This window comes from Sphaerodactylus townsendi, linkage group LG15, assembly GCF_021028975.2.
Source record: "Sphaerodactylus townsendi isolate TG3544 linkage group LG15, MPM_Stown_v2.3, whole genome shotgun sequence".
NCBI lineage: Eukaryota > Metazoa > Chordata > Lepidosauria > Squamata > Sphaerodactylidae > Sphaerodactylus > Sphaerodactylus townsendi.
Window position 1 is genome coordinate 32419271 of NC_059439.1, and position 67959 is coordinate 32487229.

The 67959-nt window shown below is 52.0% G+C and overlaps 1 protein-coding gene across 1 annotated transcript; it reads right to left on the bottom strand.

Annotated features, from left to right (window-relative positions):
- Positions 1-10994: 10994 nt before the first annotated feature.
- On the bottom strand, positions 10995-54732 carry HSD3B7 (hydroxy-delta-5-steroid dehydrogenase, 3 beta- and steroid delta-isomerase 7). Its single transcript, XM_048517043.1, has 9 exons — positions 54595-54732; positions 40256-40420; positions 28108-28257; positions 26995-27010; positions 20713-20727; positions 19915-19992; positions 16565-16664; positions 14761-14923; positions 10995-12916 (listed from the first exon to the last, which is right to left on the bottom strand). Exons 2-9 carry the CDS (start codon positions 40410-40412, stop codon positions 12492-12494), a joined length of 1104 nt encoding a protein of 367 aa, XP_048373000.1. The 5' UTR covers positions 40413-40420; positions 54595-54732; the 3' UTR covers positions 10995-12491.
- Positions 54733-67959: the final 13227 nt, after the last annotated feature.

The window sequence follows — 67959 nt, forward strand, 5'->3', positions numbered from 1 at the left end:
ATTCACTGCCCCGGAGAGTTGTGGAATCTCCTTTGTGAAGATATTACAGGGACCACCCTGGGCTTCCTGACTCTTCTTTCCCTAGACATCAAACTCTTGAAAACCCTTCCAAATAGCTCCTCTCACTCCCAGTGGGATGGGAGGAAACTCTGACTGTCTGTCATCCCTTTGGTGCATTGGGAGGATAATATTCAGCACTCGGTGATGGGTGTTACCCCCCCTGGCCAAAACTGAATCCCAAACCAGGCTGAGGCTGCCAAGGAAAGGAATACCAACCCTGTCCTGTCAGCGACGAGGCGCACAAAATGATCCCATCACTCCATGAGGCAGACACTCTGGCGTTTCTCACTAGCAGTGACTGCCTCTTTCCACCCGTGAAATGAAGCCAAATTAAGATGGATGCAATCCATCCCAAATTTCTCTCATTGCTTTCCGCTGCTCCACCCTGCAAAATATTTACAACTTAAATGCTCGGATTTGTATCCCCACCCTTCCTCCAAGGGACTCCAGATGCCCACCCCTACCCCCTTCTTTTAGCTTCGCAACCGTTTTTTGATACAGCTAGATCTGAGTCCAGTAGCACCTTAAAGGCCATCAACATTTGGGGGAGGGGGAGCTTTCGAGAGTCAAGGTACCTTTGAACTCAGAAACTCATACTCAGGGCTGTAAACTCAAGGCCACGTGAGAGAAACAGGTAGGCACAAAAGTACGAACCCCCCAAATGCTACATCTTTCTGTAGAGACGTCCTCAATCTTGCCAAATGTGCTCCTGCCTCACGAGGGCTAGAAACACAAGTTAAAAAGTCAGAAAGGCAAGAGGTTCGGGAATCCACGTTTTTCCACATCAGACCCAGACATTCCCGACTGCTCTTCGGGATAAAAACATTCCAGAAAAATGCCACGGCTCCGTCAGCTTCCTCTACATGCAGTGAGGGAAAGATGCCAAAAGACAGATGGGTCCTCCACCCATAACATTTGGCTATTTACATATTACTTGATGTCCAGCCAGAGCGCTTCGTCTCCAGCGATGCCTTCTTAACAGCTCGGGGCGGCAGCTTGCAACCTCCTCCCATCCTGGGAGGCAACAGGCAGCACTCCCTAATCCCGCAGTGCCTCTTCGCCTCTGGCGGCCCTCCGATTTCTGACTCAAGGAAAAAGAGATGTAGTCACCTTTCCCAATGTCCCAGGTGTGGCTGACAAACGCAGTGGAGATAGAGGGCCACTAGAGGGCAGCATTCTCTCAGATCATCACAAGACTGGGATTTTTTTTTGCTGGTTTCCACTCTGGGATCCACAATTCGGTTCCAGAGCCAAATGTGGTTCAGTGCAGAATCAAAGAGAGGCAGCGCGGTGTAGCGGTTGGGAACAGCAGACTCGAACCTGGAGAACCGGGTTCGATTCCCCACTCCTCCACATGAGCAGCGGACTCTTATCTTCTGAACTAGATTTGTTTCCCCACTCCTACACATTCAGCCATTTGGGTGACTTTTAGCCAGCTCTCTCAGAACTCTCTCAGCCCCATCTACCCCACAAGGTGTCTGTTGTGGGGAGAGGAAGGGAAATGAGCTTGTAAGCCACCATGAGACTCCTTTCAGGAGGGAAAGGGGGAGTATAAATTCCAATGGAATTCACTGCCTCGGAGAGTGGTGGAGTCTCCTTCTTTGGAGGTTTTTAAACAGAGGCTGAATGAACATATGTCAGGAGTGCTTTGATTGTGTGTTCCTGCATGGGAGGGGGTTGGACTGGATGGCCTTTATGGTCTCTTCCAGCAATATGATTCCATGAAATTCAAACTCTTCTTCTTCTTCACTTAAAAAGAAAAGAAGGAAGCCCTTATGGTGAAGTTTACCGAAGGATCCAGTATCCTTTGGAGGATGCCATGAGCATTAAGTGGTGTGGAATTGACATAACCTGTTTACCTGAAAGGAAGATTCATCCCCATCGGCGCTGCATATGCCATCAAGAAAAAGGGGGGGGGGTGACTTTAAACTCTGCTACAAGTTACAGTTATGTACAGTTAGTTAGTTCCTCCCTTACTAAGCAGCACATCGGGTAATAAAATATTTTGTATAGCCTTTTTCGAGGAGGGGGATCCTTTTATATTTAAGGGTTGTCTTCCATTTGGGTAAATACAGTGTGGCCCAGCCATACTCTTTAGTTTGAAGAGGAGACGTCTGGGACTCTTTAGTTTGGAGAGGAGACGTCTGAGGCAGGATATGATTGAAGTCTATAAAATTATGCATGGGGTAGAAAATGTTGACAGAGAGACATTTTTCTCTCTTTCTCACAATACTAGAACCAGGGGGCATTCATTGAAAATGCTGGGGGGAAGAGTTAGGACTAATAAAAGGAAACACTTCTTCACCCAACGGGTGATTGGTGTTTGGAATATGCTGCCACAGGAGGTGGTGATGGCCACTAACCTGGATAGCTTTAAAAGGGGCTTGGACAGATTTATGGAGGAGAAGTCGATTTATGGCTACCAATCTTGATCCTCCTTGATCTCAGATTGCAAATGCCTTAACAGTCCAGGTGCTCGGGAGCAACAGCCGCAGAAGGCCATTGCTTTTACATCCTGCAGGTGAGCTCCCAAAGGCACCTGGTGGGCCACTGCGAGTAGCAGAGTGCTGGACTAGATGGACTCTGGTCTGATCCAGCAGGCTAGTTCTTATGTTCTTCTTATGTTCTTATGTTCATACCATTGGTGGCTGCTGCAGAATTAGACAACGGGGTTCTACCACGGTGATTTTCAACCTTTCCTGACACGCCAAGCTGCAAGCATGTTAAATCTCCTGCCGAGAGGAGGCGGAGCCAGACTGTGGTCTCACCACTGTCAAAGCCGGGGCGGTGGGCAGCGGTTCAAAAGATCCGGGGTCAGGGAACACAAGCCAGATATCGAGGGGTACCACCATGGAGCACAGAGTCAGAGGCACGGGGGAACCCTCTCGGATCACCAAGTAGTCTCATCTTGTGACTCTGCTTTTGACACGCCTGCGAATAAAGAGGTGGGGGGCGAGGCCCGTCCTGCCCTCTGTGGCAATACAGTGGAGACTTCAAAAAGGTAGCCAAAAATGGTGGCTCGTGACCAGAGGTGGGATCCAGCAGGTTCTCACAGGTTCCCGAGAGTAGGTTACTAATTATTTGTGTGTGCCGAGAGGCGGTTACTCATTGGTGATTTTGCCACGTGATTTTTGCCTTAGTTACGCCCCTCCTGCGCCTGCGTGCATTCGTTTCCCGCCCAAGGACCGGCGCAGCGGCTGCGTCCTTGCCACAGCCCCGCCCAGGAATGCCCCGCCCACGGAATGCCCAGCCACACCTCCGTTGTGCCCCGCCCAGTCTCATTGGCGCTACGCCACAGTTTGAATCCCACCACCATGGGAACCTGTGACTAAAATGTTTGGATCCCACCACTGCTCGTGACCCATCCAAAGGTCCTACTAACCCATGAGTTGAAGAACACGGCCTCAGCTAGCCTGACACGAGGATATGTTTGGGTTTTACCAATCGAGGCAGGAATGAAAATCTCCCCCTGACCTTTGCTGCCTCCCGAGGCTCAAGGCAACCTTATCCCAGTGTCCTTGGCACCGTACAGTGGGTGGAGTGGTAAAGCACACAGCCCCAACGCCCGTGTGCAGCTGGGAATAACAAACTATGCATTGTGTTAGTCATAATCTGGGGTTTGAAATACTTGGAATTAAACTTTGCCCCTGGGACAGGGTCACATATGGTCACTGGGATAAAACCTCGGTCCGATGTCAGAGGGCTTCTCTCTGTCTCTTTGGAGTTAGCAACTGGAGTTAAAATTGGAGAGAGAAGGGCTGGCCTGTAGAGAAGAGTTGGATTTATATCCCCCCTTTCTCTCCTGTAGGAGACTCAAAGGGGCTGACAATCTCCTTGCCCTTCCCCCCTCACAACAAACACCCTGTGAGGTAGGTGGGGCTGAGAGAGCTCCGAGAAGCTGTGACTAGCCCAAGGTCACCCAGCTGGTGTGTGAGGGAGTGCACAGGCTAATCTGAATTCCCCAGATAAGCCTCCACAGCTCAGGCGGCAGAGCTGGGAATCAAACCCGGTTCCTCCAGATTAGAGTACACCTGCTCTTAACCACTACGCCACTGCTGCCTTCCGAGCCCACCGGACTAGGCCTGGTGCCTACTGTTCTCACAACACCACTGTGAGAAGCTTCTGGAATGAGATATTGACGGAAACACCGCAGAAGGTTCAAGGCAAAGATTGGGGTGATGAGAGAACCAACGGTGCCAGCCAACCTAGCTCCCCGTTAAGTCCAAGAACGCTCTGCATCTCGGTGTTTAAATCATCAAAGAGGTTTTCATTTTCCCAGGTTTAATCGATAATTTGCCAGACAACCCTTTCAACATTTTATTATGCCTGCTGAGATATTTTCCCCCTCATTCTCATGCTGTCTTTCGGAAACCTTCGTTTTAATATTTCGCTGGGAACCACCACCGGTTTTAGCCGCTCTCGGAAAAATCTGACCATTTTTATCCCCGGCTGCATTTTAAGGCAATCTCCTTTTTTTTTTATTTGCTCAGGCTTAATTAGTTTGCCTCTGTGGTTTTTATCCTGGTTTTGCTGCTTTTTATGTGTGTGTTTTTTAAAAGTCGTTTTCCAGAGGGCCCCTTCCACACACGCACAATAATGCGTTTTCAAACCACTTTCACAACTGTTTGCAAGTGGGTTTTGCCATTCCGCACAGCTTCAAAGAGCACTGAAAGCAGTTTGAGAGTGCATTATTCTGCATGTGCGGAAGGAGCCCTGGTTTTGCATCTCAGAAGCCACGTAGAAGATTTATGGCTGGAGAGGTGGTACAGAACACCTGAAACTGCCTTATACTGAATGAGACCATTGGCCCATCAAGACTGGCAGCCCCCCCCCCCCCAACCCGGGTATCAGCCTTTCAGATTACATACTACCTGGTCCTTTAATTGGAAAGGCCAGGAATTGAACCTGTAGCCTTCTGCATGCAAAGCAGATGCTGCCACAGAGCTGCAGCCCCTCCTCTCAATGGTTCACAGCAATACAATGAAGCTACCATTAACCAAATTGCTGTAGAAGAAGAAGAAGAAGAAGAAGAAGAAGAAGAAGAAGAAGAAGAAGAAGAAGAAGAAGAAGAAGAAGAAGAAGAAGAAGAAGAAGAAGAAGAAGAAGAAGAAGAAGAGGAGGAGGAGGAGGAGTAGGAGGAGGAGTTTGGATTTATATCCCCCCTTTCTCTCCTGTAGGAGACTCAAAGGGGCTTACAAACTCCTTGCCCTTCCCCCCTCACAACAAACACCCTGTGAGGTAGGTGGGGCTGAGAGAGCTCCGAGAAGCTGTGACTAGCCCAAGGTCACCCAGCTGGCGCGTGTGGGAGATTATTTCATTATCTCACTGTTGTTGTTTTATGCTAATAAAAGGCACTGACTGACTGACTGACTGAAGAAGAAGAAGAGGAAGAAGAGTTTGGATTTATATCCCCCCTTTCTCTCCTGCAGGAGACTCGAAGGGGCTGACAATCTCCTTGCCCTTCCCCCCTCACAACAAACACCCTGCGAGGTGGGTGGGGCTGAGAGAGCTCTGAGAAGCTGTGACTAGCCCAAGGTCACCCAGCTGGCGTGTGTGGGAGTGTACAGGCTAATCTGAATTCCCCAGATAAGCCTCCACAGCTCAGGCGGCAGAGCGGGGAATCAAACCCGGTTCGCAAGCTCTTAACCTCCTACGCCACTGCTGCTTACTGAAAAAGACATTTAAGAGCATCCTCAAAGGAAAAAGGAGAAGAGTTTGGATTTATACCCCACCTTCCTCTCCTGTAAGGAGACTCAAGGTGGCTGACAAGTTCCTTTCCCTTCCTCTCCCCACAACAGACACCTGGTGAGGTAGGTGGGGCTGAGAGAGTTCCGAGAGAACTGTGACTAGCCCAAGGTCACCCAGCAGGAATGTAGGATTGTGATTCGCCAAGTAAGCCTCAGCCACTCAGATGGAGGAGCGGAGAATCAAACTCGGTTCTCCAGATTAGAAGCCAGAGGGAATGAAGGCATAGGGCAGTGGTGGCGAACCTATGGCATGGGTGCCAGAGGTGGCACTCAGAGCCCTCTCTGTGGGCACGGGCAATCAGAGTGCCCCCCCCCACACACATCTAGTCTGGCCTGGGCTGCTGGGCTCGATTATTAGCATTAAACCTAAGACCTAGATTTGGGGAAGCGGTGTAGGTAACCCTGTTAAGCGCTGTTAAACCCCACTGATTTTCATGCCAAGAACTAAAGTGTGATCCTTTACCTGGGAGTAAGCTCGGTTGCTGGCAAGTAGGGGGCTTTGCTTCTGAGTAAAAACTCCTAGGGTTGTGATTCACCCGTTGGCTTGCTTCAAAGCAAAGCCACTGACTACCACCAAGCTTACTCCCCATGCTAACGCATCACCGCCAGAGCTAAATCCGTTTTTCTAAACTAAAACCTCAGTAAGTCAAGGTTAAACGGTGCCACTTTGGTACGCTTAACGATGAATAAGTGGGTTTTGGCTTTTACCAGATTTGGGCACTTTCGGTCTCAACCGAAGGTTCGCCATCACTGCCATAGGGAATGTGAAAAGCATATTCTCTCTTCCCCGCTCATTTGCACCACGAATTCCCAAACACCAGCATCCGACCACGCGTGGCACCAACGTAGCTGCAATCCTGTGCGTTCTTACTCGGGCCCAAGTCTGACTGTGTTCCAGGCACCTTCCTTTAAGATAGATCAATATGCCTCGAAGCAGGCTGCCTGCCACATTTTGTAAGCTCAGCGCCAGCGCTGCAGTTTCCTAACGAGCCCATCTGGCACATCATTCGAACTCGCGTGCGACGCCTCGGAACAGAGCTTGAATTTCAGTAAGCTGTTCCGGCTTCATGTTCGCTTTTTGAACCACGCTTCACGGCTATTCACGGGAACACTGCAGCGAAGAACTTGCCGTTTAAGAGGAAGGTGATTTTTTGTACAGTTCCAGATTTCACTCGAGCTAACCAATTTGGTGGAATATACCCGGCTCTGCGCATCTGGGGGGCACGCAATCTGATGACTTCATTTTGGACTCCCCCCGGGAGGCTAGTTTCGAGGCAATCTGGAATTCCAGCTCGTGGGCTCGCAGCCCAGAGGAGGGCTGTTTCGTGAATTAATCGGGCACGTCCACGCCCCGCTTTCTCGCGAAGCGGCAAGAACATTGCGGCATATTAAGATTGCATATTAAGATTACGAGATCAGCTCCCTGAACACACCGTCTCTCTGACCCTATTCATTTCAGAATTCGGAAGCAGCCTCAAAACATTTAGCCATCCTGTAATATAAGAAAAAAACAGTTTTAACAGGAATGTAAAAAATAAAATACTTTGGATCCTGTTAGGTTTGGGGTTTTTTTTTTTACTCAGGCTCATTCTGCACATGCAGAATAATGCTCTTTCAAACTGCTTTCAGTGCTCTTTGAAGCTGTGCGGAATGGCAAAATCCACTTGCAAACAGTTGTGAAAGTGGTTTGAAAACGCATTATTTTGCGTGTGCAGAAGGGGTCTCAGTTTTTAGGCTGTTTTTTCCTCTTCGTAGCAACTCCTATCTTGTATGGCTTTTGTCCATAGGCTTTTGGGGGGGGGGGTAGTCAAAAATGGAAAAAAATGGTAGGCTGCCAGTCAACTAGCTGTTTAATGATTGGCTGAAATGGAAACATGGGGCATTTTAGAATGTCATATGACTGTGCAAGGTAGAGAATGTTCCCGCCCCCCCCCCCCTGAAACCCTGCAGACTTCCGGACACACCTGATGTCTCTGCCATGAGAACCCTCACTTGCCTCTTAGGCTACTAACTTCCACAAGAAGGTAAACACTTTCCTTCACTCTCCAACAACTCACCTTCTGAGAGCCAGCATGGTGTAGTAGTTAAGAACAGGTGCACTCTAATCTGGAGAACTGGGTTTGATTCCCGGCTCTGCCACTTGAGCTGTGGAGGCTTATCTGGGGAACCAGATGAGCTTGTGCACTCTTAACAGGTGCCAGCTGGGTGACTTTGGGCTAGTCACAGCTCTTTGGAGCTCTCTCAGGCCCACCCACCTCACAGGGCGTTTGTTCTGGGGAGAGGAAGGGAAAGGAACTTGTAAGCCCCTTTGGGCTTCCTTACAGAAAAAAAGGGAATAGAATAGAATAGAATAGAATAGAATAGAATAGAATCTTTATTGGCCAAGTGTGATTGGACACACAAGGAATTTGTCTCCGGTGCATATGCTCTCAGTGTACATCAAAGAAAAATACATTTGTCAAGAATCATAAGGTACAGCACTTAATGATTGTCATATAGGTCTAGTAAGCAATCAGGAAACAATCAGTAGTAATGAAAACATAAAATGTAAAATCATAAAATAAAATAAAATAAAATGTAAAATAAAATGCCAGCACAGGCTATAGTCATACAGGGGGGATATAAATCCACTCTTCCTCTTCTTCTTCTGTCGTCTGGAGAGCAGTTGTAATTCCTGCAGATCTCCAGGCCCCACCTGGAGGTTGGCAAGTCGAGCTATCAGCAAATCATAACTATTTTCACTCGCCCATCGGGCCCCTGCTTTCTTACCTCAGAGGACTGCATTTCAAATCAAAGCAAGCATACCATCGAAACCCCACATTAATCGGCAGAAAGAAAGCACACACAATATTTACTTTGCAAAACACACCGCCAGCGTCCAGCGTTGGCTGCAGTCCTGCCCCTGGACAGCCCAAGGCGGCTTCGTAATGGACTCCTAATTTCCCCCAAACCTCCTCTGTAATCCGCGCCAAGGCGCCAGCATTTAAAAAGCCGCAGCGGGACGGCCCAGAAAGTGTGGTTTGAAGGGAGCTCTGTGTTCTCTGCCCCTCCCAAAAGCACAGTGGACTCGGTCGTAGCAAAGCTCAGCATTTATCACGGCACATTCCATGCGCAAAACACTTGGCGGACTTTATACATCTATCGTTTGTCCAGTCCAGTTTCTTGTCTCATATGGTGGCTGACCAGCCCCTCAGTAGAGCCCACAAGAAGGTCACGGAGGACTGGGTCTCACTCCTAATGTTGCCTCCAAAGAATGTTATTCAGAGACTTACTGCCTCTGGGAATGTTCCCTTTAGCTGGCATTCATATCTTGTGTATAATCCTTGCGCTAGCCCTTTAAGGTAGGCCATTATTATTGCAGAGGGTGAGCTGAGGATGGAAAATATAATCTTGCCTGAAGAAGAGTTTGGATTCATACCCCACTTTTCTGTCCTGTAAGGAGACTCAAGGTGGCTTGCAAGTTCCTTTCCCTTCCTCTCCCCATAAGAAGAAGAAGAGTTTGGATTTATATCCCCCCTTTCTCTCCTGTAGAGACTCAAAGGGGCTTACAATCTCCTTGCCCTTCCCACCTCACAACAAACACCCTGTGGGTGGGGCTGAGAGAGCTCCGAGAAGCTGTGACTAGCCCAAGGTCACCCAGCTGGCATTTGTGGGAGTGTACAGGCTAATCTGAATTCCTCAGATAAAGCCCACCTCACAACTCAAGCTGACAAGAGCAGAGATCAAACCAGTTCCTCAGATCAAGGTGCACCTGCTCTTAGCCACTGCTCTTAGCCACTACACCACTGCTGCTCCAATAACAGACACCTTGTGAGGTAGGTGGGGCTGATAGAGTTCCCAAGAACTGTGGCTAGCCCAAGGTCACCCAGCAGGAATGTAGGAGTGCGGAAACACATCTGGTTCACCAAATAAGCCTCTGCCACTCAGGTGGAGGAGTGGGGAATCAAGCCCGGTTCTCCAGATTAGAATCCACCTGCTCTTAACCACTACACCACGCTGGCTCTGCCTCTGTATAGCGATCGTGGGCTCCCTTGGTTGTCTCCCACCCCAGTAGTAACCTTGGCCAACTTCTTCTCAGCTTCCAAAGTCTGGCAAGATCAGTCTTATCTTGTGCCACCCAGGTTAGGGTAAAGATAACTCAAATTCTGTCCCAAAAAAGTCTTTTCTGTAACCAGCGTACATCCAGACTATTGGAATGCTTCCATATTTCACACGATTAATTCTATACCCTTTGTCCCAATAAAAATGATCGTTCAGTCATTAGAGGTGCGCCAATTGAGAAAACTGCATGTTTCTGCATTAGAATATAGTCCTGAACGAATATGGGAATTATCATTCATTTTTACACGCCGCCTTTGTCAAAATGGGGTACCTTGATACAAGAGCATTTTCGCCAAAATATATTTTTTAGTTTCAAACGGATGGGGGTGGGGAGCAGGGCTAGGGAGGCCTTAGGACCCAGGTGGGGCATTCTCCAACAAAGAAGGTCCGGCATGTTTTGTTGTGTGGCGGAGGAATACGCAACCCTGCTATCATCTTTTTGCGGAACGTAGTAATGTTGGTCAAAGGGAGGAGCAAGCAACAGTGGAGAATCTAGGACAGCTAACTATTCTTCAACGTCAGCAGGTACTGTACGTACCGTTCCTCTTTCAAACATCTCTTTTGCAACAATAAAGACTAGATATGTGCTCCATTTTTAATTGGAATGGTTGGGAAGCCGGTTCTACACTGTACACCACAGAGCAGGGCATGACGAAAGAGGAGATTTGGGATCGGTTTAGAAAGAGCAGCTTACCTCTCCCACAAGTGGAGCATTCTTGTAACGTACTGTCGAAGGCATTCACAGCCGGATTCAACTGGTTCTGGTGGGTTTTCCGGGCTGCGTGGCCGTGGTCTGGTAGATCTTGCTCCTAACGTTTCGCCTGCATCTGTGGCTGGCATCTTCAGAGGTGTATCACAGAGGGAAGTCTGTTACACCCTGTGTCCAGATACACCTCTGAAGATGCCAGCCACAGATGCAGGCGAAACGTTAGGAACAAGATCTACCAGACCACGGCCACACAGCCCGGAAAACCCACCACAACCATTCTTGTAATCTTCGGATTCTGGCCCATCCCTGCTGGGGACCAGTTGCCCCCCCCCCCCCCGCCCCCCAATCCCATTTCAGAAGACAAGAGCCGACTCTGATTTGCAGAGGTAAGATATTCTTTAATCACTTATTGCTTAAATTAATAAAACTCTATACGGCCAATAACTGCTTTCCGGAGGAATGTGTCTTTGCATTTCATACAGGTCGAGGACAGAACCTCTAATATGTACTAGTGAATGATACAATTGATCTGTTTAGGGCTGGTAGCTCAAAGGAAAGGCCCTGGTGTCTCAGCGTTCTTCCTGGTCCCCAGGGGGGAAGGAGTTAAAACTTGTGGGTGAAGAATTACCAGGCTGTGTCTCAAGAGTTTGCCCACTCGATTCCCTTCCTCTGCATAGTCAACTGACTTTGATCCATGGGGATACCACAATGCCCAACATAACCTTTTCAGTGATCAGAAAGAACCCTCTCTTCCACCTTTCACCCACGGAAAGTGGTCAGATGCAACCAATTAGCTCCACCCTGATGTTGAAAAGTTCCATTTTCCCCTCTCAGTCCCACCCCTAAGAAGCCAAACTCCACACCCCGTGTCTCGGGATTTCTTTACAGGAGAGAAAGGGGGCAGTATAAATCTAAACTCTTCTTGTTCTGTTAGGGTAAATCAAATCCTGGACCCTGGTCCCAGACTTGCCTGCACTCATTTCCCTCTGCAGGCCGCATCGCTTCAGCTACATCCTCACATCACTGGATATCAGGCTGTCGCTGTGTCAGGTGCACACACCAGCTATAAATCCCAACAATACTTCAAGATCCAGTGATACGTGAACATCAGCTCGGCCTATTGGAGGACCAGATGCTTCATATCACGGGCCTAAAGAAAACCCCCGAATTATATGATCCAGTGATACATGAACCTCAGCTCGGCCTATTGGAGGACCAGATGCTTCATATCACGGGCCTAAAGAAAACCCCCGAATTATATGATCCAGTGATACGTGAACATCAGCTCGGCCTATTGGAGGACCAGATGCTTCATATCACGGGCCTAAAGAAAACCCCCGAATTATATGATCCAGTGATACGTGAACATCAGCTCGGCCTATTGGAGGACCAGATGCTCCACATCAAGGGCCTAAAGAAAACCCCCAACTTATATGATAATTCGAGAGGCGAGTGTTGCGCATTTCACCCAGACCCCAAACAGATTCACAAGCGACGGAGGCAAAATCCCGGGAGCTGGCTGAGATTGTCGGCTGTGCCCCATAACAACAGCAACGTGTAGCGCCTTCTGTTTTGCCATCGCAGGGTGCCGGCGTTCTCAGACGGGGGGGAAAAGCACCATTGGGTTTATTGATCAGAAAGGAGATGTGCGCAGGCCCCGTGTTTTTCAAAATTAATGCTGATAAGTGCATGGCCCAGTTCACAGCTGGATACAACCGCATCCTCCAGATATTAGGAAGTTTCCGATTTGACGGAGTGAGAGCGGGGGAGGTCTTTTCACTGAGCAAGTCAGGAGGTCGTAGCAGCAGCAGCGGCTTCTGCATTTCCTTAAAACTCTGGTCAGAATCCCCCTTTCCTCCCTCTTTGTCGGCTGGCTACTTCCCAGCCTGCTTTTGGCTGTCCAGCTCCTTCAACCACTTGACGGTGTGGTCCCGACTGTCTTCCCAGCTGTAGAGCGGCCGATAGCCGAACTGCCGCTGGGCCTTGTCGGTCTGGACCGTGAAGGTGGTGCTGACCACTCTCAGGGTGTAGGGGTTGAGGAGCGGTGTGTAGGTGTGGATCGGCTTCAGCAGCCATTGCAAGAGGCTGTTGACCCACGCCAGGCAGTACAGGAGCCAGAAGGGTATGAGGGGCCGGGAGCCCAGGAGGCGGAAGTTGCAGGGCCCCAGCAATTCCATGTTGAAGTCCTCATAGCTTTTGTAAGGGGAGTCGTCGTAGCAAAAATAGATCTGGCCCCCGACGGCCAAGGGGTTCTCCTGCATCTTTTGGGCGGCCAGCAAATGCATCCAAGCCACGTTGCCTGAATGAGGGGCGGAGAGAATACGGAAGGATGAGAACATAAGAACATAAGAACAAGCCAGCTGGATCAGACCAGAGTCCATCTAGTCCAATTGGCCATGCTGACAGAGGCTGATGGGAATTGTAGTTCCTGAACATCTGGAGAGCTGCAGGTTCCCTACCCCTGATCTAGTCCAGCTCTCTGCTACTCTCAGTGGCCCACCAGGTGCCTTTGGGAGCTCACGTGCAGGATGTGAAAGCAATGGCCTTCTGCGGCTGTTGCTCCCGAGCACCTGGTCTGTTAAGGCATTTGCAATCTCAGATCAAAGAGGATCAAGATTGGTAGCCATAAATCGACTTCTCCTCCATAAATCTGTCCAAGCCCCTTTTTTAAAGAGCTATCAGGTTGAAAGTGGCCATCACCACCTCCTGTGGCAGCATATTCCAAACACCAATCACACGTTGTGTGAAGAAGTGTTTCCTTTTATTAGTCCTAATTCTTCCCCCCAGCATTTTCAATGAATGCCCCCTGGTTTTAGTATTGTGAAAAAGAGAGAAAAATTTTCTATCCCATGTACAATTTTATAGACTTCAATCATATCCCCCCTCAGCCGTCTCCTCTCCAAACTAAAGAGTCCCAAACGCTGCAGCCTCTCCTCATAAGGAAGGTTCTCCAGTCCCTCAATCATCCTCGTTGCCCTTCTCTGCACTTTTTCAATCTCTTCAATATCCTTTTTGAGATGTGGCGACCAGAATTTGAGATGTGGCGACCAGAATGAGGAACAAGGTTAAGCTACAGAATGAGATCGGAGGAATCCTCCTTGTTTTTCTGTATTGGAGGGACGCATCCGCCCCATACTTGGACCCGGTTTCACCCCAGAATGTAGGGCAGAAGCAAAATACGCTTATCTCCTCCCTGCCTCTTGGTGGTTTTCTGGTTAGGGTAGTTTGCCATCGTCTGCCTCTACGAAGCCACCCTGGACTTCTTTGGAGGTCTTACACCAAAATACTGACCAGGGTCAACCCTACGTAGCTTAGCAAACTGCGGTTCATCTTCTCCAATCCAGATGTGATCATTCCAGACCAGGAAAGCTTCAGTTTCCAGTCTTCACATGAAAAGGAGGGGACTCTTCAAGGTCTTCCTTGCTACAAACTGTGATTCATTCTTACCCGATGCTTCCAAGAACATCTGAACTCCCCAGCTGTGTGCCTGAAAGTATGCATAAGTATGCATAAATCCAAGCATGCAACCAGGAGGTTAAGAGCTCGTGTATCTAATCTGGAGGAACCGGGTTTGATTCCCCGCTCTGCCGCTTGAGCTGTGGAGGCTTATCTGGGGAATTGAGATTAGCCTGTGCAGTCACACACACGCCAGCTGGGTGACCTTGGGCTAGTCACAGCTTCTCGGAGCTCTCTCAGCCCCACCTACCTCACAGGGTGTTTGTTGTGAGGGGGGAAGGGCAAGGAGATTGTCAGCCCCTTTGAGTCTCCTTCAGGAGAGAAAGGGGGGATATAAATTCTTCTTCCTCTTCTTCCTCTTCTTCCTCCTCCTCCCCCCCCCCTCCTCCTCCTGGGTCTCCTAAGGCCCTTTCCGCACATGCGGAATAATTCACTTTCAATCCACTTTCAGTGCACTTTGCAGCTGGACTTTACTGTGCGGAAGAGCAAAATCCCCTTGCAAACAATTGTGGAAATTGACTGAAATTGCATTATTCTGCATGTGCGGAAGGGGCCTAAGGGAACCAAAATCTCCCTCCTCTTGCCTTTCCAGAACCTTCTGCATGAGTTTCCACTGAATGCTGAGGGTCAGGAATGAGTCAAAAGAAGTCTGTCAGTGCGTGCGTACAGAGGTCCACATGAACTCACCCACGTAGACTCTGCCGTGCTCGATAGAGGCCGGGATGGTGCGGATCATGCAACGTTTCGTGGCCAGCCCTTTCTCGAAGAACTGCTTCATCAGAGGATGTTCCTCCCCGTAGATGCCTGTCGGCCGAAGGGCACACGTGGCCAGTTTCCTCCCACCCTGGATCTGGCACAGGAAGAAGAAGAAGAAGAAGAGAAGAGTTTGGATTTATATCCCCCCCTTTTTTTCCTGTAAGGAGACTCAAGGTGGCTTAAAAGCTCCTTCCTCTCCCCACAACAGACACCTGGTGAGGCAGGTGGGGCTGAGAGAGTTCTGAGAGAACTGTGACTGGCCCAAAGTCACCCAGCAGGAAGGTAGGAGTGCGGAAACACATCTGGTTCCCCAGGTAAGCCTCCACAGCTCAAGTGGCAGAGTGGGGAATCAAACCCAGTTCTCCGGATTAGAGCGCACCTAAACTCCTCTTCTTCTTCTACTATCAGGTCCTTTTAGCCGTAGATGTGGGGGAGTAGATGCGCCAAGCAGATGCTCAACCCCTGAGCCATCGCCCCATGCTCGAGCTGGCAGATCTCCCTCTCTCACCCACATGTACGGAGAACAAGAGCTGTCAATAACAGGTGTTCTGACCTCCAACCACCTGGCCTGGCTATGCAAAGAGAGAGGGTTAAACCCTGCTCTGTGGTATGCAGTTGCATCAGCCGTCTTTGGCAATATCAGAATATGCATCGCTGTGTTTACCCTGTTTGTTTAGAGAGGCCACTGGTTTCCATGAAACCTCCTTGTGTTTTTCATGGCCTGACGGTCCGAATGCATGCCGGTCCCACACACACCCCATACCCCAACAAGGATCTACAATCTGAAAAGGCACTGCACACATTCCAAGAAGAAGAAGAAGAAGAAGAAGAAGAAGAAGAAGAAGAAGAAGAAGAAGAAGAAGAAGAAGAAGAAGAAGAAGAAGAAGAAGAAGAGGAGGAGGAGGAGGAGGAGGAGGAGGAGGAGGAAGAAGAGTTTGGATTTATATCCCCCCTTTCTCTCCTGTAGGAGACTCAAAGGGGCTGACAATCCTTGCCACCGCAGCCTGCTCACAAGCAAACACCCTGTGAGGTGGGGCCAGAGAGGAGCTCCGAGAAGCTGTGACTAGCCCAAGGTCACCCAGCTGACGTGTGTGGGAGTTCACAGGCTAATCTGAATTCCCCAGATAAGCCTTCACAGCTCGAAGCTGACAGGCTGGGGAATCAAACCCAGTTTCCTCAAGATTAGATGCTACTTGAGGCTCTTAACCTCCTACAGCCACTGCTGCTCCTAGAAGAAGAAGATGAAGAAGAAGAGAAAAAGAAAGAAGAGAAAGAAGAAAGAAAGAAGAGAGAAGAAAGAAGAAAGAAGAAGAAGAAGAAGAAGAAGAAGAAGAAGAATTTGTATTTATATCCCACCTTTCTCTCAAAGGGGCTTGCAATCTCCTCGCCCTTCCCCCCCTCACAACAAACACCCTGTGAGGTGGGTGAGACTAGAGAGGCTTTGAAAGAACTATGGCTGACACAGAGATGCCTGCTGGCAGGCGTCTGAGTGTACTGGCTAATCACCGGTCACCAGATAATGCTGCTGCCACTCTCCCGAATGGTGGAGAGTGAGGAATCAGGCTTGGTTCTCAGATTGGAATCCAGATGGCTCCTAGAAGCCACTGTACTTACACCTGCACTGGCGAGACTCTAGGCCATAGTGGGGCTGTTCAATACCACCAGGGGGGGCACTTATAAGGTGCCCCGAACCTTGCCCCAATTTAACCCTCCATCAGAGGAGTGTCCGGCTTACCGGCCGCCCGTTGGCTTCAATGATGAGCTTCTCAGCCATGGCCTTGCTAGCGGGGTAGGGCTCCTTGTTAATGACATCATAGTTGGTGTCTTCGTTTTTCCTGCAACAAAGTGTAAAACACACACACACGCGCGCACTAGGATCAGAACCCGCTTTCTCAAAGGTGCAAGTAAAACCCCCAAATCCTCCTTGTAAGATGGTTTATTTTCCTCAGTTTCAAGAAAGAAAATAAGACAAAACGAGCAGAAAAATAGATCTTATCTTGATAGCAATTGTGGGCAGGGAGAGAACCAGCTAAGTTCTCCAAATAACGTTCTACAAAACGTTCAACAGATTGTACAGCTTTTTAATATACGTCAATTCTAACAAAGAGCTAATGTGATATCGGAGACAACAATAGTACGTGTTTGCTGATAACAATTTGTAAAATTATAGCTTGCAACACAATAATTCCCCTTTAGGGGATTTTTAAGTTACGGGACGCCATCTGTATTTTTATCTGTATTTTATTGTATTTATTATAATGGAAAGGTTATAATTTGAGCGCTGCTATTAAATTTAAGGACAAGTACTGTTGGTACGGAATTATTATGGTTTACTGTTTATATTTCTGTTGTGAACCGCCCTGAGCCCTCCAGGGGAGGGCAGTATATAAGCCTAATAAATGAATGAATGAATGAATGAATAAATGAATGAATAAATGAATGGATGAATTTTAATAATAGCCAGGGTTTCATTCAACTCCAGTGTAGTGCCTGGGTAGGAAAATGCAGAAGAGACTAATGGAGCCTGAGGCAGTACCCGATGTGGGACTGACAGAACCCAGGAGACATAAAGGAGAGCCTGCTGGGATCAGACCCCAGAGTCCCATCCCCTGGTCCAGCCACTCTGCTACTCACAGTGGCCCACCAGGTGCCTTTGGGAGCTCACATGCAGGATGTGAAAGCAATGGCCTTCTGCTGCTGCTGCTCCTGCCATACAGGCACTTCAGTGCCACTTCAAAACATACGTGCAATCCTCCGAATCAAAGGAGGGATCCAGGTTGGTAGCCAAAGATCGACTTCTCCTCCATAAAGCTATCCAAAGCTAAATTCTGCCCAGGGCCCCACATCTAGAGGCCCAAATCTGCCTATCACCCCATCCCTATGGAGAAGTAGTAGTAGTAGAACAACAGCTTCACCTGCCCTGCTTGGGGCTCCCATGTACCTTGCGTGAGATCTTGGCCACTCTTTGGTCAGGCCCCACGGGGTGACGGTGGGTGAGACTCTGAGTCCCCATCCTGGACTTTTGGCTTGGGTCCCAGGATCAATATGGCTGCCCCCGACTAACGTGCTTTTTAATTCTAAGCAGAGCTAAGACTAAGCATGGAAGTTTTTAGCCACACTTTGACCTGATTTAGCAGATGCAAATGAGTGACAGCCAGAGGTCCCCTCCCGGCCCTTACCAAATTTTGCTGCAAGCTTAAATGCTTGGCAACTTCAGCATTTAAAAGAAAGAGAAGGGACATAAATGCAGGTGCTGTGGTTTTCCCGGACAGGCTGTGGCCGTTCCAGCGACATTCTCCTCCTGAAGCGTTTTCGCCTGCATCTGTGGCTGGCATCTTCAGAGGATCTGATAGTAGATGCCAGCCACAGATGCCAAACTCAGAAGAATCACAATGCTAGAACCTAACCTACCGACGCCAATGAAGCTTCCACAACACTATCGGTCGACGTGAAAGCCAGAACAATACAGGGACATACATGTTTTAAATCAATACAGCACTGCCCCATAGGTTTACAGTTGCCCACGAGTGCCCCCTGTAGCCTTTAAAGAATCCTACCTGCCGCAAAAGGTCAGCCATGGGAGTTTACCCGCTTTACTATATTACTGCTGTTTGTCATGGCATTTGTTAGAGGCCCGGGGAGCAGGTGACTTCCACCTTGAGCGAGCTTACCACCACTTGAGAATAGGGAAGGGGTGAGGCCGGGGAAACAATGGCATTACCTGCACTTCTCATTCTTTGCACTAGGTTTTTTTTTCCCCTCCTTGGCAGAAGCGAGAAAACGTCACTGTCGTGGCCAGACCAGATGATTTCCTTTTTGATTCTCGGGCTCTTAGGCCACCCTTATCAAGTGCCAACTATAGGGGATGAGGTAGGGGCAGACTTAAGGAACCCTAGCCCGGCACTCTAGCCCCTATGCCAGCGTGGGCGTGAAGTGGATTTAGAAACAGAGTGGATTCTGTCTGGAGGAGCGGGTTTTGATTCCCCACTCCTCCCACCTGAGTAGCAGAGGCTTGGCACTTGTTGGAGGCCAGGTGGTTTTCAACACTCCTACATTTCTGTTGGGTGTGACCCCAGCAGGCAAGTCACAGATACTCTCTGAACTCTCTCAGTCCACCTCACCTCCACATGAGGTGTCTGTTATTTATGTATGGACTACTGGGGTGTTGCATGGACTACAGATGTTATGGACTACAGGAGCAGCAGTGGCGAAGGAGGGATTAAGAACCGCTCGTATCGAAATCCTGGAGGAACCAGGTTTGGGATTCCAAAAGCTCTGCTGCGCTGAGCTGTGGGAGCTTATCCTGGGGGAATTCAAGATTGGCCTGTGTAGACTCCCACACGCCAGCTGGGTGACCTTGGGGCTGATCACGAAGCCTTGAGGCCTCTCAGCCCCACCTACACCTCACCAGGGTGTTTGTTGTAGAAGGGGGAAGAGGCAGGGGTGTAAGCCCCTTTGAGTCTCACTACAAAGGAGAGAAGAGTCTCAAATCAAACTCTTCTTCTTCTTCTTCTTGTGGGGAGGAGGAAGGAGACTTATGGAGGCCACCTTGAGTCTCCTTTCAGGAGAGAAAGGTGGGGTATAAATCCAAACTCTTCTATGCCATGCCAGGTTGGGATAACATCCCATGTTAGACTTGCCCTGACATCCAACAGAGAAACTTATGGGCTACTTGTGTGCTTCTCAAAACAAAGTTTGGAAGTCACTGCGCTGTCCTCCCAAGCTGATAAGATTTACTCATGTCCAGGAAAGGCAGGCTGCTAAGCAGGTGGGCACAGGTGGGCACAGGTGGGCACAGGTGGGCACAGGTGGGCACAGGTGGGCCAGGTGCATAGCTGGGTTGGGGGGCAGTGAGAAGGGAGCTTGCCTCAAGTTCCTTGGTGGATGGATAAAAATGCAAGAGTCTGGATAGTCACACACAGGTGTCAAACTCGCAGCCCTCCAGATGTTATGGACTACACTTCCCATCATCCCCTGCCAGCACCGTGCTGGCAGTGGATGACTAAGGGAACTATGATCCATGGCATCTGGAGAGGAACTGCTGTAGACAACATTACTAAATGTCAGCGAGGATTGGGCCAATGCCTGTAGAAGGGTCTCCCCTTAACATTTGGGCCCCGAGCTTCCATGGTGCTGTTGTAAACCCAGGTGCACTGGAGTTCCCTTGCGTCCATGCCGCGCTTCAGCGAAATCACGTTCATGGGTTCCTGCACCAATGTGGAAACTCTTGCAGGGATGATGGAGAAATGTAAAAGACACACAAATCACACACCTACAGGCTTTTCTTTACACAATCAGAGGTGGGATCCAGCAGGTTCTCACCAGTTCCCGAGAGTGGGTTACTAATTTATTTGTATTATTGCCCGAGAGGAGTTACTAATTTAAGGTCCAGCTTTTTTCATCTCCGCCCTACGCCTCCCCGAGGGAGGTGTACTGCAACACTTTGAGCGATGAAGGTTCCATATGCAATGGCGACTAATAATGTCACTCCTTGAACTGGGTTAATCCCCTTTCCCAGGTCCTGCAATTCCATGGATTCCTCAGCCTTCATTACCTTCTATCTCACCAGTCTGCAATATCAAAGAACCTGTAAGGTTTCACCATTGCTGTGTTCAGATTTGTGCCAGGTTGGGGCATTTTTTCTATGAAATGTGATGATGATTTAGAAATGACCTGGTGCAAAAAAAAAAAAAATTGAGGGTTGTGGTGGGAGTGAAACACTTGTGGGGGGGCATCCAACTCAGGAGTTTTTGCCAGGGCTCAAAAGGTTGCCCTAGGATGCGCCTCTGCCCCACTTAGCTGAGGGAGGGGCTGAGGAACCTGTTGCCTAAAAATTTTTGGATGCCGCTGCACAATCCCGTGCTGGAAGCAAAACCAAGGCACGAGTAGCAGCTGTCCCTGCAGAACGCTCTCCAATTGTTACAGAGAAACTCCCACCATGGCTTGTTATTAGGCCGAGAATTGATCTCAGCCAGCTTGAGACATTCTTGGCAAATGGAGCAATTCTTGGGTCTGTTTCAGCATAGCTAAGTATTCTGATTTGACTAGCCACAGAGCGGGCAGAGAAGCTGCTAAGCGACGCACACAACTAATATCTTCGTGTCCTGTTCTGTCTTGCCCGGGCTTACTGCAAGAAGCAAATACTCAGAATTTCACTAGAGACAACTTTTAACTTTCCAGGACCAGGCTTTTCAAAGAGAACAAGGCTGAGAGTTTCAACACATGCACGCTCGTACGCTGTGGCAGCAGACACAAGGGAATGCACATTTCTCCGTATGGCAGCTTGCAGGTGGGAGGAGTGGGAGTGGGGAGGAATCCACTGAGTTTCAGTTTCCAGAGGTGCTTAGGGGAGGTCTGAGATTTCCTACAAGGCGAAGAAGAAGAAAGAAGAAAGAAAGAAAGAAGAAGAAGAAAGAAAGAAGAAGAAGAAGAAGAAGAAGAGAAGAAGAAGAAGAAGAAGAAGAAGAAGAAGAAGAGAAGAAGAGAAGAGAAGAAGAAGAAGAGAAGAAGAAGAAAGAAGAAGAGAAGAAGAAGAAGAAGAAGAAAGAAGAAGAAGAAGAAGAGAAGAAGAAGAAGAAGAGAAGGAAGAGAAGGAAGAAGAGAAGAGAAGAGAAGAGAAGAAGGAGTTAGTTTATATTCCCCTCTCTCCTGTAGGGAGACTCAAAGGGAGCTTACAAGTTCCTTTCCCTTCCCGGCTCTGCACAGCAAACACCCTGTGAAGTGGGTGGGGCTAGAGAGGAGGCTCAGGAGCCTTGACTGGCCCAAGGTCACTTGGCTGGCGTGTGTGTTGGAGTGTACAGGAGTGGCAAATCTAGAGAGAAGGGGAAGGGCCGAGGGAGGGCCCGAGGAGGATGACGACAACAACAAGAACAAGTGTTTGGGTTTTATACTTACCTTTCCTCTCTTGTAAGGGAGACTCAAGGTGGCCTACCAAGCTCCTTTCCCTTCCCCTCTCCCCACAACAGACACCTTGTGAGGTGCGTTGGAGGCTGAGAAGTTCGAGAAGAACCGTGATTATTCTTAAGGTCACCTAGCATGTGAGAATGCAAAGAAACACACCTGGTTCACCAGATAAGCCTCCGCCACTCAGGTGGAGGAGTGGGGAAGCGATTTACCCACATGGATGCCAAGATGCTGCACCTTTTGCAGGCTACTCCTCTTTCAGAGAAATCAGGACTTGTATCATTGGGCCTCCACTTCATAATAAGCATCAACAGAAACCGGCTATATCTCGGAGGAGAATCCAAACGAATTAAGGGCTGGCTGGCTCTTTTAAGACGTGTTCTCGCAGATGTTTTCGGCACATTAAACCACCTGACAAATGCTTTTGCTCCTCCCAGGACACATCTGGCATTGGTAAACAAAAGCAATAGCCTCAGCGTGGAAAGTATTCCAGTAACGCTTGGCTTTCTTTCGCCTGGATCCCCTTCATTAAACTCAAGAGGGGTTTTCCAAAGCCATAGGGGGACCGTGTTCCTACTTAACTTAACTGTAGAAAGGCTGCTAAGTTTTATAGCTGGGAGGAGGCCTTCAGCTGAGAAACGATGAAACAGGAAAAAGAAAGCCTAAATAATAGACAGCAAGAAGTCTTGAAAGGTTGTTGATTTCTAAGCACAGCCAGTTTTAGGAACACTGCAGGAGAGCTGCCTTTTGTGGGTTTTCGAGGCTGTCTGGCCGTGGTCTGGTAGTTTTTGCTCCTCACATGTTGCCCCGCATCTACGGCTGGCATCTTCAGAGGCAAGGCCACGTGGCAGTAAGGGTGGATTCTCTCCTGTGGCAGCACCATACACCCAGTCCCTATGGCTGCACAACCCAAGAAAGCCACCTAACTGTCAGTTGATTTTTTGGCCATGAAAGCCACTTCCTGCAGCTGGGAAGAAGAAGTTTGGATTTATACCCCACCTTTCTCCCCACCAAGGAGACTCAAGGTGGCTGACAACCTCCTTTCCCTTCCTCTCCCCACAACAGACACCTTGTGAGGTGGGTGGGGCTGAGAGAACCAGAGGGAGAAGGAGCTGTGAGGCTAGCTCAAGGTCACCCCTTGTAGGAATGTAGGAGTCTTGAAACACATCTAATGGTTCACTGCAGATGGCCTCCGCCACTCATTGGAGAGTGGAGTGGGGAATCAGAACCCGGTTCTCCCAGTTGGTAGAATCCACCTGCTGTTAAGCACTCTGCCCATGCTGGGAGAGGAGGGGAACTTAGAGGTGCCACCACTAGATGTTCCTTGTGCTCTTAATCTTAAGTTAGGACTCCAGTGAAAAAAAAGATGGACCTCGGCGAATAAGGTCTAATAAATAAACAGGAAAGGAGCATATTATATTCATATGTGGATAGAATGCAAAGTGGTGAAAAAAAGTTTTGGGAGAATATTTTGGAAATATGTAAGAACAGTTAGTAGAAGTAAAACTGATGTAAATAATGTGAGTTTACTAATTGTTGGGATATTAGATGATATAAAGAGTAGACAGAAGTCCTGGAATTTAATGTATGGGAAAATAATGATCAGAGCAGCACCGCGAATGTTGAGAGATTAGGCTGGAAAGATAACAAAAAAATGGACAGTTTCAAAGATAGATTTGGAATATATTTGGGAACAAGAGCACGAATTTAGAAATTTTGAGAGGACTGACAAAAAACACATTCACGGCAGAAAAAAATAGAAGATATTGCATGAAGCTATGGACATTATATAGAAAATGGTTTGGGAAGAAGCGGATTTACTTGAAGGAACAATGGAGATAGAATAGAATAGATAAAGTAAGAATGGGGTAAGAATGAATGGAATGAGAATAGAATAGAATAGAATAGAATAGAATCTTTATTGGCCAAGTGTGATTGGACACACAAGGAATTGTCTCGGTGCATATGTACTCTCAGTGTACATAAAAAGAAAAAATACATTTGTCCAAGAATCATAAGGTACAGCACTTAATGATTGTCATACACCTTATAGGTCCTGAAAGTAAGCAATCAGGGAAACAATCAGTAGTAATGAAAACATAAAATGTAAAATCATAGAAACTAAAATAAAAATAAAATGTAAAAATAAAAATGAAATGCCAACTACAGGCTATAATAGTCATACAGTCATAAATTAGGTACAGGAGGAAGTGCAGGTAATAAGGGATGATGATAGAAAAGTAGGTGCAGTAATTATATATAATAAAGTATATAATAAATGGTTTAACATTATCGAGGGAATTATTTGTTTAATAGGTGATGGCATTACAGGGAGAAAAAAGAAACTGTTTCTTATGTCTAGTTGTCTTGGTGTGCAGTGCTCTGGCGGCGTTTAGAGGGTAAGAGTTGAAACAGTTTATGTCCAGGATGCGAGGGGTCAGTAAATATTTTCACAATGGAAAACAATGGAATAAGAGAATAAGAAGAATGAACCTCCTACTGCTTGCATGGAATAACTAATAGAAAGGGGGGGAGAAAAGGGAAAAATGTATAGATGAAATAAAGATACTGAATGTAACAAATGTACAAATATTCTATACAATAAAAAAAATAAATAAATAAACAGGTAACACCAATAAGTTTCCTCCAACTTGCTTTTTCCGCTAGAGGAAAAGGAGAGTCCCGAGAATCTATGGACCACCCAAAAAAGGATTATTCACCAGGAATTATGGGGACAAGCAACTATGTGGGACAGCGACTGTAGCAAGATGAACTGGGCGAGACCTCATGAAAAAGCAGGCTGGATCCAACCCCAGAAGCTTAACAGGAAAATTCTCTCTTTCCCGCTCTCTCTTCAAAGAAATGCGGTTTTTGAGCCTGAACTGGAATTTTGAGTAGGGGACTCCAGCTGCTCGGCGGCAGAGCATTAGCAACACAGTTGGTTTTGCCAGCAGGAACGAACAGGGAGGGGGGAGAAGGGTGGTAGAGTTTCTGCCTTTGAACTGAAACGGGTTACAAATGCCAAGTGGCTGAACGCCCATCTGGGCCTCCGGTTCCTGGGTGGCCACGGACAGAGACTCCACTCCCTCGGAAACAGAGAGGCAACTTGCGTGCGGTCGGGACAAACAAAAACAGTTGCCACATTCTGCAATCATAAAAGCTGGGCCTTATCGAGAGGCCCCTGGTTTCCATCGGGCTTTGTGGTAGGCAACCAGGAAGCCTCCAGCCTAAACAATCCAAGGAATGCGAACGAGGGAAGTAGGTCGTCCTGAAATCCTTTCCCAAAAGTAGCCTCTATAAAAATTTATGTGTGGGGGAAGGAAGAGGCAGATGACAGAGCCAGAGGCGACGGCCCCAGAGAATTGTCAGCCACCATGGCCTTGTGCCATCCCAGTTTTAAGGAGGACGATTACACAGTTTGCTGCCCGGTCCTTCATTTTTTCATTCCACGAATAGATCAGTACTTCCCCCCACAACAGTACTTCCCTCGTTGTGAGGCAGGTGGGTCTGAGAGAGTCCTGAAGAGGAGACATGTAGCTGGCCCAAAGGTCACTCCGGCAGGGAATGTAAAGAGTCGCGGAAACACATCTGGTTCACCAAGATAAGCCTCTGCACCACTCCAAAGGTGGAGGGGCTTGAGCGGGAATCAAAACCCAGTTCTCCAGATTGGGAATCCACCTGCTCTTAACCGCTACCGCATCAGCTAATGGGCCCCGAGTCCCCAGTCAGAAGAGGAAAGAGGGACGCTGTAAAGAAGAAAGCCTTTCGTCCCAGTGGTGGGGATCCAAAATTTTTTTAGTAACAGGTTCCCATGGTGGTGGGGATTCAAACAGTAGGCGTAAAAGCGTCCAATGGGGAGCAGAAGGCTGAGGAGACATCGAGCAGGAGTGTGGCCAGGCATTCGAGAAGTGAGGGGCATTAACATTTCTCTGTTGCTGTAAAGAACTCTTACTGTAAAAAAAAGGAAGTTCCTAATTTCCAGCTGGTATCACTTTTAATCCCATAATTTAAACTTCATTATAGCAAAGTCCTACTCGTCTACTGCCAGCAGAAACAACTGCTTACTTATCCTCCTAATTGACTGCCTGTCAACTAGCGTGCTTAATACTTTCAAATATTGCTCTAATTTTTGTTTCAAGAAATCCAAAGAGGGATAACTTTCCTTAAACAAGAGGAACTTTCACCCAGTATTACTAAAAGCGTGTTTTAAACAGAAACCTTGAAAGCCCAACAGGGAGAATTATCCACGTTTTTCTACCTTAGCTTATTAGCCACATAGGGAAACAACAGGACTTTTATGATTTTTTCGGACCTAATTCGGAGATTTCCTAACGGAAGAAAGCAGACCTAATTAGTAAATTGCCCCTCATAAGCACAATAACAAATAATTAGTAACCCACTCTCGGGAACTGGTGAGAACCTGCTGGATCCCACCTCTGGCCTCGTCCCTTTGAATCCTGATGCTCTTCTTTGCAGAACCCCTCCCTCCTTCCGACTAGGATATAAGAACTCTCGAAAGGTCATCCCTTGGCCTTCAAGGTACTGCCGGACTCAAATCCAGCTCTGATGAAACGAAATGCTTGTTTTTATCACCAAGCACCAAATCTAGTTCTTGGAAAGAATTGCCGTCACCCTCTCGGAATAAATCCTTCAGCATTTGGCGCGCAGAACAACCCAGCTGGCTTCCTCTTCCTCGCCTTTTTCCAAGCTCTGGCTTCCTGGCTGTCAGATTTTCCCTCCCAAGAGCAGCTGCTATTTCCCCATCCCGCAAACTTGTTTTCACTTAATTTTCGACGGATTAAACTGAACGTCCAGTGACTTACTAGCCTGGCAAGAACGGGCTTTGCTTTATTTCTAGAAGAGGTGCCATTCTGGCCCCTTCCACACCTGCAGAATAATGCACTTTCAGTCCACTTTCACAATTGTTTGCAAGTGGATTTTGCTATTTCAGGCTCATTCCGCACATACAGAATAATGCACTTTCAAACTGCTTTCAGTGCTCTTCCGAAAGCTGTGCTAATGAGATAAGCAAAATCCACTTGCAAACAGTTAGTGGAAAGTGGGTTTAAAAAAACGTGAAAATGGCCATTTTAGTGTCGCGGAAGGGGCCTCACACAGTCAAAACCAGCTGCAAAGTGCATTGAAAGTGGATTAAAAGTGGGTTATTCTGCATGTGTGAAAGGGGCATTGGGGAGATTAAAAAAAGGTGAAGACTGCAAGACCGTCTTTTGCAGAAGAGAGAAAACCAACTAGCACAAACACAGTGATGAACTTGTGCCTGGACTTTACCACTTCGATTGGAGGCGGGGGGGAGCTCACACAATTAAATACTTTCCCATGCAAAAAAAAAATAACATTCCCTGCATGTAGAAAACTTTCAGCAGAGGATCACAGTAGAGCCTTCTCCTCAAACTGCTAGTCTTCCATATGCAAGTCATTACTAGAAATAATAAAAAAATAGGAGCATCCAATGTCAATTCACACCTGCAGTCTGAAATCAGACAGTCCAGAAATGGGTCGATTATCTCACCTGTTTGGTAGATTTAGATCCAAGTCCCTTATACTGCATACACCTCCCCCTTACAATCCCAGCCTGTATAGAGCTTGAAAATCCCAGCCTGAGCCCTCCGGGGGAGGGCGGTATAAAAATGTAATAATAATAATAATAAAACCAGGTTAGGGGATGCAGCTTCAATGGCCCTTCTCTGAACTTCAGTCATTGGGAAAGGTCCACATATGTGTCATGGATACTAGATAGAAAGCATGTACAGAGGGCCTTTCCCCCACTTGCATATAAACAAAGCCATAATTATCCGGGCAGATGATCACACATGGACAGGTGAGAACCCCAAGCATAGAAGAAGAAGAAGAAGAAGAAGAAGAAGAAGAAGAAGAAGAAGAAGAAGAAGAAGAAGAAGAAGAAGAAGAAGAGAAGAAGAAGAAGAAGAAGAAGAAGAAGAAGAAGAAGAAGAAGAAGAAGAAAGAAGAAGGTGGGTTTATATCCCCTTTCTCTCCACTAGCAAAGAGGAGACTCAAAGGAGCTGACAAACTCCGCCCTTCCTTCCAACAAACACCCTGTGAGGTGGGTGGGGCTGAGAGAGCTCCGAAGAACTATGACTAACCCAAGATCACCCAGCTGGCGTGTGTTGGAGTGCACCAGCTGATCTGGTTCCCCAGATAAGCCTCCACAGCTCAAGTGGCAGAGCGGGGAATCAAACCCGTTTCTCCAGATTAGAGTGCACCTGCTCTTCACCACAACACCACACTGGCCCTTCAAGGGCTACCCGAAGGTGGCATCTATATTTCTCCACAAGCAGCTCCCCGTACATTTTGTGGCCTTGGACCAGATGACCTTGGGACGCCCGCAATTCTTACCGATCACGTTGACCTCTCTGATTTTCGAGGGCGGGAACCGGCCCCAGACGTCCACCAGGCTGGCCGCGTGGATGACCACATGGGCTCCTTTCACTGCCGCCTCCACTTCCTGCAGGTTGCTGATGTTCCCTTTGATCAGGACCACCTTATCTGTGAGAAAAAGTTTTGAAAGAAGAGTAGCAGCTTCCAAGTCACTGAAAGAGGCAGCCAGAGGCATTACAGAAGCCGGGGGGAAACGAGGAAGAAGACAGCACAATCCGAATCCTAAGATGAGCCCAGCTTAGCTGGTTTCGTCGCACCTTCCGCAAGACAATCGCATAACACAGACTGGTCAGTGTTTCTTCTGTTCCAACACTGCCAGAGGAAATGCAAGAGGTGCAAATGACAAGCTGGAACCGGTCCAGAGGGCGACCAAAATCGAGAAACGGGCTGCCCCCCCCCCCCTCTGCTTCTAGGGGTCCTAACACCATCGGGACCCATTATTCCTTTCTGGGGAGAGTTGTATATGGGTTTTGTGGGACACCTGTTTTAGAACTGTTTTTAAATTGTATGCAAGTTTTATATATTTATATTGTTCACGCCCTGAGAGCCCTTTGGGGAATGGAAACGACCTATAATAAATCCACTAATAATAATAATAATAATAATATGTGATAATAATCCTAATCATCATTCCTCATCCTCATATCCTCATCCTCATCCCTCATCCTCCATCCTCATCCTCATCCTCATCTCCTCCTCCCTCCCATCCCTCATCATATCATCACATCTGTCATCCATAATCCCTCCTACGAAGACATGTAGGAGCTGGGGATGTTTAGTTTGGTGAAGAGAAGGTTAAGAGGTGACGTGGTAGCCATGTTTAGATATCTCAGGGGTAGGAACCTCTTTTGAGCTCTCAGATGTTCAGGAACTTCTACAATTCCCTGTCAGCCCCTACCAGCATGGCCAATTGGCCATGCTGACAGAAGAGCTGATTAGAATTGCTTGGTCCCTAGGCTGAACATCTGAGAAAGCCGTGAGGTTCCTACCCTGAAGATAAGCTTGAAAAGATGTGTCAATGTTGGTGAGGGAGACAAAGCTTGTTTCCTGCTGCTCCAGAGACGAGGACCAAGGACTCATGGGTTCAAGAGGGAAGGAAAAGAAGATTCCACCTAGAAACATCCAGGAAAAAACTTCCTGACCAGGTCGGGGCTGTTGGAGCTTGGCCCGGAGTTGCGACTTACTCCGAGATGCGGTGGAGTCTCGCTTCTGTGTAGGGAGGTTTTAAAGAGAGGCTGGGTGAGTCAGGGGAATGCTTTGATGAGTGTGTTCCTGCATTGAAGAGGTTTTGTTGTTATTTTATTTATCCCATTCAAGCGTATACCTCCCCGAAGGGTTCAGAGTGATTCACAACATAAAGCAAAACAACAACAACAGGTAAATAAACAAACACCGTACATTTAGTACTAGTGCACATTAAAACACAGCGTTCAATCATAATATAACATTTCAAAAACAACAGATGGCGTCTAACAACTAAATCTCCTCTAAGAGGGAAACAGCAGGGCCCCAGTTGTTAAAAAAGAGAGGACTTGATGGCCCTTGGGGTCTCCTCCAACTCTACGGCATTGCAATGATTCTGTAACTTTAAAACCAAGGAGGCTATCTTAGGCCTCTTACTCAGTATCTGTAAAGACACCCTTCATATGCCTGCCCCTGTGACTTTAGCATGCCAAGTGCAAGTTGGGATACAGAAAAACGGAGACTTTGCCTCCGATAAAAGATTTCCTTCCCCTCCTTTGCCTTGCGGTGCGGCGAATGCTTCCCTCGACGGCTTGCATCGTTTCAGGAGATTTGAGCAACTCTATATTACAATCATTTTAGCATAAAGAATCGGAACTGACTGCATTCTTTAGGGAAAGAACGACAGCCAAGAACCGGCCACCATCTTATGTAACCAATGCGTCGCTTCCAGAAATAGCACTACCCCTTTTTACCCACATGGAAAGTATTTTCATAGGGACTCAAAGATTCTAGTTTTTTGGGGTTCAAAAGCTTTAGTTCCCAGCAAGGACAAAAGGTAGCTTCTGAAGGTCTATAAAAGGCCGAGAAGTGCCGGACCCACAGAAACTCCCTTAAAGCTAAAACCACAAGTCCTCGGTCCATCAAAGAGTCACAATTGTCTATTCCAGGGTAGGGAACCTCAGCACGACTCTCCAGATGTTCAGGAACTACAATTCCCATCAGCCCCTACCAGCATGGCCAATTGGCCATGCTGACAGAGGCTGATGGGAATTGTAGTTCCTGAACATCTGGAGAGCCGCAGGTTCCCTACCCCTGGTCTATTCTGATGGGCAAAAGTTTGCTCTGCATATTTTTTCCCTTAAAAAAGAGAGCGATGGTATCTCGCTTCCTGCTAGACGTTTCAAACAAACAACCGCAAAGGATTAACTGGAAACACACACCCTTCTAAGCGTCAGACGGATGAATCAGAAGGACTCCTTTACACGAAACAATTCACTTTAAGACTAAACTTTCTGCAGAATTTTTTGTTTAAAAAACACTCCCATTCAAGCAAAAAGACACATATCTGGATGGGGTGGGGATGGGATTTGGTGGAAGGTACCTGTGAGCCCCACATTTTTCATACCAACTCCAGAAGTTGTGATAAACAAGAAATGTGTTTTCTACTAGGAATGAGGTGATGAATCAAAAGGGAGGATGCTTGTGGCAGGACAAGATAAGACCGCTGGATCACAAGGTTGAAAAGCAAGGTTTGTATCAGATTGTATGTACTGATCACGCTTAATAGGCTAATGCGTATTAACTTCTCCTCCTGCTCTGACGACAAACTGTATTATAATGAACACTTTAACGCTCTGCCTAACACTATGACTCTTGGCAGGTATAATAACACTCCATATGAGAACAGGTTATGTCAATGCAATATGGCCGTTGTTGAGACTGTTCAACATGTACTATTGGAATGTCCAATATACGAGTCGTTACACTCTATGTACATCTGTCCATTGATAGAGAGCTCAAACGATGTCAGGCTACCATCTGTTATGAATTTTCTACTCAACGGTTCCTGTGATCTCGTATGTGAGAATGTTGCAAATTTTTTGAGGAACCATTTGGTCAGGCGCAATCATTGCCTACATAGTAGTAACGGCTAAATTATTTTATGTGTGCGTGAATGTTGTGAATGTTCAACGTTGTTTTAATGAATTTTAATGTTTTAATGTCTCAGTAGATAAATGCCCCTTTTTACTAACTCTGTAATTTATGATGCCAATAGAGGCTTTGGAATTGGAATTGGAATTATAATGAACATACAGGAAGAATATGGGAGGGGGCCACATATTAAGGAGGAACATGAAAATAGGCGGACTGGAAAGTTGTGACTGTAAGTACCCTTCGCTAGACAGAGAGGGTGTGGCAAATTCGGGAGAAGGAAATAGACGTCCTGAAGCCTGCCCATGTGGGGAGGGCTCCCTTTGCAAATAAAGCTACTTAAAACTCTCTTCTGTTGGTTTGATATTTTATAAAGAAATATCAGGCACCACAAAGTCGTAGAACCCAACAAGTTGGAGGGTACCCCAAGAATTCTGGCCTTAAACCTGTATGGCTTATTTATTACATTTTTTTCTTATTTCCAGGAATATAAGGTTATCTACAAGTGAGCCAATTTGATGGACAGGTTATTTTCTTCCCTTTCGCCATCCCCAGAAGACGGCTACCATGATGGCCATTCAGTGAATTTGGCTTTCCCCCAGAGGTGGGATCCAGCAGGTTCTCACCAGTTCCTGAGAGTGGGTTACTAATTATTTGTGTGTGCCAAGAGGGGGTTACTAATTAAGTCCGCTTTCCCACCTCCACGCCCTTGCCTCCCCGAGAGGCATCCTGCCTTCGAACGTGAAGGTTCCATATAGCAATTGCGACTAATAATGTAACTCCCCGAACTGGGTTAATCCCTTTCAGGTACTGCAATTCATGGATTCTCAGCCTTTTGTACCTTTTATCTCACCAGTCTCTTTCAAAGAACCTGTGTGTTTCACCATTGCTGTGTTCAGATTTGTGAGTTGGGGGCATTTTCTATAATGTGATGATGATTTAGAAATGACCTGGTGCAAAAAAAATTGGGTCGTGAGGTGGGGTGGGGTTGCCTTGCATGGGGGGGCATCCAACTCAGGTTTTGAACAGGGCTCAGGTGTGCCTAGGTACGCCTCTGCCCCCTTTGCTGAGGGGGGGGCTGGCGAGGGAACCTGTTACTTAAAATTTTGGGATCCCACCACTGCTCCCCCCCCCCCTTCAACCCCTCCACTTTTGCTGCTGGGAAGCATTTTGTTTAGGACAGGGGTCTTCAAACTATGGCCCTCCAGATGTTCATAGACTACAATTCCCATGAGTCCTACCACTTGGCCATGCTGGCAGGGGCTGATGGGAATTGTAGTCCATGAACATCTGGAGGGCCATAGTTTGAAGACCCCTGGTTTAGGAGCAGGACCAAGACAAGAAGATGCCCCAGTCGGCAAGAAAGATGGAAATAATCATCCACAGCAAATGGACTGTAAACAAACCCGGCCCAGGAGGGCGTACTTGACATGACATACATAATTATGGTGTCCAGGATCCCAAAACATCACAAGGGCCTGAAGCAAGGGTGTATTTTTTAAAAAAAAATGTTTACAAGTCCTTGGGAAGGATAAGCCTAGCAGTCAAAAACAGGCACGAGGGCGAGGAATGCAACTTCCGCACGCAGAAGAAGAAGCACGATATTTTCAATGACCGGACGCCAGAGAGAAGCGGCCGAATGGCTCTCGGCTACAAGCTTTTTTGGAGTCTCTCTAGCTGGCCTCTATCGGAGACCGAATGAAAGATCCGTCAAGGCACAGCGAGGCAGGAAAACCAGCGAGGCCACGGTTCTCACAACTGACAAAGGACACCCCCCCCACACACACACGCACACCCAAAGAAGGAAATGCAGTCGACACACTCTCTTTCACGTCCATGTTTCCCACACAGGAAACCCTTCTCAGGAAATCCTGCCATGATGGGGTGAAACACCTGCCGGGAAGGAACCCTGATTGCATCAGTGGCCTTTCCGGCCTTTTGTGGCCCCATAGCCCGGCCTCTCCCCTCCCCCACCCCAAAAAACCTTGCCAGGTTTCCCTGCCCGCGCCTTCCCCCCACCCTCTCGCTTTCCAGGCAAGTTGTCCCCAACCCCCTATTTCAAATAAATCCAAAGATGGGAATGGGTGAGAAAGACCCCCGAGATCACCCAATAAGCTTCCACAATATAATGTGTAGAACCGAAGCTGGTTCTCGTACATCCTAGCCCAGTGGTGGCGAACCTTTTTGAGACCGAGTGCCCAAATTGCAACCCAAAACCCACTTATGTATCGCAAAGTGCCAACACGGCAATTTAACCTGAATACTGAGGTTTTAGTTTAGAAAAAACGGTTGGCTCCAAGGCGTGCGTTACTCGGGAGTAAGCTTGGTGGTAGTCGCTGGCTTTGCTTTGAAGCAACCGTGCAACTCTTCCAACGGGTGAATCACGACCCTAGGAGGGTTTACTCAGAAGCAAGCCCCATGGCCAGCAACCAAGCTTGCTCCCAGGTAAAGGACTGTGCTGTAGTTCTTCGCGTGAAAATCAGTGGGGTTTAACAGCGCTTAACAGGGTTACCTGCACTGCTTCCCCAAAACTAGGTCTTAGGTTTAATGGTAATAATCGAGCCCAGCGGTCCAGGCCAGCCTAGATGTGGGGGGGAGGGCACTCTGTTTGCGCGGGCCCACAGAGAGGGCTCTGAGTGCCACCTCTGGCACCCGTGCCATAGGTTCGCCACCACTGCCCTATTTCAAAATAAATCCAAAGATGGGAATGGGTGAGAAAGACCCCCAAGATCACCCAATAAGCTTCAACAATATAATGTGTAGAACCGAAGCTGGTTCTCGTACATCCTAGCCTGACGCTCTTATTACTACAGCACCCTGCCAGCATATTTCTGGGTGCCACAATACATTGTAGCCTCAGAGAATCCTTTCAAAACAAGAGTCTTTCATCCACAGAGGACACACCTGTCATGAGAACTGGCATCTGGTGCAGATGAAGCAGGAGCCAGAAACTTGCAAGGTATTACAGGTGTGTGTGTGTGTGTGCTGGGCGGGGAAGGGGGGAAGAGATCAGCTATTCAGGCATCGCACACACCTCTAGTTTCTGCCCCCAAGTTAAAGTATCCCCCCTCAACTTGAAGGCACCAATTCCCTCTTCTCCTTTTTTAAACCGATGCATGTGCTTGCCACATTCCATGTCTCCTGTATTGTAGTGGTTAAGAGCAGGTGCACTCTAATCTGGAGAACCGGGTTTGATTCCCCTCTCTGCCACTTGAGCTGTGGAGGCTTATCTGGTGGACCAGATTAGCTTGTGCACTCCAACACAGGCCACTTGGGTTAGTCACAGTCCTTCGGAGCTCTCTCAGCCCCACCTGCCTTGCAGGGTGTTTTTTTGGGGGGTGGGGGGAAGGGGAAGGCTATTGTAAGCCTCTTTGAGTCTCCTTACAGGAAAGAAAGGGGGATTTAAATCCAAACGTCTCTTCTTCTTCCTAGAAAATGCACAGTCAACTCCTTTTGGGGGTGGAAAGGATATTTTTTTTCCTTTCAATTATTTTGCACCATATTTTTCTAAACACTCGTGGGGCTGCCACCCCTCCCCCAGATGGCCATGTTTTCTCTGTTGGCAGCTAGGTCTCATTGCTTTTGTGAGTGACATGAGCCGCCCTATAATCAGTGGTGGGATCCAAAAATTTTAGTAACAGGTTCCCATGGTGGTGGGACTCAAACTGTGGCGTAGCGCCAATGGGGCTGGGCGGGGCACGACGGGGGCGTAGCTGGGCATTCCTGGGCAGGGCTGTGGCAAGGACGCAGCTGCTGCACCGGTCCTTGGGTGAGAAACAAATGCACGCAGGCGCAGGCTGCCACGCACGCCGGTGCACCTCCTGCTAGACGGCTTCAAGTTCTGCGCACTACTGCTGAGAGGAGGGGCGTAACTAAGGCAAAAATCACGTGGCAAAATAGCCAATTAGTCACCCCCTCTCGGCACACACAAATAATTAGTAACCTACTCTCGGGAACCTGTGAGAACCTGCTGGATCCCACCTCTGCCTGTAATAGTTTATTTACACATGCTCCACTCTGAACTTATGAAGGATTTCAAAACATGCACACACCCTTCGTCTTTCTAGAGTGGCATTAGGCAGTTCGGGGTAAACTCCGGGGCCGACGGTGCCAAATGCAACATCAGCAGAACAAGCGTGGAAGTTCAGCTTCCTAACAAAGCCTTTTCTCTCTCTTTTCAAATTCAAAGCCCATTTGCTCTGGACTGGAGCCAAAATAGAGAACAGACCTTGGGCCACAGGAGCAGAGATGCCACATTCAACCCTTCAACCAATTCCTTCAGGGTTTCTCCTCAGTTTTGGAGGGGGTCTCCTTTTCCTGTTTTTCCCGGCTGCGATCTATGATAGTCACACGCAGACAAGCCAGAGATATTTTGGCAACCGAGCCGGCTGACTGATACGGCCAGGCACACGGCAGAGAACGCAGCTCGGCCTCTTCTTGGGACCGGCCAACGCAGTCATACATTCCTCCGCAGTGACCCACATCTATGAGCAGCGGTCGATTTCGCTCAATTGCCAATTGGCGCCTGCAAAGACCCTACTCGGACAAGCAAAGTGGAGGAGATGTGTAAAAGATAAAGGGGAAAACAAAAGAGAAGTAGTAGTTGTAGTAGTGGTGGTGTTGGTGTTTGGATTTATATCCCATCTTTCTCTCCTGTAAGGAAACTCAAAGTGGCTTACAAGCAGCAGTGACGTAGGAGGTTAAGAGCTTGTGTATCTAATCTGGAGGGTTTGATTCCCAGCTCTGCTGCCTGAGCTGTGGAGGCTTATCTGGGGAATTCAGATTAGCCTGTGCACTCCCACACCCGCCAGCTGGGTGACCTTGGGCTAGTCACAGCTTCTCGGAGCTCTCTCAGCCCCACCTACCTCACAGGGTGTTTGTTGTGAGGGGGGAAGGGCAAGGAGATTGTCAGCCCCTTTGAGTCTCCTGCAGGAGAGAAAGGGAGGATATAAATCCAAACTCTTCTTCTTCTTCTTTTTCCTGTCCCCACAACAGACACCTTGTGAGGTAGGTGGGGATGAGATAGTTCAGCGAGAACCGTGACTAGCCCAAGGTCACCCAGCAGGAATGTAGGAACACATCTGGTTCACCAGATAAGCCTCCACCACTCAGGTGGAGGAGTGGGGAATCAAACCTGGTTCTCCTGGTCAGAATCCACCTGCTCTTAACCACTACGCCACGCTGGCCCTAAAAGGCCCATCAGTACTCCAGCCTAATTTACTTCAGTGTAAAAATCACAGCTTTCTTCATCAGGTGCATGAACCAACAATATTTTTACTCAAAACTGCTGGTTTAGCGATGATCGAAAATCCCAGGTCAGGAGGAATGAAATGGCCCAAACTCATTTTGGGAACGGGGCCTGTGCGAAGTCCTCCCCACCCAAAACGGTTTATATAACACCCTAAACTAAAGACATTGTATTTGACCTGTGCAGAGTCAACCAATGAAGTAAATGGGAAAGAAATTCAGTCTGTTCAGATTATTAGAAGAAGAGTTTTGGATTTATATCCCCCCTTTCTCTCCTGTAAGGAGACTCAAAGGAGCTTACAATCTCCTTTCCCTTCCCCCCTCACAACAAACACCCTGAGAGGTGGGTGGGGCTGAGAGCGCTCCAAAGAACCGTGACTAGCCCAAGGTCACCCAGCTGGTGTGTGTGGGAGTGCCCAAGCTAATCTGGTTCACCAGATAAGCCTCCACAGCTGAAGTGGCAGAGCGGGGAATCAAACCCGGTTCTCCAGATTAGAGTGCACCTGCTTTTAACCACTACACCATGCTAGCTTTTACTAGTGCAATATTCTGATATGTTCTGGTCTTTTCAAAACATACAGATGCTGCTCTGGTCTTCCAAAACACACTTCCAAATCCTCCAGATGGAAAGCCAGGTCAGATACACACGTGCCGTTCATTAAGGCTCTTCAGTTCCAAACGGGGAAAAAAAACGTTAGCAGCTGTTGGTGAAAGCCAGGAAACTTTTGACCATCACCGGGGGATTGCGCAAACAGAATCTTGCAAACCGACTCGGCTCAGGCTGGCTTCCCCCTAGAATCCTTGCGCCAAAAAATCTGCTAAGATTAAATAACAAGGGCTTAAGATTTATTCCAGATAGGAAGCCACGTTAGCCTGCTGCAACAAAATAAAACAGGCCTCCTCACACATATTTTCCCCTTCGGTAATTTCCCCTATAAAAACGTGGAATAGAATTTCCTCCTCTTGGCACCTAGAGAAATGAACTTTGACGCATTAAAGCTCAGCCTGGAATAAACAGGCTGCAAAGTTTTTCTTTTTTTCTTTTTTTAAAAATATTTTTATTGGAGATTTAAAAGGAGTGTTATACAGAGTTCTAGCAAACAACTTAGAATGCCACGCACACACTATTTTTTATATTGGTCCAAAGGTCTTAAGCCTCTGTTGTTTGGGGAAAGGAAGCTAAGGAAAGGGGAAGAAAGGGATAAGAGTGAGAGAATTTACATAAAATCATAACATCTCACAGAAGCCTAAATAAAGAAGAGAGATAGGGAAGATAAGGAGGGTCCTGTGGCTGGGCCGGGGGGAGTGTCCGGTGGCCTTTGGCCTGCCTACCCTTCTTGGTGAGACGTTAAAATTAACTTTGTCCGCCAAGAGCCTGGGGGTGACTCTGGATCCATCTTTATCATTGGTGGTCCAGGTCACCCAGACAGCCCAGGCAGCTTTTTACCATCTGCGGCAGGCACGGCAACTGGCCCCGTATCTCTCCCGTTCTGATCTGGCCACTGTGATCCATGCCACGGTCACCTCTAGATTAGACTACCAGGTCTCCGCCGGCATCTAACAGGCGCGGCTTACCTTTGGCCATGATCCGGAAACTGAAACTCGCACAGAATGCTGCAGGCCAGACTCCTTTCCAGAGCAACAGCAAGGGACCGGATTACTCCGGTCTTATACCAACTGCACTGGCTGCCGATTGAGTACCGGGTCATGTTTAAAAGTTTTGGTTTTGACCTTTAAAGCCATTCGGCATGCCCTTGGCTTTCTGCATATCTAAGAGACAGGTCTCTCCCTATATCGCATCCTTCTAGGCCCCTCCGTTCCATCGAGGAGGCAGACCTACTGGTGATCTCTGGGCCCTAAGGCGATCCGGGCTGGTTCCTCTACAAGGGCTAGGAGCTTTTAACGGCTCTTGGCCCCTACCTGGTGGAACAGGCTTCCAGGTGAGGATCAGGGGCCACAAGGATTTACAAAGTTTCCGCAGGGCCTGTAAAACGGACCTGTTCCGCCAGGCGTTTGGCCAGCCGGGATGATATCAACTGCAACAAAAAGCAAACATCTGGCCTCCTGTGGGTTCATAAAAGGGGGAATAGAATAGCTGAAGCCATCTTTAGTTTAATATTTTATGTATTTTAATTAATTTATATAATTAAAATTTATATATATGATGTTTTAACTTTTTATTTTGTTGGAAACCGCCCTGAGCCTTCGGGGAGGGCAGTATACAAATACAATAAATAAAAAATAAATAAATAAATAAATAAATAAATAAATAAATAAATAAATAAATAAGAGAAAGAAGAAAAAGAGGGGGAGGAGTGGAGTTTGGATTTATATCCCCCCTTTCTCTCCTGTAGGAGACTCAAAGGGGCTGACAATCTCCTTGCCCTTCCCCCCTCACAACAAACACCCTGTGAGGTAGGTGGGGCTGAGAGAGCTCCGAAGAACTGTGACTAGCCCAAGGTCACCCAGCTGGCATGTGTGGGAGTGCACAGGCCCAGAGAAGCCTCCACAGCGCAGGCGGCAGAGCTGGGAATCAAACCCGGTTCTTCTAGATTAGATACATGAGCTCTTAACCTCCTACGCCGCTGCTGCTGAGAGTTTAATACAAATTAATATTAATAACTAAAATCCAAAGTTTTTCTTAAAGAGCCGCCGGACTTCAGTTTTCTTTTGCTTAAGATCGACAGGAATGGTTCACCACAAAACTCGCCTGGGAAGCAGGACTAGAGTGGAGGTTTCTCTCTTTTCTACCGACCGGCTCGTCCAGCCAGGCTAGAAGGACAGGAGCAGATTATCTACGTACACCTCCCACGGGACTTCCGGGAGACAGCGACCTGCTGTTTCACAATAGGAGACATTTTCCTTATCAAAAAAGCATAGTTTTCGGGAAAATGTCAGCATCTTCTAACATTTATAGCCATTATTTGCGACTGAACAGACTGGGTTTACCTCAGACGCAAGTGTATTCCAGAGATGACTCATACATTCCGGCCCACCTAAATTATTCCTGGATTTACCCGCTCACGTCGGATTGACCGAAAGACACAATTCTGTGTTCACCTGAACAAGAAAATCCTCTGCCTGAATCGGCTGCCAGTTTTCTGGCAGGATTCAGGCACAGATGGACATTTCTGCCTGTCTCAAACCCATTCATTCAGCACTGACAAGCACTACAAAACAGGGTACTCGCATACCGCTAGCTGTTATCAACAGGGTATAACACACAGCAGACCACAATCAACAGGGTCTCCAAACATAGAAGAAGAAGAAGGAGGAGGAGGAGGAGGAGGAGGAGGAGGAGGAGGAGGAGGAGGAGGAGAAGAAGAAGAAGAAGAAGAAGAAGAAGAAGAAGAAGAAGAAGAAGAAGAAGAAGAAGAAGAAGGGGAGGAGTTTGGATTTATATCCCCCCTTTCTCTCCTGCAGGAGACTCAAAGGGGCTTACAATCTCCTTGCCCTTCCCCCCTCACAACAAACACCCTGTGAGGTGGGTGGGGCTGAGAGAGCTCCGAGAAGCTGTGACTAGCCCAAGGTCACCGAGCTGGCGTGTGTGGGAGTGTACAGGCTAATCTGAATTCCCCAGATGAGCCTCCACAGCTCAGGCGGCAGAGCTGGGAATCAAACCCGGTTCCTCCAGATTAGATACACGAGCTCTTAACCTCCTATGCCACTGCTGCTCCTATAGTCTACGAAAGGATCCCCAGGGAACTACAAAGATGGGTGATGTTGGATGCAAACCACTTACCTCTGTCCAGCTGTTGCACACTTTCATCCAGATGCAAGTCAAAGACCCGCACTTCGGCAAGGTCTTTCTCTCTCTCCAGAAGCATCTGGACCAGGCGTTTCCCCAGAAACCCGCAGCCGCCGGTCACCAGATAGATCTTGCCTCCGCTTGTTGACATGATGGGTCCTGGGGACAGGAAGACAGAAGAAACCACGTTGTTCAGACAGGTGGGAGAAGATCGGGAGAGGAACACCAACTTCAGAAGAGCCAGGCGGGAGAAGCCGGAGCTCGGCGCATATTTCTATAAGGGCCACACGTCCTCCCGTTAGACTGACAGCCCAAACAAGGAAAGGATAATTAAAAACGAATAGAAGAGGGAGAAAAGGCCAATGTAAGACAGACAGTATAGTGCTGAGTAGAGCAGTGGTGGGATCCAAAAATTTTAGTCACAGGTTCCCATGGTGGTGGTATTCAAACAGTGGCGTAGCGCCAATGGGGCTGGGCGGGGCAGAATGGGGGCGTGGCCGGGCATTCTGGGGGCGGGGCATTCCTGGGCGGGGCTATGGCAAGGACGCAGCCGCTGCACCGGTCCTTGGGCGGGAAACGAATGCACGCAGGCGCAGGCTGCCACGCACGCCGGTGCACCTCCTGCTAGACTGCTTCAAGTTCTGCGCGCTACTGCTGAGGAGGAGGGCGTAACTAAGGCAAAAATCACGTGGCAAAATCACCAATTAGTAACCCCCTCTCGGCACACACAAATAATGAGTAACCTACTCTCGGGAACCTGTGAGAACCTGCTGGATCCCACCTCTGGAGTAGAGGTTAAAGGGGGCCCTCCCTCACATGATACTGAATCAGCTGTCCCCCCTTCCCCCAAAAGCTTTTAAATCAGGGGTCTGCAACCTGCGGCTCTCCAGTTGTTCATGGACTACAATTCCCATCAGCCCGTGCCAGCATGGCCAATTTGTAGCCCATGAACATCTGGAGAGCCGCAGGTTGCAGACCCCTGTCTTAAGTAGAGTTCCCAGGTCCCCGCAGGGGATGTGTACTTAGTTAATAGCATAATTTCCAGCTTAATCTCTACCACACTACCTGGACCAAAATTCAACAGAATAGAAGCAAGCCTTTATTGGCACAGACAACAGTACAACAATAATAAAAACGGATTAAAAAGCATATACAATACAGGACATAAATGTTAGGTTGAAGGAAATCTACTGGCGTTTAGTAATTTCCAGGAGAAAGTCTGCCACTATCATACAGAGAGAAGGATCAGGGTTGTCCAACAAGTAGTGTAATCTAATTAAAGCGGGGAGATGGGGTAAATGAAAAGGAGTAAGATTCACATACTTGGATCTGATTTCCTTGAATCTGAGACAGTGCAGTAATGGTGGGCCAGAGATTCAACTGAGCCATTGTTACATGGGCACAATCTTTTAGCCTTTTCTTGCTTATTAAATCTGCCATGCAACAAGGCAGAAGGCATAACATTAAACCTGGCGAGCATTATGGCTCTCAATTCAACAGAATAGCAACTTTTCTCCAATACCTCATTGGCTACAATACTGCCACTATTCTCAGGCATACAGACCCCATATACAGATGAAACGAACACCCACCAGAACAAGAATGATAAATCTCAGCAAGTCAGATATAACCGGCGGATCATTTTGTATGAATTCTCTCTCGAGTTTAAACTGAGAACGTTGACTCCAGAGACCGTGCAAATTCCCAGACTTCTCTTGTGACCTTATATCCTAAAGTCTGGTTCCACTCGCAAACAAAAGTTGGTCTCCTTGTTGATCTTTGCGATATAATCAATCCATAAAGTTTGGAAAGCAAAAGTTTTGAGTGCTGAGTCAACATTCTTTAAATTCACTTTTTTTGGCCCTGAACAGAGCAGTGGAAGTCTCCAAGCAAGGAAGCGGATTGAATTCAGCCTTGAACAATCTCTCAGATTAAAACTCTCCCCGCTCTGGCACAAACACAAGCAGAAAGCCGAGATTCTAGCGTAACATCACACCCCAGATGGTCGGTAGAAAACAGGTATTAAATGACAGAAGCGTGCTTGTAATTTAAATCCTCACACACGATGATGCTTCCGTGCACAAAATATCTCTCCTAATTCCGCACGTGCACCGTCCAGATCCCGCCCCACACGCTATTCCTAAGAATAAGCTACCCCCCTCCCCACAAAAAAAAGATTTCTGGGCACACAGGAGGTTACTACAAGAAAGGTTGACGAGGAACATTAGCTTCACAAGCACAGCGGCGGGCCCACCTGATATTTCCACTGAGATCTAATTCAAAGAGATTGTATTCCAAGGTAGGATTTTAAGATGACAAACACATTTTCAGAGTCCTCTACTAAATGCCAGCCAGGGAACACACAGAAGGATTGACTCCGACAACGCAATAATCTTCTCCGTCTCTGATCGCACTAAGTCTGCGAGACATTTAATCTGAGAGAGTGCCAGTAGCTATTACTGACCCCTTTCCCTCTCGAAAGCGCCTGAGCGGGAAGGCTCAGTATATCCGGTGTATATTTAGTGCCAGATTCACAGGCCTGAATATACTCAAGGTGCTGCAAAGAGCAACTTCATCATCTTCAAAATGTTCAGTCGCCCATCTTGAACCAACCGTGGGACTGGCGTTATCGGGATGCCCATCTAGGACGTGAACCGCATCGAGGAGAGTATAAAACTAGTGGGAGCCACATGTTTACAGGTGGAGGGAGGAATGTTTGTAGGGGAAGCCTGTAGTCCATAACATCTCTGTAGTCCATAACATCTGGAGGGCTGCGAGTTTGACACCTGTGTCTTAAATCATTCTCTCTCATCTACTTTGGCTCTTGGAAGCATCCTTCCTTACCCATTCAGGCACCTTTGAACAGAGTGCTTGCAACCACTCAAAGCCCAGTTTTGTACCTCTGCTGCCTGTTTTCTCAGGGCCTCCATTTCCAGTCGATCGAACCGGTTCATCAACTAAAGGCTGCAATCCTACGTTCACTTACTTGGGAATAAGTACAGTGAAAGAATGTGGAATCTGAGTTAAAACAGGCTGCGTCTGTTGAGACCTGGTTATGATCGCAGGCGTATATGATACAAAAGAGATTCACCGCCCCATTAGGAGACCAAACACTAATTTTAAAACCACAAAAGACTGATGGTCTCTATGTAGTACTGCTGTAATGCATCAAAAAGCTCAAAAACACAATCAACCCTACTTTCTAGCTCCAAGTAATTTAAATCAAATCAAATCCATAGCAAGCAGGCAGGATTAAGAGCTCTGGCTGCAGAGGCATTCACAGCGCACTGGCTGAAGGGTTGGGGACCCCAGGTCTGAATTCTCATTTCTGCCAAGCTTACTGGGGCAGCCACACACTCTCAGCCTACCCTACAGGGTCATTATGAGGATAAAACGGAGGAGAAGTGAATGATGTAAGCCACTTTCGATCCCCATTGAGAAGAAAGGAGGACATCAATAAAGTAGATAAATAACAGAAGAACAACGGGAGCGATGCACCCACAACAGTTTCTCCTTCTTCCAGCGTTCTGCTATTTCTTCCCCCCTTCCTGGACCACTAGAGGACTTTTAAAAAAAGCTATCATAAGAACATAAGAACATAAGAAAGAGCCTGCTGGATCAGACCAAAGTCCATCTAGTCCAGCTTTCTGCTACTCGCAGTGGCCCACCAGGTGCCTTTGGGAGCTCACATGCAGGATGTGAGAGCAATGGCCTTCTGCGGCTGTTGCTCCCGATCACCTGGTCTGCTAATCATATCCCAAAACAATCTCAAAAAAGATCACGGCAAAACAGAGGGAGAGTTGGAATGTGTGCAAAAACAGGAGAGTGTTTTGCAAGAAGAACCTGGATAGCTTTAAAAAGGGCTTGGACAGATTTATGGAGGAGAAGTCGATCTATGGCTACCAATCTTGATCCTCCTTGATCTCAGATTGCAAAGGCCTTAGCTGACCAGGTGCTCAGGAGCAGCAGCAGCAGCAGAAGGCCATTGCTTTCACTTCCTGCATGTGAGCTCCCAAAGGCACCTGGTGGGCCACTGCGAGTAGCAGAGAGCTGGACTAGATGGACTCTGGTCTGATCCAGCAGGCTAGTTCTTATGTTCTTCTTATGTTCTTAAGAAGAGTTTGGATTTATACTCCCACTTTTCTCTCCTGTAAGGAGACTCAAGGCATCTTACAAACTCCTTTCTCTTCCTCCTCCCCCCTGTCCACAACAGACATCTTGTGAAATAGGTGGGGCTGAGAGAGTTCAGAGAGAATTGTGACTAGTCCAAGATCACCCAGCAGGCTTCATGTGCAGGAGCAGGGAAACAAATCCAGTTCACCAGATAAGAGTCCACCACTTATGCGGAAGAAGGGGGGGGGATCAAACCCGGCTCTCCAGAGTCCACCACCCCTAACCACAACGCTGGCTCTCTGCACTGTTGGAAGCCGTGGCAAAGCAAGACAGCCATGCCAAAGAAGTCTAGGAGTGAGCAGGATGCAATTATATAGCCTAACCCTGTATTTTTAAACCTATTATATAAACAGGACACAGAAGAAAGTTTATGCACAGTAGCTCAGTGTTGTAAACAGTGCAGTTTGCAAACATCTCCGGAGTGTGCCACCGCTAGTAACAAACTTCCGTGTGTTAGAAAACATTACACATAAAACCAAGCAGAAAGTTTAAAGCCTTGATCTCTGAGAGATGGTCAGTAATTGACTAGCAAAACTTTATCCTTTTTCTACTGCATTTGGTGTGGAAGAGCTATCGCCTCTATGATTTTAGGCTTTATGCCATTGAAAGTTGCCCTGAGCCCTCTGGGGGATAGGGCGGGGTATAAAAATAAAAGTAAATGAATGAATAAAATAAAGTAAGAGATTTTGACCCACAGAGTTCCTACGTATTGGGGCAGAAAAGAATCGAACGCAGTGACTGGGGCCAAGATCTTCACATGGTCAGCTAAAAGCACCCAAATTATGAGCAAGTTTTCATGTTCACTAGGATAATTCTTCAGGGGGAAAAAAGATGAAGACGGAAGGCAAGAAAGACATTACCTTTTACACACGGGCTTTGCTATCAAGCCGGATATCTCAGAGATTCAGACAGGGTAGTGAATGACCCTAGATCAGTGGTGGCGAACCTATGGCACGGGTGCCAGAGGTAGCACTCAGAGCCCTCTCTGTGGGCACGCGCAAACAGAGTGGTGCCCCCCCCCACACACACACATCTAGGCTGGCCTGGGTCGCTAGGCTCGATTATTAGCATTAAAGCTAAGACCAAGTTTTGGGGAAGCAGTGTAGGTAGCCCTGTTAAGCGCTGTTAAACCCCACTGATTTTCATGCCAAGAACTAAAGTGCAATCCTTTACCTGGGAGTAAGCTCGGTTGCTGGCAATGGGGCTTGCTTCTGAGTAAACCCTCCTAGGGTCGTGATTCACCCGTTGGAAGAGTTGCACGGTTGCTTCAAAGCAAAGCTGCAGACTACCACCAAGCTTACTCCCGAGTAAACCGTGCCTCGGAGCCAACTGGTTTTTCCAAACAAAAGCCTCAGTATTCAGGTTAAATTGCCCTGTTGGCACTTTGCGATATATAAGTGGGCTTTGGGTGGCAATTTGGGCACTCAGTCTCCAAAAGGTTCGCCATCACCGCCCTAGATCTTTGTTTAGCCCTTCCAGGAAGAAGGGTTGTCTTGAAACCTACGGGTTTCCTTTCTTAACCGCGGTCGGTTTGCAACTTTTTCCCCAGAAGTGTTTCATCATAAGGGAACCTGTGGTGTGCTACCGGTATCGGATCCCCAGAAGACATTTTTAAAGCAACTCAAAAGTTGCCACAGGCTTTCGCAGCTGGAATCAATCGACTGTCGTGGGTTTTCCGGCTGTGCGGCTGAGGTCTGGGAGTTTTAGTTCCTAACGTTGCGCCTGCATTTATGACTGGCATCTTCAGAGCTTCAAGATGTGTTTCTCTCCGTCACACTGTGCTGCATAGATGCGGGTGAACATTAATAGCTGAAACTACCAGACTATGGTCATTGTGGTCTCTTCCAACTCTATAGTTCTATGATTCAAAGCGCCCCCAGAATAGGTAATTCACCTGCCTCTCCAAATCAAGGGCAGCTGGCTGCACCCAGAATACCCACTGCGTAGACCTGTAGTGGCGAACCTTTGGCACTCCAGCTGTTATGGACTACAATTCCCATCAGCCCCTGCCAATTGGCCATGCTGGTAGGGGCTGATGGGAATTGTAGTCCATAACAGCTGGAGTGCCAAAGGTTCGCCACCACTGGCATAGACTGAGCAGAGTTATCAACTGCAGTGAAAGCTGACAGAAAGAAAACTCAGGCCGAAGCGGTAAATCATGCAGAGTTGCAGCAGCCAGCCCCCTGAGAAAGTGCATTTCTCGAGGCACGCTCAGCAACTCTTACCTCCCAGTCTAGGAATGTGTAGGAGAACATGAAGTAAGACAATACAGTCTCAAAGACCGACTCTTAAAAAAAGGAAACAAACCAAACCGGAATGCCGCTGTGTGATTCACAGCCTATAATTAGCTTGTGGCCTGAAGCTTTACCACAAAAGTCATTTTTCACGTGGACACAATACCAGCTTGGCAGTGTTAGCGATTCTCGGCGCGATTCTTTTTACGGCCTGTTCCACTACGGCCAACTTGTTTGCATCACAAACTTACACACCCCGCAGGCGTCACCGCTGATTACACGTCCCCAGATACGGCAGCTTTGCCGGCAAGAGACCCGGCCGACAAACCCCAGGAGGGGAGCGCAGCACTAGCCCACAGCAGACAAAACAATAAAGGATCCCGTGGCACTGGAGAGACCGCTGTGCGACCGTGGCGGTGCTGTGGAGCCCCCTTTGACCGACACAGAGCTGATAATGATGCGGCTGGCCTCCACCCGGGCCAGAGCTTTTACAGCTCTGGCCCCTGCCTGGTGGAACGCTCTACCTCCAGCTACGCGGGCCCTGCGGGATCTAAATGAATTTCACAGGGCCTGCAAGATGGAGCTGTTCCACCGGGCCTTTGGGGAGTCCGGCCGCTGATAGCCCCCCCTCCCTTTTATAACATCTGTGAACCCTGCCGTCCCCCCCCCTCCCCTTTCTTCTCAGGGGATTTATTAGTAGGACACCATCGGTATATCTGATATTAGGACGCTGCATTGTAATGGGGTTGGTTTTAACATATAGAGCCACTATTTAGTGATTATTTAAATCTTGATATTATGGATTTTATTTGTGCTCTATCTATCTGTTTTGTTCACCGCCCTGAGCCCTCCGGGGGAGGGCGGTTCATAAATATAATTTAATCATCATCATCATCATCATCATCATCATCATCATCATCATCATAGGAATCCAGTCTCCTGCATTTTAAAAACTGCGAGAAGGGAGTGTCAGAGGGGAAACCGTTTCCGTCTGCTGCAGAAGAGCAAGATTCGAATCCAGTAGCATCTTAGCCAACATGATTTCCAGGGCATAAGTGTTCGAGAGTTTATGCTCCCTTCATCAGACGCGACACATCTGATAAAGAGAACTTTGGCCCCTTCCGCACACGCAGAATAATGCATTTTCAAACTACTTTCACAACTGTTTGCAAGTGGATTTTGCTATTCCGTACAGCTTCAAAGAGCATTGAAAGCAGTTTGAAAGTGCATTATTCTGCATGTGCGGAATGAGCCTTTGACTCTTGAAAGCATATACTCTGTAAATCTTGTTGGTCTACCGTGTTTCCCCGAAAATAAGACAGTGTCTTATATTAATTTTTGCTCCCAAAGATGCGCTATGTCTTATTTTCAGGGGGATGTCTTATTTTTCTGTGTTCTGTTCGTCGGGCATGCTTCCAAACAAAAACTTTGCTATGTCTTACTTTCGGGGGATGCCTTATATTTTGCACTTCAGCAAAACCTCTACTATGTCTTATTTTTAGGGGATGTCTTATATTCGGGGAAACAAGGTATAAGGTGCTACTGGATTCAAATCTGAATCTGTAGCTGTGGTTACGCCAGGAATATTATTACAGCTGGAACACTACCGCCTTTTTAGCCCCATCGATATAGTGATTTTTAAATTTAGGTTTTAAGCTATGTATTTATTAACTGTTTTAAAACTACTGTTACCTGCTGCGCCGGGAGACGGCAAGCTCTAAATATAAATAACTTTTTTAAATTAAATCTTGCTCTGGGAGGAGAGTCTGGGAATTGACTGGAGTCTTAATAGTGCTTTAAGACGGGAGGAGGGAAAGAGAAGAATACTTCATCAAGGGTCATAGAAGCATAGAGTTGGAAGAGACCCCCAAGGGCCATCCAGTCCAACCCCCTGCCGTGCAGGAACACACAATCAAGGCACTCCTGACATATGATCATCCAGCCTCTGTTTAGAAACATCCAAAGAAGGAGACTCCACCACACTCCGAGGTAGTGAATTCCACTGTTGAACAGCCCTGCAAGTTAGAAAGTTTTCCCTGATGTTTTGGTGGAATCTCTTTTCCTGCACCTTCAATCTATTACTCCGTGTCCTAGTCTCTGAGGCAGCATAAAACAAGCTTGCTCCCTCTTCGACATGGCATCTTTTCAAATATCTACACATAGCTATCGTGTCCCCCCTTAACCTTCGCTTCTCCAGACTAAACATCCCCAGCTCCCTAAGTCTCTCCTCACAGGACATGGATTCCAGACCTTTGACCATTTTGGTTGCCCTCCTCTGGACACGTCCCAGCTTGTCAATTATACTTCTTAAATTGTAGTGCCCAGAACTGAACACAGTGCTCCAGAGGACAGGAAGGGAAAAGCAGTCTTGAACCAAAGGCTCAAACACAAAGGGCATGAACGCTAGTGCCACAGAGCATACACAGAATGGCTTCCTGCCCTTCACCACGGTGCTTTCTCAACTCGCACACTGTGTTTATGTCAATGATGGCGAACCTTTTCCAGACCGAGTGCCCAAATTGCAACCCAAAACCCACTTATTTATCCTAAAGTGCCAACATGGCAATTTAACCTGAATACTGAGGTTTTAGTTTAGAAAAAACAGCTGGCTCCAAGGTGCATGTTACTCGAGAGTAAGCTTGGTGAAGCAACCGTGGATGCTTCGAATGGGTGAATCATGACCCTAGGAGGGTTTACTCAGAAGCAAGCCCCATTGCCAGCAACCGAGCTTACTCCCAGGTAAAGAATCATGCCCAGGCCAGCCTAGGCGTGTGTGGGGGGAGGTGATTTTCCACCCCACCCCCCACATGATGAACTCTGTGCCCACGTGCCCACAGAAAGGGCTCTGAGTGCCACCTCTGGCACCCGTGCCATAGGTTCGCCACCGCTGGTTTATGTGCTGGAAGCCCAGTCCTGCTAGGAGAAGAAAGAGAAGATAACCCCAGACAGAAAAGGGCTGGGAGTCGAGAGAAATCAAAGGGCAAACCTCAGCGCACAAGAAGAGTTAATCTCATGGGCCGTGGAAGGGCTGGGGCAGTAGATCAGAGGTCGCCCTTTGCAGCCGGTTGCTTGCCTCAGAGATCAAGGATGTGAGCTGCTTTATTGCTGCGTTTTACCTTGAACTGGTGCCACCCCCAGGAGGGAGGCACCCGCCAAAGCTGGTACAGCTGGCAGAATAAACACACTCTGTATAAAGGTCAGGGCTGCCAACTGAAGTGGAGATGGCTAGGGGGAGTATTTTAAACAGAGAGACAGCACGGTGTAGTGATTAAGAGCAGGTGGACTCTAATCCGGAGAACCGGGTTCGATTCCCCACTCCTCCACATGAGCAGCAGACTCTAATCTGGCGAACCAGGTTTGTTCCCCTGCTCCCGCACATGAAGCCTGCTGGGGTAACCTTGGGCTAGTCACAGTTCTTCGGGACTCTCTCAGCCACGCCTGTCACACAAGGTGTTTGCTGTGGGGAGAGGAAGGGAAAGGAGCTCGTCAGCCACCTTGAGTCTCCTTTCAGGAAGGAAAGGCGGGGTATAAAACCGCTTTGCACTTGAGGTAGAAAGAGCTGTCAGTCCGCAGCTGACTAATGGTGACTTATATGACGTGGTTTACAAGACAAGAGAGGTGGGGGGGGGGCTGCCATAGCCTGCTTTTGTGTAGCGACCATGGACTTCCTTGGAGGCCTCCTATCCAAGTCCTGACCACCAAGGCCAACCCTCCTTAGCCTCCAAGATCTGACAAGATTGGACTAGATTGGACCGCACTTGGAGTCCTGTATTCAGTTCTGGTCGCCACATCTCAAAAAGGATATCGAAGAGATAGAAAAAGTGCAGAGAAGGGCAACGAGGATGATTGAGGGACTGGAGCACCTTCCTTATGAGGAGAGGCTGCAGCGTTTGGGGCTCTTTAGTTTGGAGAGGAGACGTCTGAGGGGGGATATGATTAAAGTCTATAAAATTATGCATGGGGTAGACAATGTTGACAGAGAGAAATTGTTCTCTCTTTCTCACAATACTAGAACCAGGGGGCACACATTGAAAATGCTGGGGGGAAGAATTAGGACTAATAAAAGGAAACACTTCTTCACGCAACGTGTGATTGGTGATTGGAATATGCTGCCACAGGAGGTGGCGATGGCCACTAACCTGGATAGCTTTAAAAGGGGCTTGGACAGATTTATGGAGGAGAAGTCGATTTATGGCTACCAATCTTGATCCTCTTTGATCTCAGATTGCAAATGCCTTAGCAGACCAGGTGCTCGAGAGCAACAGCCGCAGAAGGCCATTGCTTTCACATCCTGCACGGGAGCTCCCAAAGGCACCTGGTGGGCCACTGCGAGTAGCAGAGAGCTGGACTAGATGGACTCTGGTCTGATCCAGCAGGCTCTTTCTTATGTTCTTATGTTCTTAGTCTGGCTACTCCTGGTCAGGACGTCTTATTAGGACTGACCGAAATGTCTCCACGGGGAACCCGAGCGTATAAGTTCTCCAGAACTAGTCTTCAGTGGGCTGGATGCCAAGGGGGAGAAGACGAAGTCCTCCCAAGGAACCTAGATTTCCAGCCTCTAAGAAATGATACTCAGTTCTGTATCCTAGTGACTTGAACGTTGAAGCATTCAGAGCCTGAGAAAGTAGAGAGGGGTTGGGGGGGTGCAGAAAAGGAATTGGTGTGGGGGGATTCATTACCTCCCCAGAAGTCTAAGGAGGCAGAGAGCAAGACACAACCCGTGTGGACGTCTGGCTGAAAGAGCCACCACACACAGGCGCTCTCTACTTTTTATTTTGTAGGAAAAATGTATTCTGAGACGACGGGGAAGAGGATGTTTCGAGAGAACAATGTCTTGATGGATTATCCTGGGAAATGTGCGTGTCTTTAGGAAACCTCCAGATCGGACAAAAAGACAGAGAACGTGGGTGTAAATCCAGTCTCCTAGGAAACACTTTCAAGGTGGGCCAAAAACACGGGTGGCTTTCCCTGTTGATTGACAGGTGCTGCAGGGGTGAGCTGATTATAGTTCTACTCACAGGACAGTATCAGAGGAAGATGAGGACATCAGTCCCGAGGCGATTAGAAGCACCTAGCGGGAGACCCATTGTATTTTAATGCATCTGATTTTAATTTATTCAATGCGTTTTATTGTAACGTATTTTATCGTGATGTATTTGTTTTCATCTGCATTTTCATGTGTTCTATTTTAATGTGTCTTATGGTAACGGATGTATTTTAATCTGTATTTTAGGGCAATGTGTTTATTTTAATCGGTATTTTAATGTGTTTTATTAATGCATTTTATTTTAAGCTTGAATGTAAGCCGCTCTGAGTCCTACGACAACCCTATAGGTTTGACGAAACAAAGTTTGATATAAGTTTGATGAAACAAACAAACAAAAATAAAGCCCGCTTTCTATTAAGGGCGTGGGGAGGTTAGCACTGAGCCAATCTCCCCGGATGCCAGCTGTCGTCTGCCTGGGCTCCATTTTATTCCTGCTAGGGCCAAGTTGAACCAGATATTCACCCTCTGCACACGGCACGTGGAACATGGACGGGCGTTAACCTTCTCAAAACTGCCCCATAGGATCCTAAGGGTTGGCCTGACCACTAATCACCCAGTCAAGCGACCAGGGACAGCAGATGGTTATGAAACAGATCCTCGCGCTTCCTGACCAACTGACACAAGAGAAGCCGGCTGTTAACCCTGTCCCTGCAGAACCAGCGGAGGTCACATCTAGTACAGCGGGGGGGGGGGGGGGCGTATTTTGTTTGTTTTTCCCAATCAAATAGTATCAAGGGAATGGAGGAGTTCTGGCCAAAAAAATAAAGAGCAGAGAAGACTTGAAGGGACAAATTAGTTGCAGAGAAGAAGAAGAAGAAGAAGAAGAAGAGGAGGAGGAGGAGGAGGAGGAGGAGTTTGGATTTATATCCCCCCTTTCTCTCCTGCAGGAGACTCAAAGGGACTTACAATCTCCTTGCCCTTGCTCCCTCACAGCAAACATCCTGTGAGGTGGGTGGGGCTGAGAGAGCTCCGAGAAGCTGTGAGTAGCCCAAGGTCACCCAGCTGGCGTGTGTGGGAGTGCACAGGCTAATCTGGAGGAGGAGGAGGAGGAGGAGGAGGAGGAGGAGGAGGTTTTAAATGCTGTTATATTTATATTTATATTCCCCCCCCCCTTTCTCTCCTGTACGTAGACTCAAAGGGGCTTACAAACTCCGTTCCCTTCCCCCCACCCCACAACAAACACCCTGAGAGGTGGGTGGGGCTGAGAGAACTCCAAAGAACTGTGTGTAACCCAAAGTCACCCAGCTGGCATGTGTTGGGGTGCACAAGCTAATCCGACTCACCAGATAAGCCTCCACGGCTCAAGTGGCAGAGCGGGGACTCAAACCCGGTTCTCCAGATTAGAGCGTACCCGCTCTTAACCACTACACTACGCTGGCTCTCCGGGAAGCAGGCCCTGCAGTTTCAGCTCATCCTCGCACCCAGATCTTCACGTTTGTGCAGGCGGGGCGCCACGTGTTTAACGCCGGGCCCAGATTCGGATCACCTAGGCGGGAAATTTAAGCCAGGTGGATTCCCCAGGGATTAAGAGTCCAACACCCAGACACATGCCTCCATCGAAAGCCAAACCCAGCGCCTGGCTCAGCTGTCCCCCTCTGCATGTGCAGAGAGCGCTTGTCGGACAGGCGCTCGCACGGCACGGCTCCCAGGCATGACACATGTTCTTCTACTCTGAAACAACAAAACCCGCTTGCAAACGGTCGCCGAAGTGCATTATTCAGCCTGTCTGGAAGCGCTGCGGCAGCTCGAACCTGATTGCGAGGCACTGCGATGTTCCACCTGCCACAATTTCCTCTGCTGTAGAAATGTTCTTGCATCATATTTTCCCCTCAAACGTTCCCCAAACTGGATTATCTCAGAGAGAAGCAAAGCACAGTTCTTTTGTGTCCCAAAACAAAACACCCCGTAGCCCTCGGTCACAACTGTGGAAGTTGGGGCAGCTGCCACCCTCTCTTGCCAAAGACCGAAGGGCCCTATATCAGTGGTGGCGAACCTTTTCGAGACCGAGTGCCCAAATTGCAACCCAAAACCCACTTATATATCGCAAAGTGCCAACACGGCAATTTAACCTGAATGCTGAGGTTTTAGTTTAGAAAAAACAGTTGGCTCCGAGGCGTGCGTTACTCGGTGGTAGTCGATGGCTTTGCTTTGAAGCAACCGTGCAACTCTTCCAATGGGTGAATCCCAACCCTAGGAAGGTTTACTCAGAAGCAAGCCACATTGCCAGCAACCAAGCTTGCTCCCAGGTAAAGGATTGCGCTGTAGTTCTTCGCATGAAAATCAGTGGGGTTTAACAGCGCTTAACAGGGTTACCTGCGCTGCTTCCCCAAAACTAGGTCTAAGGGTTTAATGCTAATAATCGAGCCCAGTGGCCCAGGCCAGCCTAGATGTGTGGGATGGGGGGGCACTCTGTTTGTGAGTGCCCACAGAGAGGGCTCTGAGTGATATCTCTGGCACCTGTGCCCTATATAGGACCCTACAACGCTTAAATGGCCGGGCACCAAGCAGTGACGGGTCGTTCTCAAGAGCCAAGCCTTCCAGATGCTCTTTGAATCCTGGCAGCAGCCGTGTCGTATTTTCATCCAAGGCTCCCGGTTTCGGTAGACTTCTCTTCTGTTCTGTCTCCGCAACCTTCTTGCAAGGTAGGTTAAGGACCAGAGGGAGCTGTGGACCGGCATAAAGTGGTCTTGACAGCCGAGCAGGGGATTTGAACCCAGTGCTCCTCGATCCTAACCCAAGGCTCTCTACCCCATGCAGGCTGCGTTCCCGAGGTGCCAGAGATTGTGCTACGGCAAGCCACTGGACTGCACCACAACCGCACAATACCCAAAGGGGACAACCTTGCTCCCAATGCAGTCTTCCCTCCAAACTCTACTCACCTTCCCAAGCCCGGCTGCTTTCTCGAATCCCCCCTCTCCGCCTTTGGCAGCCAGCAGTTCAACCGGTGAAGAGTCCCCACTGCCCAGGCGCGGGGAGCGGAGAGAGCTTTTTAACTTTGCACTCGCCACCCGGCAGCTGGCCAGCCGGAGCCCCGCCCCCAGAGGGAGGGCAGCAAAGGCCGAGCCCGACACACAATGCCCCCCCCCCCCGCACCGATTGAAGCCCAGCCTGCCAGACCGGGGGCGGCTCCTCGCCCTGGACCCTGCCCGACAGCCCCCTGGGCTGGAAGGGGGCGGTCGGAGAGGGACTCCCTGCGCCCCACTTGTGCAAAAGAGGCACCCTGGATGGTGGCGGGCGAAGGTGCACTCTGCCCGTGCTCTGCGGCATCCCCGTCTTCGTTAAGGAGCAGGCGGGGATGCCGGGACCGGGCGCCGATTCACACGTGCGTTGAGGGGAAAGGGGGGGGGGGTGGCTCTTAAAGGGGCCGCGAGGGAAGCACCGCACAGCCCACGCGTGTCCCGACCCGGCCCCCAGACGGACGCCCACCTACCCCCGGAGCCCACCACGCAGCCCCATCGCCGGCAGCAGCCCTTGCAGAGACTTCGCCTCTCTCCCCGCCCTCCGCCAGCAAGCCGGCTTCCCTTCGGGTCCTAGCCCCGGCCGGACTCGCGGCAGGAATCAGCACCAGGCAGGAATCCAACCGGGGGAGCGTCACCACCCGTCCCCAGCTCTGCGACGAAATGAGCTCCGATCGGGAAGGCTGTCGGTTCCACTCCCTCCTGAGCCAGAGAGGCTCAGCCGGGAGGGGAAAGAATCATAGCACTCGCCTACTTTGCAGGGCTGTTGTGACACTTAGGCTCATAGGTGAGGAAATATTTGAAAGCACTGCACAGGTGGCCAACTGTCATATTTATTTATATTTTATTTATTTCTCAAAATTTCCATTGAAAACAATTTTAAATGGAACCGGGCGAAAATTAAAACAACAACGCTGTAAACCCTCATAGGTTTCCTTTTGTGTGATGGAGGAGACCACGTTGCCAACCTCCAGGCGGGGGCTGGAATCTGGAATCACAACGGATTTCTGGCTACCAGAGAAAATAGTTGCTTTGGAGGACAGACTGTGAAATCACAGCCAAATTCAGCTCCCTCCAGCAGTGGCGTGGCGGTTAAGAGCAGGTGCACTCTAATCTGGAGAACCGGGTTTGAGTCCCCGCTCTGCCACTTGAGCTGTGGAGGCTTATCTGGTGAACCAGATTAGCCTGCGCACTCCAACACACGCCAGCAGGGTGCCCTTGGGCTAGCCACAGTTCTTCGAGCTCTCTTAGCCCTGCCCACCTCTCAGGGTGTTTGTTGTGGGGGGGGGGGGGAGGAGATTGTAAGCCCCTTTGAGCCACCTTACAGGAGAGAAAGGGAGGGGGGGGTTCATGTAGCCTTCACATAGCAGCCCTTGACTTTGTTAGGAGTCTCCCACCCGGTACTAACCAGGGCCAAGCCTGCTTCGTCTCTGCTGTCAAGTTAGCCAGAGTCATGGGGGGGTGGGGGTGGAGGCCCCCTTTTAATTGTGCCCAAAGCTCACCAGGGGGAGGGAGAAAATGGAAATCCTAGATCCAAAAATCTTTCTGGAACGAATCTCTCCCCAAACCTTTTGGACGGCAAAGTTTTTCCAGCCGACGCAGCTCTCTGGAATTTGCCGCCCTCCGCCCGTTGCTATGCAAGCAGTTAGCATTGCTGTGGCATATACATTTTTCAAAGTGCCCTATGTCAGGCCCAGCTCTGCCTCAGTCTGGTATCAAAGAGGCTGGGGCCAACGGACTGGAGTCACACCTGCACTTGCTGTTATCTGGGGCCCAGTGGCCCGTCCTGTTTCTATTCTGTTTCTGTTGCTGCTTGTAACTAGTGAAATATGCATGCCTCATTCCTCCCCAGTCCTGGAGGCCAGAGCGAGCACTATGGACAGCATAACAGGCCCTTACGCCCAGTGGTGGGATCCAGAAATTTTAGTAACAGGTTCCCATGGTGGTGGGATTCAAACTGTGGCGTAGCGCCAATGGGGCTGGGCAGGGCACGACGGGGGCGGGGCATTCCTGGGCGGGGCTGTGGCAAGGACGCCGCGGCGGCGGCGGTCCTTGGGCGGGAAACGAATGCACGCAGGCGCAGGCTGCCACGCACGCCGGTGCACCTCCTGCTAGACTGCTTCAAGTTCTGCGCGCTACTGCTGAGAGGAGGGGCGTAACTAAGGCCAAAATCACGTGGCAAAATCGCCAATTAGTCACCCCCTATCGGCACACACAAATCATTAGTAACCCACTCTCGGGAACCTGTGAGAACCTGCTGGATCCCACCTCTGCTTACACCCTACGGCAATATATCAACCGTAAGACTAATTGGGTATCAATGCAATGACTTCCCTCATATAAATTGCCTCAGGAATTGCTGCAAGAATCCTGCCAGCTCAACCTTTTGAAGCGGCAATTCCAAAGTGACTCAGCGTCAGCTTCTGCCATTGAGAACTACCGATCCGTAACGGAAGCCGAGACAATTCCTGGACCAGGCACCGTTATGGAAAGGAACACAAACACATAGACCCACTCCTCCACCACCCACATTTTGCATGCAAATTTGATCTGTAACAACCCCCAATCCTTACTGCAGCAATGCCTAATGACATGCACCGATTACTCTTTTCAATTGCCCCAGTGTCTCAGCGTTTTATTGCTGATGGTGTCACCTCCGGCCCTAACATTACATCCGTGTTTTGATTACCTTGTACAAAAGTTGATCCAATCGACCAGCCTCTTTGCATATCTGCCTAAACATTAACATGGCAAGTTTGATACGACAAATAAATGATTTTTTTTTTAAAAAAAAATCCTTTTGAAAACGGAGGAGGATGAGAAAATGGCTGAAGGGGAGGTTTAGCAACTAGATCAGGGGTAGGGAACCTGCGGCTCTCCAGATGTTCAGGAACTACAATTCCCATCAGCCCCTACCAGCATGGCCAATTGGCCATGCTGACAGATACCCCCCCCCCCCCCCACCCCCCCCCCCCCCCACCCCCCCCCCCCCCCACCCCCCCCCCCCCCCACCCCCCCCCCCCCCCACCCCCCCCCCCCCCCACCCCCCCCCCCCCCCACCCCCCCCCCCCCCCACCCCCCCCCCCCCCCACCCCCCCCCCCCCCCACCCCCCCCCCCCCCCACCCCCCCCCCCCCCCACCCCCCCCCCCCCCCACCCCCCCCCCCCCCCACCCCCCCCCCCCCCCACCCCCCCCCCCCCCCACCCCCCCCCCCCCCCACCCCCCCCCCCCCCCACCCCCCCCCCCCCCCACCCCCCCCCCCCCCCACCCCCCCCCCCCCCCACCCCCCCCCCCCCCCACCCCCCCCCCCCCCCACCCCCCCCCCCCCCCACCCCCCCCCCCCCCCACCCCCCCCCCCCCCCACCCCCCCCCCCCCCCACCCCCCCCCCCCCCCACCCCCCCCCCCCCCCACCCCCCCCCCCCCCCACCCCCCCCCCCCCCCACCCCCCCCCCCCCCCACCCCCCCCCCCCCCCACCCCCCCCCCCCCCCACCCCCCCCCCCCCCCACCCCCCCCCCCCCCCACCCCCCCCCCCCCCCACCCCCCCCCCCCCCCACCCCCCCCCCCCCCCACCCCCCCCCCCCCCCACCCCCCCCCCCCCCCACCCCCCCCCCCCCCCACCCCCCCCCCCCCCCACCCCCCCCCCCCCCCACCCCCCCCCCCCCCCACCCCCCCCCCCCCCCACCCCCCCCCCCCCCCACCCCCCCCCCCCCCCACCCCCCCCCCCCCCCACCCCCCCCCCCCCCCACCCCCCCCCCCCCCCACCCCCCCCCCCCCCCACCCCCCCCCCCCCCCACCCCCCCCCCCCCCCACCCCCCCCCCCCCCCACCCCCCCCCCCCCCCACCCCCCCCCCCCCCCACCCCCCCCCCCCCCCACCCCCCCCCCCCCCCACCCCCCCCCCCCCCCACCCCCCCCCCCCCCCACCCCCCCCCCCCCCCACCCCCCCCCCCCCCCACCCCCCCCCCCCCCCACCCCCCCCCCCCCCCACCCCCCCCCCCCCCCACCCCCCCCCCCCCCCACCCCCCCCCCCCCCCACCCCCCCCCCCCCCCACCCCCCCCCCCCCCCACCCCCCCCCCCCCCCACCCCCCCCCCCCCCCACCCCCCCCCCCCCCCACCCCCCCCCCCCCCCACCCCCCCCCCCCCCCACCCCCCCCCCCCCCCACCCCCCCCCCCCCCCACCCCCCCCCCCCCCCACCCCCCCCCCCCCCCACCCCCCCCCCCCCCCACCCCCCCCCCCCCCCACCCCCCCCCCCCCCCACCCCCCCCCCCCCCCACCCCCCCCCCCCCCCACCCCCCCCCCCCCCCACCCCCCCCCCCCCCCACCCCCCCCCCCCCCCACCCCCCCCCCCCCCCACCCCCCCCCCCCCCCACCCCCCCCCCCCCCCACCCCCCCCCCCCCCCACCCCCCCCCCCCCCCACCCCCCCCCCCCCCCACCCCCCCCCCCCCCCACCCCCCCCCCCCCCCACCCCCCCCCCCCCCCACCCCCCCCCCCCCCCACCCCCCCCCCCCCCCACCCCCCCCCCCCCCCACCCCCCCCCCCCCCCACCCCCCCCCCCCCCCACCCCCCCCCCCCCCCACCCCCCCCCCCCCCCACCCCCCCCCCCCCCCACCCCCCCCCCCCCCCACCCCCCCCCCCCCCCACCCCCCCCCCCCCCCACCCCCCCCCCCCCCCACCCCCCCCCCCCCCCACCCCCCCCCCCCCCCACCCCCCCCCCCCCCCACCCCCCCCCCCCCCCACCCCCCCCCCCCCCCACCCCCCCCCCCCCCCACCCCCCCCCCCCCCCACCCCCCCCCCCCCCCACCCCCCCCCCCCCCCACCCCCCCCCCCCCCCACCCCCCCCCCCCCCCACCCCCCCCCCCCCCCACCCCCCCCCCCCCCCACCCCCCCCCCCCCCCACCCCCCCCCCCCCCCACCCCCCCCCCCCCCCACCCCCCCCCCCCCCCACCCCCCCCCCCCCCCACCCCCCCCCCCCCCCACCCCCCCCCCCCCCCACCCCCCCCCCCCCCCACCCCCCCCCCCCCCCACCCCCCCCCCCCCCCACCCCCCCCCCCCCCCACCCCCCCCCCCCCCCACCCCCCCCCCCCCCCACCCCCCCCCCCCCCCACCCCCCCCCCCCCCCACCCCCCCCCCCCCCCACCCCCCCCCCCCCCCACCCCCCCCCCCCCCCACCCCCCCCCCCCCCCACCCCCCCCCCCCCCCACCCCCCCCCCCCCCCACCCCCCCCCCCCCCCACCCCCCCCCCCCCCCACCCCCCCCCCCCCCCACCCCCCCCCCCCCCCACCCCCCCCCCCCCCCACCCCCCCCCCCCCCCACCCCCCCCCCCCCCCACCCCCCCCCCCCCCCACCCCCCCCCCCCCCCACCCCCCCCCCCCCCCACCCCCCCCCCCCCCCACCCCCCCCCCCCCCCACCCCCCCCCCCCCCCACCCCCCCCCCCCCCCACCCCCCCCCCCCCCCACCCCCCCCCCCCCCCACCCCCCCCCCCCCCCACCCCCCCCCCCCCCCACCCCCCCCCCCCCCCACCCCCCCCCCCCCCCACCCCCCCCCCCCCCCACCCCCCCCCCCCCCCACCCCCCCCCCCCCCCACCCCCCCCCCCCCCCACCCCCCCCCCCCCCCACCCCCCCCCCCCCCCACCCCCCCCCCCCCCCACCCCCCCCCCCCCCCACCCCCCCCCCCCCCCACCCCCCCCCCCCCCCACCCCCCCCCCCCCCCACCCCCCCCCCCCCCCACCCCCCCCCCCCCCCACCCCCCCCCCCCCCCACCCCCCCCCCCCCCCACCCCCCCCCCCCCCCACCCCCCCCCCCCCCCACCCCCCCCCCCCCCCACCCCCCCCCCCCCCCACCCCCCCCCCCCCCCACCCCCCCCCCCCCCCACCCCCCCCCCCCCCCACCCCCCCCCCCCCCCACCCCCCCCCCCCCCCACCCCCCCCCCCCCCCACCCCCCCCCCCCCCCACCCCCCCCCCCCCCCACCCCCCCCCCCCCCCACCCCCCCCCCCCCCCACCCCCCCCCCCCCCCACCCCCCCCCCCCCCCACCCCCCCCCCCCCCCACCCCCCCCCCCCCCCACCCCCCCCCCCCCCCACCCCCCCCCCCCCCCACCCCCCCCCCCCCCCACCCCCCCCCCCCCCCACCCCCCCCCCCCCCCACCCCCCCCCCCCCCCACCCCCCCCCCCCCCCACCCCCCCCCCCCCCCACCCCCCCCCCCCCCCACCCCCCCCCCCCCCCACCCCCCCCCCCCCCCACCCCCCCCCCCCCCCACCCCCCCCCCCCCCCACCCCCCCCCCCCCCCACCCCCCCCCCCCCCCACCCCCCCCCCCCCCCACCCCCCCCCCCCCCCACCCCCCCCCCCCCCCACCCCCCCCCCCCCCCACCCCCCCCCCCCCCCACCCCCCCCCCCCCCCACCCCCCCCCCCCCCCACCCCCCCCCCCCCCCACCCCCCCCCCCCCCCACCCCCCCCCCCCCCCACCCCCCCCCCCCCCCACCCCCCCCCCCCCCCACCCCCCCCCCCCCCCACCCCCCCCCCCCCCCACCCCCCCCCCCCCCCACCCCCCCCCCCCCCCACCCCCCCCCCCCCCCACCCCCCCCCCCCCCCACCCCCCCCCCCCCCCACCCCCCCCCCCCCCCACCCCCCCCCCCCCCCACCCCCCCCCCCCCCCACCCCCCCCCCCCCCCACCCCCCCCCCCCCCCACCCCCCCCCCCCCCCACCCCCCCCCCCCCCCACCCCCCCCCCCCCCCACCCCCCCCCCCCCCCACCCCCCCCCCCCCCCACCCCCCCCCCCCCCCACCCCCCCCCCCCCCCACCCCCCCCCCCCCCCACCCCCCCCCCCCCCCACCCCCCCCCCCCCCCACCCCCCCCCCCCCCCACCCCCCCCCCCCCCCACCCCCCCCCCCCCCCACCCCCCCCCCCCCCCACCCCCCCCCCCCCCCACCCCCCCCCCCCCCCACCCCCCCCCCCCCCCACCCCCCCCCCCCCCCACCCCCCCCCCCCCCCACCCCCCCCCCCCCCCACCCCCCCCCCCCCCCACCCCCCCCCCCCCCCACCCCCCCCCCCCCCCACCCCCCCCCCCCCCCACCCCCCCCCCCCCCCACCCCCCCCCCCCCCCACCCCCCCCCCCCCCCACCCCCCCCCCCCCCCACCCCCCCCCCCCCCCACCCCCCCCCCCCCCCACCCCCCCCCCCCCCCACCCCCCCCCCCCCCCACCCCCCCCCCCCCCCACCCCCCCCCCCCCCCACCCCCCCCCCCCCCCACCCCCCCCCCCCCCCACCCCCCCCCCCCCCCACCCCCCCCCCCCCCCACCCCCCCCCCCCCCCACCCCCCCCCCCCCCCACCCCCCCCCCCCCCCACCCCCCCCCCCCCCCACCCCCCCCCCCCCCCACCCCCCCCCCCCCCCACCCCCCCCCCCCCCCACCCCCCCCCCCCCCCACCCCCCCCCCCCCCCACCCCCCCCCCCCCCCACCCCCCCCCCCCCCCACCCCCCCCCCCCCCCACCCCCCCCCCCCCCCACCCCCCCCCCCCCCCACCCCCCCCCCCCCCCACCCCCCCCCCCCCCCACCCCCCCCCCCCCCCACCCCCCCCCCCCCCCACCCCCCCCCCCCCCCACCCCCCCCCCCCCCCACCCCCCCCCCCCCCCACCCCCCCCCCCCCCCACCCCCCCCCCCCCCCACCCCCCCCCCCCCCCACCCCCCCCCCCCCCCACCCCCCCCCCCCCCCACCCCCCCCCCCCCCCACCCCCCCCCCCCCCCACCCCCCCCCCCCCCCACCCCCCCCCCCCCCCACCCCCCCCCCCCCCCACCCCCCCCCCCCCCCACCCCCCCCCCCCCCCACCCCCCCCCCCCCCCACCCCCCCCCCCCCCCACCCCCCCCCCCCCCCACCCCCCCCCCCCCCCACCCCCCCCCCCCCCCACCCCCCCCCCCCCCCACCCCCCCCCCCCCCCACCCCCCCACTGTAGTCCATAACATCTGGAGGGCCGCGAGTTTGACACCTATGCATCAAGGCATGAAAATGAAATGTAATTTAAAAAATTTATCGTAAAGACTATTAAAACTGCCAAAAAACGCATCATTAAAACCAGCGGTAACGTACATGCAAAACCATGAAAAACAATTAAAACGTTGGAAAGGAAGGAGGGGGTCACGGAGGGAACGCCAAACAAAACGGAAGACATCTTCCCCTGTTGGTGGAAGATGGCAAAGGAGGGGACGGACAAATATCCAGGGGAGAGAATTTCAGAGCTCTGGTGCCACCACAGAGAAGGTCCGCTCCCAGGCTGCCACCTGCCGAACCTGGTGGGAAAACCCAAACCAGGGGGAACGACTGCAAAACTGCACTTTGTGACCCACCAATGGGCACACAACCCACCCCATGTGCGGTAACCTGCTTGGTTCTGGATCAGCAGCTGGGTCAGCCGGACTGCCGTTATGCGTGGGCTGGGCTGCACCGGGCCTGACAGGTTGCCCAGCTGGGTAAGCCTGACTTCGGGTTCCCCAGCTCTGGGGATTTGGGGGTGTGGCGCTTGGGGAGAGCAGGGTGTAGGGAAGGGAAGGATTTCAACGGGGAATAAGGATCACAGGGTCCACCTTCAAAAGTTTCCATTTTATCCAACCTGCAGCAGGAGATCCCCAGCCGCCACCTGGAGGTTGGGAACCCACACCTGACCTAGTGGCAGATCTCTCAACTCCGCCCTCTTTCTGACCCGGCTTGTGGAAAGTCACCAATCAATCAGTATGCAGGGGACGTAGCCAGAGGTGGGATCCAGCAGGTTCTCACCAGTTCCCGAGAGTGGGTGACTAATTATTTGTGTGTGCCGAGAGGGGGGTGACTAATTGGGTCTGCTTTTCCGTTAGAAATCCCATTAGGTCCAAAAATCAGAAAGTCCTGTTGTTTCCTATGTGGCTGGTTAGCGAAGGTAGAAAACGGGATAATTCTCCCTGCTGGGCTGTTTTAAAAACATGTTTTAGAAATATGGGAAAGTTCCTTGTTTAAGGAAAGTATCCTTCTTTTGATTTCTAGAAACAAAATTAAGTATTTGAAAGTATTAAGTATTCGACAGGCAGTCAATTAGAGGAGAAGTAGTCGTTTCTGTTGGCAGTAGACGATAGGACTTGCTATAATGAGTTTAAATTATGGACAGAAAGATACCAGCTGGAAATTAGGAACTTTTTTTTTACAGTAAGAGTTTTTTTACAGTAACAGAGAAATTATTAATGCCCCTCCCCCGGAATGCCCGGCCACGCCCCCGTCGTGCCCCGCCCAGCCCCATTGGTGCTACGCCACTGTTTGAATCCCACCACCATGGGAACCTGTTCCTAAAATTTTTGGATCCCACCACTGCAGACCGGTGACGTCAAAATGTACTCGATCAAACTAAAATACGCCTTTCCGCTTTGCTCAGGGAACCGTGTGCGAATTCCCATGGCCTGGGGAAGGCCTTTGCCTCGAAGCCCTCCTGTTTAAAGGAAGTCCGAGGGAAAAGAGAATGATCAGAGTCGGGCAGCATAAAGGCAGGGTCACCTTGGTTCCTGTTTGGCTGAGCCCACACTGAACTGCTGCTCATTTTGCAAGAGGCACGAGGCCAAACGTTAGCCTTTGGGCAGTAAACGTTGGCTCGCTGCCCTGTGAGTAGTGTTTCCCCCAGCAGGACGTTTCAACAGCTGTGTGACGGGCCCCAGTTCCACCCACACACAATAGCCTTGAACTAGGAAACCCTTGAGGAAAACACCTTATCAGCTCAATCAGCATTGGCTGTTTTAAATAAATAGCAGGCTATCTGGAGCTGCAAAAGGCCTTGACTCGAAACTCTGGACAGCTGCCACCACTCAAATGAGGTGACTATCGGCTGAGCTGGTAATTTTGATTTGTCCTCCTGCCCAGCCTGCCCAACTGGCCGACTTAAATTACCCGCCCTCCACGCAGAGTGCAGGTGCCAGGCAAGAGAGCCAGCGTGGTGCAGCGGTTAAGAGCAGGTGCGCTCTAATCTGGAGAACTGGGTTTGATTCCCCACTCCTCCACATCAGCAGTGAAGTCTTACCTGATGAGCCAGATGTGTTTCCGCACTCCTACGTTCCTGCTGGGTGACCTTGGGCTAGTCACAGTTCTCTCCGAACTCTCTCAGCCCCACCTACCTCACAAGGTGTCTGTTGTGGGAAGAGGAACGGAAAGCCGCTTTGAGCCTCTTTACAGGAGAGAAAGGTGGGGAATAACTCCAAATGCCGCCGCCGCCGCCACCGCCTCCTCCTCCTCCTCTTCTTCTTCTAAGTTCTGCTCACAACCTGAGTTCAATTCCGACAGAAGTCAATTGCAGGTAGTTGACTCAAGGTTGACTCAGTCGTCCATCCTTTCGAGGGCAGTGAAATGAGTGCCCAACTTGGTGGGAGCAAAGTGTAGACGATCGCGGAAGGCAATAGCAAACCACCCTGTAAACATAGTCTGCCTAGCAAACCTTGTAATGAGATGTCACCCCATTGGTCAGTAATGGCCTGGTGCTCTGTACTTTTAAGGGCATTACGTGTTCATTTATTTGGACACTCACAACCTGTTCTGTACTTTTAAGGGCATTACGTGTTCATTTATTTGGACACTCACAACCTGTTTTCCATCCCAAAGTGGATTACCTCATTCCCCTTCTCCATTTTATCGTTCCAGCAACAATGTGGGAAGCAGGTTAGGCTGAGAGGGCCTAGCGCAAAACCACCCTGCAAACTCCCCTAGCCGAGTAGAGACTTGAACTTGGGTCTCCGAGGCCTTAGTTTAAGGCTCGAACCACTACACCATGCCAGCCGGCTCCTTTATTTGTTGACAGTTCTGAGTTATAATTTAGATAACTTTGCGTGCTTTTCCTCTCCGGTCCTTTGACTGAGTCAAGCGGGAAATGGTTGGTGGATCAGGGAAATACCTGGCCCGGGACAGCTTCGAGGCAGGGCAAACCGGCAGGTGGCACGTCCGCCTGCTCACCTGGCTGCACAGCCGAGCGATTTTTAAAAGTGCAGGGGCCAGCAAAATAAAATAAAATAACCACCTGAGCATTGCTTGCAGCCTCTGGGCTTAAGAAGAAGAGGAGGAGTTTGGATTTATTCCCCACATTTCTCTCCTGAGGAGACTCAAGATAGCTTACAAGCTCTTTTCCCCTTCCTCTCCCCACAACAGTCACCTTGTGAGGTAAGTGGCGAGCAGCAGTGGCGTAGTGGCTAAGAGCAGTGGCTAAGAGCAGGTGCATTCTGATCTGGAGGAACCGGGTTTGATTCCCAGCTCTGCCGCCTGAGCTGTGGAGGCTTATCTGGGGAATTCAGATTCGCCTGTACACTCCCACACACGCCAGCTGGGTGACCTTGGGCTAGTCACAGCTTCTCGGAGCTCTCTCAGCCCCACCCCACCTCACAGGGTGTTTGTTGTGAGGGCGGTGCTGGGCAAGGAGGATTGTCAGTCTCCTTTGGAGTCTCCTCCTGCAGGAGAGAAAGGGGGGATATAAATCCAAACTCTTCTTCTTCTAAGTGGAGCTGAGAGAGTCCTGAGAGAGCTGTGACTAGTCCAAAGTCACCCAGCAGGGATGTAGGAGTGTGGAAACACACCTGGTTCACCAGATAAGCCTCCGCCACTCAAGTGGAGGAGTGGGGAATCAAACCCGGTTCTCCAGATTAGAATCCACCTGCTCTTAACCACGGCACCACGCTGGTTCTGAACAAGACAGAAATCTTGTCAAAACAGAAAGAAAGTCCTTTCGGGAGGCCAGTTGTTTGTCTGTCCCCTCTCATGTGTTTTAGGCCCCTCTTTTTTCATTTGTGTTTTCGTTCCTAGCTTTCTGCTCACCTGGGGACCAAGGCTGCCAAATCTGGGTTGGGGAGTTCCTGGAGATTTTGTTCCGGGGGGAAGGCCATAGAGTCCACCCCCCCCTCCCTAAAGCAGCTGTTTCCTTCCGGGGAAACTGATCTCTTTGTCGTTGCAAGAGATCTCCAGGCTGCAAAAGCAGATCGGCAACCCTAAGAGCTCAATGGGCTTTTCAATGGGCACAGCTGTACAAAGTTGCACATGCCAAATCCTGGCTTTCCTTACCGCTAGTTTTTAAAGGCTGCTGCCACCCGTTCGTTTGTTATCCTCCTATTATGCAGAGCTCCTGGCTGTGGGTCTCAGCTCTGGTGCAAATAGACCCAAGTGGGAAATCTGGCTGTTGGCTTCTGCCGTAATCGTGGCAAAGGCCTTCACAAAAAGTGCCCTGTGAGATAATTCAACTTGGTTTGCGCCTCCTGGGCACATTCTGCCTTCTAGTGGCCGGAAAGCATTATGACTCCCCACCTAGCTTTAAAACCTAGCTGGGGAAAGGTTCTCTCCCAAAACTTCACAGAAGAAGAGTTTGGATTTATATGCCCCCCTTTCTCTCCTTTAAGAAGACTCAAAGGGGCTTACAAACTCCTTTTCTCTCTCCCCCCCCCCCACCCTGTGAGGTGTGTAGAAAGATATGGTGCAAAATAATATCCTTCTTCACCCATCCCCACCCCACCCCAAAAAACACCCCCCAAAGGAGATGACTGCGTTTTCTAGGAAGAAAAAGAGTTTGGGTTTATATCCCCCTTTCTCTCCTGTAAGGAGGCTCAAAGGGGCTGACAATCTCCTTTCACTTCGCCCCACCAAACACCCTGTGAGGTGGGCAGGGCTGAGAGAGCTCCGAAGAACTGTGACTAGCTCAAGCTGATGGCATGTGTTGGAGTGCACAAGCTAATCTGGTTCACCAGGTAAGCCTCCCCCAGCTCAAGTGGAAGAGCAGGGACTCAAACCCAGTTCTCCAGATTAGAGTGCCCCTGCTCTTAACCACTGTGCCACGCTGGGAATTGGGATCCAGGTATGACGTAAACGCGACTTAAGAACATAAGAACAAACCAGCTGGATCACACCAGAGTCCATCTAGTCCAGCTCTCTGCTACTCGCAGTGGCCCACCAGGTGCCTTTGGGAGCTCACCCCATAGCGGGGTGGGGCGATGGCCTTGAGAGAGCTTATCTGGCCCGCAAGCCAGCTAAGGGAACCCCTCTTGCTTGCAATGGAGACCAAGAGGGTTTGCCTCAGCTTGCACGCTGGCCTGCTCTAAGTGGACTGGATCCGGGCCCTGGACCGCATGTTGGACATGTCTGCGCTAGATGATTTCCCTGCACGGCAGCTGCCGACATTCCTCCTCTCTCATTGGAAAGACAATAAAGGCGGCTTTGCCCAACAACTGTCACTGTTTACCCGACAATAGCCAGATCAAAGCGAATCGCGATTTCCCCACAACTCCTGTCGTCTTTACACCTGCATTCC

What these genes read in the sequence shown, in the direction of transcription:
- HSD3B7 (XM_048517043.1), bottom strand. Translation starts at nt 40,412, where the DNA reads ATGTCAACAAGCGGAGGCAAGATCTATCTGGTGACCGGCGGCTGCGGG. An exon ending in AAGGGGAGACCCTTCTACAG is followed by an intron (nt 16,665 to 19,914) that starts GCATTGGCCCAA and finishes ACTTTGTTGCAG; the next exon opens with GAAAAACGAAGACACCAACT. An exon ending in GCACGGCAGAGTCTACGTGG is followed by an intron (nt 12,917 to 14,760) that starts GTGAGTTCATGT and finishes CCCCTCATTCAG; the next exon opens with GCAACGTGGCTTGGATGCAT.